Source organism: Coenobita brevimanus, chromosome 100 (genome assembly GCF_032717465.1).
Source record: "Coenobita brevimanus isolate Jiangsu-jjx chromosome 100, ASM3271746v2, whole genome shotgun sequence".
Classification (NCBI taxonomy): domain Eukaryota; kingdom Metazoa; phylum Arthropoda; class Malacostraca; order Decapoda; family Coenobitidae; genus Coenobita; species Coenobita brevimanus.
Genome location: NC_137053.1, coordinates 43,861,451 through 43,933,539, shown reverse-complemented (window position 1 = coordinate 43,933,539; position 72,089 = coordinate 43,861,451).

The following is a 72,089-nucleotide window of genomic DNA, read 5'->3' as shown; positions in this document are numbered from 1 at the left end:
CGAATCATGGGACTGACTTCGTTGCTCATGAATCTTGTTCACGACTTCTCACTGATGTGTATATAATGTACCAAATGACAACGAAAATGTGGCGAAATTGTTTCTCTTGCCCTTCACCATGGAAATCACTTAGAGACTGTGGGAGGCCATTGTCACTTTTACAAGAAGGGTTACAACATGTGTGAAACTCCCCGGCGAGTCGGTGTCCACAGAAGTACCACTTCAGTATAGATTATTCGAAACCGAGAAGCTAACGCTATTTGACTGTGTGGTAACCAATTCCTAGCAAATATAGGCCACTACCGAAAGGCCCAAACTCTCGCAGGTTCTGTAAATTAGCAAACTTTCAATACACATTTTCACTGTATAAGTGTCATCACAAAATGTATCGGTGTGGATAGTTTCATAAAGTATGCAATAACGTAAGTAATGAATACAACATAAATTGTCGCTATATCAATGCATGTCATCCACATTACTAAAGGAGTACTAACCTTCAAGCCTAGCAGTGCTCACATCCAAAAATGTGTCATTCATGGTCTCATACTGCTTCCCATGAAGTGCCCAATGATACATGTTTTAGCTACTCTACTTGCTGCATGGCAATTCGTCAGTGAAGAAAAATGGTACGATTGGGAGCCGGTTGTCCAAGGTGTTGCACTTCCAATTCGCAAGTGGAGTGACAGGAGTTCGATTATCATGCTGGCCAGGGTGCTGATAATAATTCATGTTCCTATGTTTCGCCGCTCACCGAGTAGTACAGTTACCTGAATGCCACGTTGACCATATATATCGTCTTCTGTGAGGACTGATACGTACAAGAAAAAATGGGAATGGCTGCCTTGATGATAATGGTGAAGTGGATACTCTTCAGTCATCTAGCTCTTCGTCTTCTTCTTTCACAGTACACATAATACTAACGAAATACGAAAGTGACTGTAAATATTCCACTAAATATTGAATAAACAGGTTAAGGTAACAGGCAGGATATCACAATACGAACCTGGAACTTTACAACAAACCAGCCATACCAAATTAAGAATGCTAGATATCGGTATCTATCTGTCTATCTGTCTATCTATGTTAAGTTTCCCACCCCCTTTTTTTCGTTCTAAATAACACGATGTAACAGGACAAATTTCTATAAAACTATAAATTCTTTTTAGGGGTCGCTCAGTGCTGCAATAATTTCAGCATTTCCTAAATTTTTAATGAAATTTCAATATAGCTTCGGAACCATTCATTTTTAGGTATTGGATCATATAAAGAAAATTGAGAAGGAGCTCTTTATGTTTACTGTGGTATTTTTTGGTTTGTTTCCGACCTAAGGGAAGCACAGGAGATGGCTACAACTATAGTCATTTTTTTTTTTTTATCAAGGTGAAAATGCACTTGACAGGTTGGTGATGATTGGTTGAATGCAACATGGCCGAATAACATCGTTGTATTCCAAATAATTACCAGTAAATATCAATAATTACTGGTAATTATTTTAAATACAACTATGTTATTCGGACATGTTGCATTCAGCCAGTCATCACCAGGCTGCCAAGTGCTTCTTCCCCACGAAAAAAAATAAATAAATAAATAAAAAGAGTAGTGGGGTTTTCACGTTTCCGCCGCCTTGGGGCGAAGGGCTGGGGAACGCCTGCCTGGTCTAACTCTGCAACTAATGTAGATGATATAGGGTGATTGTTTTTTTTTTTTAAGTTTTCATTGGATATTACATGCCACTCTTTAATTTGGCCTGCTACATGCGTTACATCACCATAATTACCCCAGTCAGTGGCGCAGTTGGTAGGGAGGTGGCCTGCAGTCCTACTGGACCCGGGTTCAATTCCCAGCTAGGGCAGGGAACAGTTTAAGGATTTGAATTTCACATAATCAAACATTACTGATCTACCAGAAGACCCGCCGACATGTCATAAAAACGCCCCAACTAACATCGATACATCAGTCCTGTATGAGATAGTCCTAGCATGCATTCAATATGGAAGGTGGGTGTTAGCGCCGAAATGGTGACATGTGGAGGAGTATGGTAGGTAAGAGGACTACTGGGCCTTGGGAGCAGGCTGTGAAGCCCATGCCCAGGGTCGGACACATAAAAAAAGAAAAAAAAAATTCAATTGTGAAAACTCCAGGCACCCCAGCTCATGGGTCATGATGAATCAGCATGGTACTCGGAGAAACTGCACAACATCTACAGGTATGAAATCTTGCTGGCACTAATCTTGTGTCCTGGCTGTGTATGTATGTGTCCAGAGTGTTCAAGAAGAGAAACCTTGATCGGCTGGACAAGCTGACATAACGTGTATGAGATCCATGTTTAAATATTGCATTTTGGTGATTATATCCAATAATTTTTTATCAAGTCTTGCAGTAAATGAATGATTATCATGTGTCGTACATCAAAATGGAAGACGTGGGATCCTCCATACATGTTGGAGTGCTGGCGGGATTAGCTGCTTGATGCTAAAGTGCCTTCAGATGGAGAAGTTCTCTCTACTTTCCTCCATCTCCACATGACGCAAAAGATGCCTGTGGCAGAGGCTGTCAGGCAAGTTTTGATTCAAGCCGAAGAATTTTACGATCGTGCCGGTATCCCCACGAAGAGGATAGACCGTTAAATGGAGAAGTTCAAGAAACGTTACACAAAGTGGTAAAACATAAGAAGAGCTCCAAGAGGCATGGTGAACAACATCTGAAAAATGAAGAGGACTTCAGATTGTCTATGAAGTATCTGTTCGACATCGTCCATGAAAGTGCTCTCAACCTCATGAGCATTCTCGAGGACAAGGAATTCCTCAAGATCCAGTATGAGCCAGGACACAGTGGGTCCATGGCAGGCATCTCTCTCGATTTGCTTCAACAGGAATAGGCTGCTATGCAGAGGAGATTGAAGTATGAAAACTACAGTGATTGCATCACTTGTTGGGCAACTGAGGTGACCACTACAGGCTAACTGGAAACCTCTTCCACCAGTACTAACGACCCTAGTGATGCTGAGCGCTGACAGAGGTGAGCCCAATATAAGCACCGCCCCCCAAATGACTTCGTACGTCAAAGTAGGTCATGAGCCTTGGTGTCCTGCCGCTCCTGACAGAAGGAATGTCAGTGATCGTGATGCCCCATACATCATTGCAGAAACAGTCAAAAGCCTCAGCCATGACGTGCCAGAGTATACCATCAGCCAGTCCAGTGTCAAGCGGTTCAGAGAGAGACATTGGTCGGCAGCTGCTCTCTTGTTCAAGAGGGTTTTCCCTTTAAGGCCAGTTTGTCATTCACTGGGACGGCAAGCTGCTTGGTGAACTCATAGGCCGTGAAACCGTGGACCAACTCCCCAGTCTCATCTCAAAAAAGGGTACTGTCCGATACTCGGTGTTCCTAAGATTCCAGCTGGGACTGGAGAGGCCCAGGCTGCAGCTATCGTAGCTGAGCTAGCGCAGTTGTGAATCGCACATCAAGTGGTCATAATGTGTTTCAACAGTACGGCTTCTAACACCTAACGTCAAACTGGGGCATGTGCACTCGAGCAGAAACTCAAGCAATACTTGTTTTACTTTCCATGCAGGCATCATATCATGGAACTGGTATATGGAGCCGCCTTTTGGGCATACTTCGTTGCCACTTCCAGGTCTCAAGGTTCACTGTTCAAGCGGTTCAGTATTTTTTTTTTTTTATGTGTCCGACTCTGGGCATAGGCTTCACAGCCTGCTCCCAAGGCCCAGTAGTCCTCTTGCATTCCATACACCTCTACATGTCACCATTTCGGCGCTAACACCCACCGTCTGTAGTGAATAAATGCTAGGACTGTCTCATACGGGACTGGTGTATTGGTATTAGCGGCGATATTTTCATGACATGTCGGGGAGTCTTCTGGTAGATAAGTAAAGTTTGCTTTTCTATCTATCTATCTATTGCCAGACGCCTCAATCCCGTTTGGGGTGGCCACAAACAAATCGCCTCCAAGTCGCCCTGTCCCCCGCCATTTCACTGCCCTGCTCCCAACTCACACTCCCCTCTCTCATATACCTCTCCACCCCATCCCTCCATCTCATCCTCGGCCTCCCCCTCCCTCTTCCCCCCTCCACCTCACTCACATACACTCTCTTCGTCAGTCTTTCACCCTCCATCCTCTCCACATGGCCAAACCACCTCAGTGTGTTCCTCATAACGCTTCCTATCACATCCACATCCACACCACAACGCTCCTTTATATCCTCATTCGTCAGCCTGTCTCTCCACGTGACTCCACAGGCTCCTCTTAAATAACTCATTTCCACTGCTCTCACTCTTGACTTGTGTCCTTCCAACAATGTCCAAGCTTCACTTCCGTACGTTAGAGTTGGTATCACAATACTGTCATGTAGTAACTTTTTCACTTCCATGCTCACTTCCCTGTTTCTTATCACTGCTTTCAAGGAACCAGCAACCTTTCTTCCCTGCTGTACCCTTTCAAGCACTTCACCCTCCAAACCTCCATCCTTACTCATCACACTACCCAAATACTTAAACGTACTCACATTTTCCAATTCCTCACCATCCAACCTCGCTGTACATTCACTAACTTCACCTCTCTCAAAGTTTACTTTTAATGAAATTTAAATCCTTAAACTGTTTGCTGCCCTAGCGGGGATTTGAACCTGGGTCCTGTAGGACTGCAGGCCACCTCTCTACCGATTGAGCCACCACCTCCCTCCCTTACACGTTGATCACACCAAATATGAACCTGATGGGAGTGAAAACATCCTAGAGGTTGAAATAGAGGAGCTGGTAGACTTTGCTCCTGGCATACTCAGGAAGGGAACAGCCTGGGACGATTACAAGGATTTTATGGAACTCGCCCTCCTGTTTCTTGGCATCCAAGAGATTTAGGGGAAGAAAACCAACTTTTAAATGCCACATCCCATGCATCAAGCTCGATGGATGTCGAAAGTAATATCTTCCATCAAAGGCTGGGTCTTTCATTGCCAGTTCAAGCTCACCAAGATGGAGAAGGTAGCCTTGAGGGAGTTTATTCACTTTGGCATCAGCGTCTTCTTAGGGCATGGTTTACTGCGCTGAGCACCATGGAGTGTGCTCGTGCGTACCTCCAACTTCTTGAAAAGGTTCATGCGTACCCAAACAAGATCATCAGAGAAGTTGTGGAGATGAAACTGGGGGGCTCATCTTTGGTACCTGACTGAAGAGCTGATCCCTCTGGCGCTTTTCGATCTTGAATTAATCGTGAAAGAAAAGCGTAGGATCGTCACAGGCAAGCAGCTATGACTGTCAAACGCATTCCAGCCCACAGGAAAAAGTTACTCTTATAGGTATTGCATCTCAAGTATCCCACAAGTTCGTAAGATGCGAATCAGAGTATCAAAGAAAAAGATCCAGAGTCCTAGCGCAGCACTGACGATTTCGTTATGGAACAGGAGATCACTGAAGAAACTCGTGAAGCGAACGTTAATGCACGGCGGTCTGTAGCTCTAGTCGAGGAGTACTATGGCAAGATCACCCACTGCGAGCATCAACCACAGTTCGTATTGCAAGTTGTTGCTGAATATCGGTTATGATTCTGTGCTTCAAAGAAGACGAATCTTACTTGAACCGAGCTGATCTACATATTCAGTAAATTTTATTTGGCATATGAACTGAGTTGTGGTGAATGTTTCACATAAAGCATGAAATATCCAATGACAGCCTTAAAAACGAAACCAGTCACACTTCGAGTATATGATATACAGTAGTTGCAGAGTTAGGCTTGACAGACGTTCCTCAGCCCCCCCCCCCCCGACTCTTGGCAGCCAGAAAGTGAAAACCTCACAAATTGAAGCCATCCCCTGCGCTTCCATTAGGTCGGAAACAAACCAAAATTTGCCACAGTAAACACTGAAAGCTTCTTCACAAATTTGCTTATGAGATCCAATACCTAAAAATGAATGATTCAGAAGTTATACTGAAATTTCATCAGAAATTTTGGAAATGCTGTCCTGCTGCACGACCCCTAAATTATTATTATTTTTTTTTTTAAGTCATTTTACACCTTGTTCATTTCAACAAATAAGGAGCTGGGACACTCAAATTTCAAACTTTCCTTTTTTAAGAACCACCTAGATATATATATATATATATATATATATATATATATATATATATATATATATATATATATATATATATATATATATATTAGGGTTATAACTGGTTTACAACAGTATGTTCGTGTACCTCAAGTCGATGAACTTTTGTTAAAAACAAAGAAAAACACCATTATTCCTCTCAGTTTGAAAAAAGGTCACCCCGAATATAAAAAATCGATTTTTGCAAGTGTATATTTACATGTATAATAATAATAATAATAATAATAATAATAATAAAAGAGAGCTTATACAATTACGTTAATACTTAAAATCACTGTTTATTACCTTGAATAAATCAAAGTTGCGGTTTGGCTTTGTGTCTGTAGGCAGCATGAAATTCCTGCAACACTTTGATTGCACGTTCTGCACACTGATTACTTCTTGGTAAGTTGAGTAAGGATTGATCCTGCTTTCAGTGATTCTGCAAATTTTTTCTTTTTTTCTTTTAAGGTTTCAATATTTCTGACAAGTTCTTGAAGACATTTTCATTGAACATCTGATTAGTAAACCAGTACTCTGCCCATTCGTACGAAATGAATCTGCATATCTCCAAAGTCTTCCTTGTAGGTACAGTATAAAAATGAATGCAAGGATAGCGAGAATTGCTCTTTATTTCCACCTTACATTACTGGTATTTGGAATTTTGTTAAAGTAAATCAAAGGAAATTGCCCTTTTTCTTCAAAGAATCTAAACATTCGTGTTAAATGGTAAAAAACTAAACTTCATGCCATCTCTCCATCCTGACTCATCGAGGATCTCGTCTGTTCCATCAACAAACTTTGATTTTAGTTTTTTCATAATTCTTTATTAGTTGAGACACAAACGGATATCCAATGTTTGGAGAATTGGTAGTAGCGCAAAGTTCTTTGTCCATCACCAAACGGAGAATCATCTTCAGAATGTGATGTTGACAAGAGATAAATTGTGGTTTGTTGAAACTGTTATCCGAGAACATTTTTTTTTTTTTTATGTGTCCGACTCTGGGCAAATGCTTCAGGGCCTATTTCTCGAGGGCAGTGACCTACCCCAGGGCCCAGTAGTCCTCCTACACCTCCATATGTCACCACTTCGGCGCTAACATCGACCATGCATACTGCATACATGCTAAGGCTGTCTCATACAGGACTGGTGTATTAATATTAGCGGGGGTATTTTTATGACATGTCGGCGGGTCATCTGGTAGATCAGGAAAGTCTGCTTTTAGGAAATTCAAATGCTTAAACTGTTTCCTGCCTCCGCCGGGATTCGATCCTGGGTCCATTAGGACTGCAGCCCGCCTCTCTACCGATTCAGCCACCGCTGACACCAATTCCACTCTTTTTCCCAGTGTTAACGCTATTTGTATCAGCATTGATCATTTTTATTGCATAAGTTGTATTCATCAGTAACTTTTGCAGTTCTTTCAGCAATAGTTTCAGCCTTGCCATTTTCCAAACGCAATTCATCCAATTTTATTTCGGTTCTTTCATTTTTAAGTAGTACTACTTGGTACTCATTTCCATCAATCCGCTTTCCATCGAAATGTAAAGACCATGTTTCCAACTGTAACTTTTCGATCATTTCCTCCTTCAGTGTAGCAGTCTCTTTGTATATTGACTTGTAATTTGCTGCTTGACTTGGAGCTGGAATGTCACTACCATCATGTAACAATTGTTTGCATATTTTAGCAGCTCTGTTTGTCAGTACTCTAACGGATGTCACCAAGTTAGTTGCAACTTTACTTCTGTTGTTTTCTGGCTGGTGGATGATTAGTCTCATGTTTATTCTTACATTTGCTGTCATCAGATTCAGTGCAACTACCACTAGATGAAAGGTCGTAAGATGTTGATGGTATTACAGGTTCATCAGGCACTTTTCATCCTTTTCAAGGGTGAATGGTTTCCTTACTTGCAACTTGACCTGTTGAGTATCCCACTTCTCCTTTGTTTTGCACTTGTAGGTGATAGAGTTGTTTATCTTCACTGGATAACCATTGACCATTTACTTTTGTGATATCATAAAGTTTATTAATGGCATCATATTTTCCTCTCTTGACACATTCATCGTAAGATTTTAGCACCTTGTCAAGCTTTGCTTGTATTGTTTGATCTGAGACATGTGGAAAGTTCAATTTATTCTCCCATAATTTTGTAACTTCTTTGGAAATTTTGACAATTCGTTCTTTTCTTAATTTGATTTTTGCACCAAGAAACTGGTAACGTCCAACAACTTGCATTTGGTTTGGCATTCTGCATTTTTCTTCTAATTAAGATTCTTCTGAAGGCACTGTTCCTCTTCTATGTGACGGCTGGAACCTCACCAAATTATTGGTCCAGACTTCCTTGTTCTTCTGTACGACAGTATCAGTTCTTTTGTGCGACATCCCGCTTATCTGAAAAATAAAAATATTTATTATATAACAGTAACACACTGCAATTATTTTCCTAACTGTTCACCCGCAAACTGCAAAGATAAATGTTAAATGCTGAAGACTGCGTCCCGTTTTATAATATTTAGATTATTCTAGAATGTTCTAAACAATTTTAAACCATACTAGAACGTTACAAACTGTTCTAGAAAGTTATAAAAGTTCTAAAATCTTCAGTGCAAGTCTATAAAGTATAAAAAATCTGTATAAAGAAAGTGATAAAACTTCCGTGTGGTAAAGTAAAATATGTGGCAATCCATTTTTTAATTTTGGGGTGACCTTTTTTTTTTTTTTTTTTAACTGAGAGGAATAAGGGCTTTTTCTTTGTTTTTAAACAAAAGTTCATCAATTTATCACACAGGCTACCTTTTATTTTAAAAAAAAGTTATAACCCTATGCTATCTCTCTCTCTCTCTCTCTCTCTCTCTCTCTCTCTCTCTCTCTCTCTCTCTCTCTCTCTCTCTTTATATACTGTATATATATATATATATATATATATATAGATATAGATATATAGAGAGAGAGAGAGAGGGAGAGAGAGAGAGAGAGAGAGAGATGGATAGATTCATCATCATCATCCGGACCTCCTTTCCCAACCCAGGGCAGGGTGAGGAGTAGCAATGTCCAGACAGCCCAAATTTGCCCAATCCAATGGGCCATACTTCCATTCACTCATCATTCATGTCCCAGGAATCCTGGCTCTATCGGATATGCCCAAAACATTCACCACGCTGTGTAGCTTCACATAAACATATCCGGTAGTCAATCTGGACGCTGCCACGTTAAAAATGGGTGCCAAATCCCTGATCGTGCACTTCTCCTCACAACATTCATCCAGCCAGCTCGATCTCTTGTCAGTTCCCTAGCCTCACCGACTTCCCAATCTCCCTTCCTCACACACTCATCCACCGTATCTCTTCACCTTCTCCTCGGCCTACTTCGCCTCCTCCCTCCTTCAAAGTCGCCCAGATATACATTCTTCACCACTCTATTGTTATCCATTTTCTGCACATGACCATACCACCTCGGCACACTCTCTTCGATTCTGGTGTCTTCTGACTTCCTCACTCCACATCTTTCACGAATCATATTATTTCGTATCCTATCCACCCTCCGTACTCCACACACATTCCTCAGCAGTCCACTGCTCTTTCTCTTGACTTTTCATTTTCATGCCACACCATAGTCTCACATCTATATGTTAAAGTTGGCATTAACACTCCTTCATGTAAGCCTCTTGCAACTGCAACACTCCAGCTTCCGTTTCTTATCAAGGCCTCATTGCACCAGCTGCTTTTCTTCCTTGTGCCACTCTACTTTCCACTTCTTTTGCACATTTCCCTCTGTTTTCTATCACTGTACCCAGGTATTTGAACTCTCTCACCAATTCCAGTCTCTCTCCATTCACTGTAACATTGCACTGGGAGTCACCTTCTCTCTCAGTAATCATCATTTTACTCTTTTCTACGTTTACTTTCAAGGCACGACGCCCACAGACATCAGCAAAACTCTGCACTAGGCTACCAAGTTCTTGTCCTGTCTTTGCAAGCACTACTGCATCATCAGCATACAACAAATTTAAGATACTCCATGCATCACCATTCATTACCAAAGCATCCCCCTCTCCATTACTCGTGTTTTTACTTATCTTATCACCCCATCCATATACGAGTATATATTGAACAACCACGGGGACAACCTTGTCGCACGCCCACACTGATCGTGAACCATTCACTTAGATGCCCACTTACCCTTACACATGCTTTACTACCATCATAAAAACTATATATATATATATATATATATATATATATATATATATATATATATATATATATATATATATATATATATATATATATATATATATATATATACACGCACACAACCAACCCTTTGCTCAAAGACGCCAGCAAGCACTGATTCCCAAAGAAAATCGTACTATTAAGTTTAATACAGAGAGATCTTTGACTTCCATTGCCACTAGGTCGTAAATCTAGTGCTTATTTAGGTAAGTCACGCAGAGTCCAGTTATAAACAAAGCGTTGATCCGTTTTCTACTGATAGGAGATGGCAGTTTGACTTCATATATCTGGTAATGTATTTCTTTATCTATAATGTAGTACCTCCAGATAGTTTCATTTAATTTAGAAAAGAGCGTTCACACAAGAGTTTTCATCTGGAGGGATAATGAGAATATCTAATTCCTCCAGATTAGGACTCTTGTAAGCTGACTATAATCGTCTCTATATAACTGGAATAAACTTTGAGAAAAGTAACGGTAACCGGATTGAGGGGGCTTATGGGTAACTGATCTATTGTCCCGTGCTTCAAAACAAATCCAGGTATTGTACGTCTGACAGCAAAAGTCCTGATGCTTCTCGTACCTCTTTCTCCATTGACATTACAGATCAGTGTGGCGTTTCGAGAGAAATGATGCTTTTGGCTCTCATCAGAGGCCATATGAAGTCATTAATGTTAGTTGCTGGGGATTCAGCACACTGATTTTTAATGTGTATGAGGAGAAAAGGTGAGTGGCAGAACTTCTGATGCCGGGTGTACTCTGAATATTACAAGTATCACTATCAGCCAGTTAAAAAAAAAAAAAAAGAAAAAAAAAGAAAGAGAAAAGAGGTTCTAACAGAGTTGGCCAATCGAATAATTTAAGTTTACAAATAACGCCTCTAACTCACCGGATTTTTCTTCCTCTCGGTGATTAACGATTCTGATCCGCCGACCTGTCAAACTCAGGGGATTCGATGTAGGGTAGCGAGTTCGATGATGATTTGGTGATTCGATCAGACAGTATTACCTTTTCTATAATATGTACTTACTGTCTTCAGACGATATTAAGAACTGCGTTTGTCAGATAGAGCCTTTATCAACCCCTAACTTATGAAAGGCCTTTCCTAAATTGAATAAAAGCAGGTGGATGGTGAATTCAGCAACGGAGGGGTCGTACAGCCGATATTTATTCCTTCAGTGCTGTGACTTTGTCCTATATTTTATCTTGTTTTTATTTTCTTTTTATCTTGTTATCTCCATATTATTTTATATAGACCAGGAGATATTTCGAACTTGAGGAGAGATTACATATCCTTCAATAACCTCCTCAGTACAAGAGGTCCTTCTTACTCTGTAATCAGTCATCTGGAGGTGGAGTGATTATGAAGTCTGCTGTCCATAGTTGCCTCGGGAAGAGTGATTGAGGGGAAAAAATGTTGCATATTGTACGCAGCCGCTCATGCCTTAAAGAAGGAAAAGTATTGTTTTCAGCGAAGCTAAATAATCACCTTTAGGAAAGATCCTTTGCACTGGAGGAGTTTAATAAACGATATCTAACTTTTCCGAAACACGTGCACAGAAAACAAGTTTGCAGATACGGTACCCAAAAAACGACGTCCGTGAAGTAATAGGGTTGGGGATAGTTGGAATATGATTGTGGCATTTGTGATGACAGAGGAAGGTTTGGGAGGGGACAGGAGAAGGAATGGCCAGAGACACTGTGTATGTGTGTGTGTGTGTGTGTGTGTGTGTGTGTGTGTGTGTGTGTGTGTGCACCCCGCTGACAGGGGGTCACCTTGACGAGATGGCGTAGCTTTAAAGAGTGGCTGGCAGTGCCACTTGCTCTGGACATGTGTCTACCTTTGTAGTGTTCGGCATCTGTCGACTCGTGGATCCAGCACCTCCCCTACGTCACTGATAGAGGAGGCCGCTGGTGATGTTATTCGTCCCAGCCCATTTTCCATCTTGGGTGGGGTTTTGTCTCTCCACGTTATTATATATATATATATATATATATATATATATATATATATATATATATATATATATATATATATATATATATATATATATATATATATATATATATATTTATTTATTTATTTATGACAAAACAGAGGAAGGAAAAACAAATGAATAAAATTCATACACCAGATTACTGGTGTCCTTCATTCATAAAAAATCTGTAACAGTTGGACTTGAACGGCTGTAGGTTGAAGTTTAGGGGGAAACAACTCAGGGGAAGCGAGTTCCAAAAAGATGCAGTTAGAGGAATAAAAGATATTTGATAGGCGGTGGCTCTGCAGTATAACATTGTGACATTCCAGTCATGATCACTACCAGATACCAGTGTAGCACAAGGGAAGGCATGAAGAGGCGGTACAATGGGTGCAACTTCATCTGAGCATTTACCATAAATGTATCTGTTAAATAATGCAAGCAGGGCAACATTCTTTCTTACCTGTAGGGGAGGTAGTTCATTTGTAATAGCAGGGTTACTAATACTTCTGACACCTTTGTTCTGAATTTTGTCTAGTTGCCTTAAGGCAATCTCCCCACATCCGCTCCACGAGGGTGAGCAATATTCAAGCTGAGAGTGTAAATGACTCTTATAAACTAAAGACAACTGCTCGTCAGTGAAGAAGCTTCGAATTGTGTACAATTATCCAAGTTTCTCTGATCTAACATGAGAGGTCCATTGGAGGTCATTGTTAAGTGAAACGCTAAAAATTTCAATACTTTTGGAGACAGGAATATTAGTACCGTTGAAGGTAATACAGGAATCAGGCAATATCTGTCTATTAGTGAATTGTATTTATTTGGTTTTACTAACATTAAATGAGACAAGGTTATTTTTTCCACATTCATTTATCCTAGATGAGTCTTGATTTATGGAGATGGCTGTAATGAGCTGTGAATTAGAAATATCAAACTTTGTGAATGGGTGTTTAATTGTGAATGAACTGTAAAGTGTTGAGCCATCTGTATGTGAATGGATGGGAATATGGGTGACAGGTAAGAGATTATTAATATATTAGGAATAGAGTTGGAGCCAGAACTGATCCTTGCAGCATACCGGCGTTAACTGAGTGGAAATTGGAATATACATCATCATATTTTACTCTTACCATTCTTTCCCTGAGGAACAAAAGACGTTAGTTCATAGCAAGGGATATTGGACAGCAGGGAATGGTGTCACACTCCGTCAAAAACAATAAAAATATCAAAGGCTACTGCATGAGTTTCTCCATGTTGGTCAGTTGACTGATGGATGGTATGGGTCAGGAGATCAAGCATATCAATGATTGATTATTCATGATGAAAAGAATACTCTCCATCACTAATTAAATTATTGGATTCAAGATGTTTAACTATGTGCTTATTCATTAAGATTTCAAATACTTTACAAACAGAAGATGTGATAGCTATTGATCTGTAATCAGAGGGGTCAGAGGAACTTCCTTTCTTCGGAACTGGGTGGATATTGGCTTCTTTCCAAGAATTAAGGAAAGAGGAAGCACGTATTAATAGTCTGAATATTTTGGCTAGAACAGAAGCAAGTTCAGGGGAACATTTTTTCAAAACAATTGGAGAAATTCCATCTGGGCCTGGAGTTTTGTTCGTTGGTATAGTGTCTAGGATGGATTTTACATAATATCTAGACTGTATTTTAAGTGGAGCTATTTCGGGAGAGTCAAGTTCTAGAACTGGGACTTTCTGGATGACTTCTTCTAATGTAGAAGTTCTTGCAAATGTGCCAACAAGGATATTCACTTTACTATTTGGGTCATTTGTAATGTTAACGTCTGAAGATTTCAATGGGAGAATGGGTGATGACTTGTTAAAGTTGTTATTGAAAGAATTTAGAGTTGCCCAGAATATTATTGAAAGAACTGAGAGTTGCCCAGAATATTCTATTTTCATTAGGATTGTTTAATACTTTGGATGCTTGATTGTGAAGAAAGTGGCATCCCATAATGCTGGGAGATGGGTGTCCTGGGGGTTAAGCAATGCTGCACAATGCCCCCTGCAGTTACAAACACACCTCTTTGGTCCCCTATTCCGTCTAGACGGGCGGCTTGGTTGGGCCCAACCAGGACAATTGGCTGGTCACTTGTTGACTAGGGCCAAGCGGACACTGGAGGGTCTGGTGGCTCCTATCGTCATGGAGTCTCACTTGTCCGGGTCCCCTGGTGGTTACTTGTTTATACTCTCTAACTACCTCTGGGGTCACCAGTGGTGTTATCCCTGGTGTATGACCTCCCCTTGTTGGGTTCTGTGGTGGATGGAGGACTGGAGGAACAAAGTAACTTCTACAACTCTATGGTTTGTGCAAAAAATAATAATGTTGAGAACCCTGTATCTGTCCCTTGTCTTTCAGACCATCCTCCTCTGTCCCAACAATCAGCTAGGACTGTGAAGCGGTCACGTCGAGTTGGTTCGGCTCTGGGGTTCGGACCACAAGACATGGTACCTGAAACATATGAAAATGCTGAAATCCTCTGTGGGTGGGTCAGTGATGGATATACTTGTTGATATTTTTTACTTACACCGTGCCATTGTATCAGTTGAGGGAGAGACCCTAAAATCTTCTCTCAGGGAGATGGTAGCATCTTTCTTGAGGTGTCCTCCCCAGGAGAGAGCTCCCGATTATTGGCTCCGACTTCCGTTTCTGATGCCGTTGTTGCCTGTGTTCCATATGCTAAGTTTAACCAATGTGAGGGTGTCATATTTTTGCGTGACCTCAGATACTCATAGGCAAGGCTGTTGGAAGAACTGCAGTAGTCTTGTGTGGAGAAGGTTGAGCACCTTCACAAGAAAACAGAAGGAATTTTGACCCTGACTCCTACCTTGTTCCTGACGTTTCACAGATTAATGTTGCCTGCATCTGTAACAATGGCATTGCTGTCACTTCCTATGAAGCCATATGTACCAACCCCAAAGCACTGTTTCCACAGTCAGAGGTATGGACATGTTAGCAGCTTTTGCCGCCATGCACTGGCTGGCCTTTCTGGTGTCTGTGTCTCCTGTGGTGGACCAAGTCATACCAGTGACTGTCCAGGGTCCCTTAAATGCTATCACTGTGGGGGTCCTCATGCGTATCTTCCAGAAACTGTCCTTGATACTGCCTAGAAAAGGAGATTTTGACCATTCCCATGTGTCAGAAGGTTTCAGTTCCAGACGCAAAGAAGAGGGCCCAGAGTCTCTTCTTTCAGCCTAGGGTTACTTATGCTTGTCCTCTCTGGAGCACCTGTGCTTTCTATGCTCCAGAAATTGCCACAACCGATTACGGTGCCCACTTATTTTATTCATCTGATGCTTTGCCAGATGCTGTCTCCAGAGTTAGTAATGCATGTGAGGATGGAGTTCGTCCACCCTCTACTCCTACTGTTTCTGCCCCCACTTCAGTGGCTGAGGGTTTCCTCACTTATGTGGTGGTGGCGGATGTTCACCTTGACGTGTCTCCTTGTCCTTCCTTGTCCAGCATGTCCGAAGTTTCATTAGTACCATGCAAATGCCACTGGGATTCACTGAGGTCTAGCCAGGTGGAGGCTGAAGCTGATGGATCACCTATAGTCCAGTTTCCACTTGAAGATGGTGTAGCAAAGACTGTTGGTGCTTCAGTTCTGCCAAATACCACATCATTCTCACAGGGTTCTGGTCCTATGGACTCTACTTCTACTACTGGGGCTTTTGGTTGTGGCACTGGCCGTCCTATGTCACCCAGGGCGACCTCCAAGCAAACTGTTATGCCAGCTCAGATGGGGAGTGTTGTAAAAGTTTCCTTGTCCTCGTCCTCAAGTTTGCCTTTGGATGTTGGGCATAGGGTATGGGTTCCTGGTGCTGGGCAAGCTCTTCCTAGCAGTCTTCTTAAGCATGAGTTTAAATCGACTTGTTAGTCAGGAGTTGTACAGTCCTTCACCTAATCCTCATCCTCCCTCCACTATGGGTTCTACCATTCAATGGAAATGTTGGGGTTTATGTGCCAGCTATGAGGAACTGTGATATCTTGTTGCACAATTTTCCTGTGTATGCATTTGCATCAAGGAGACCAAGGTTGTTGATGCTGTTCCCTCCGGTCCTTCTGGCTAACAAGCCTTTTATTCTGATCCTGTGCCTGGCCAAGGTCGTCATGGAGATGTTGCTATCTTCCTTCACGAGGATATTCCATTTACATGTTTAGGCATTTCGACTCCTCTACAGGCTGATGCTGTCTAGGTGTTTCTGCAGTATGCCATCAGTACACAGTTTATAGTCTTTATCTTCCTCCTAGTGTTACTGTCAAAAGGGTAGATCTGGAGGGCCTTGTTTATGGCCTTCCTTCTCCCTTTCTGTTACTAGGAGATATGAATGGTCATCATTCTTTGTGGGATACAAGTGAGGCCAACCCACAGGGTGTTATGCTGGATTCTTTAGTAGAAGATGAGGATTTGGGCATTATAAACTTTAATAAAATGATTTATTTCCATAGCCAGACTGGAACTTTAACTGCCACTGATTTGTCCTCATACTCAGCTGATGCATGTTGGATTTTAACAGGGATGTGTTGCCAAAACTGTATGGCAGTGACATTTCCCATTACATTTAATTGCTGCTGAGGATGGACCCCAGCCACATCTTTCTTCGCTAGCTTCTGGATAAAGCTGACTGGCTACTTATCAGGGAATTAAGTTCTGTTGTCCTTTTGGTCAATTACTTTGGCTGTCTTACTGAGACAGTGACTTATTTCACTTACGTATTGCATTCAACGGGCCTATTATCAATTCCAAGAACAAGGGGTCAATTTCCTAAGCGTCTGGTTCCCTGGTGGAACTCTGAGTGCAGGTCCATAGTGACAACCAAACGAGATGCCTCATCTCGACTTCGTCACCACCTTGGTGATCCTCAGAATTTGATGGTGAATTGGAAGGTGCGAGCTCATATGAGGCAGGTTTTAAAATGGGCCAGGCGTTCATCATGGAATAGTTATGTTTCTTCCATCAATTTGAGGACTTCCGTTACTCATGTGTGGAACCTAGTAAGTAAAATTTGTGAATAATTTACTATTCCTTCCCCTCCTGTCTAATATGCTGCAGGTGAAACTGTGGCTGATCCTTTCACTGATGCAGAGTTGTTTGTTGATCATTCTGCCAGTGTGTCAAAGAAGGATAGAATCTAGGCACCGACGGTGGCAAGCCGAAGAGGCTTGCCACCATTGGCACCTAGAGTCTTGTGATCTCAGTTTTGCCTCGTCTTGGGGAGAGTCTTATAATGTTCCCTTTTCTATTTTTGAACTCCATGTGGCTCTCTTGTAGTGCCATGATTCCTCTCCTGGCTGTGATGATATTCCTTATGCCATTTTACATCACCTGGCTGATGAATCCCTTTCGTTTTTATAGTCATTGTTTAAGAAAATCTGGTGTACAGCAAGGCCACGTGGACAGCGTTACTTTGCTTTGTGATTTCATGGATAGCGACAGGATAGAAACGATCTCATAGCATGACAGGCTGCACAGACAGCAATAGGCTGCCAGAGAATAGAGATCTGATGGGCAGAGTTGCCCTGATGGGGACAATGGCAACCCTGATGTTGAGTGTATGGCACTCATCACTTGTTTCAAGATGCCATTCTATCTGCTAAATATATTGGCTTCAACAACTGGCATGGGTCCAAGTGGTGGGCAAAATGGTGGTGGTGGTCAGTACAAGAGAACGGAGAAAGGAGGAGGTGGAAAAGCGGTAAAAAAGCCTGGAGAATATAAGCGTACCAGTACACTCAACATTCAATATACAACACTCAGAACAAATAAAAACTAAGTTTGATTAACCTTCTTGTATGCTTAATATATGATAGTTTGTAATGTTGTTGAAATTCTACTTCATGTATGCAGTTAAAGCCCGAAAATAGGGGTGTAGTTGAAATATTTGCAGACTAATTTGATCTTTTTTTCTTTTAAGGAGTTTGCCCTGCAGATAGCCATTTCACAGATAACGACGTTATTGCCAGACTAATGATGTTGCTATCCACGTGGCCCTACTATACTGGTGGGTTTCTGGGTTGATGGGGGTGTTGCTATAGCTATCCCCATCCCCAAGCCAGGTAAGGACCATCTGCAGGCAAGAAATTATTGGCCCATTTCTCTGAATTCTTGTATGTGTAAGGTCTTGGAAAAGATGGCCAATGTTAGTCTTCTGTGTTTTATGGAGAGAGGTGACTTCTTATCTCCTGTCCAGTATGGTTTTTGTACAGTGCGATCTACCTTGATGCCTTCCTGTCCTTGGAATCTTCTGTCTGTGAAGCTTTCTCCACTAACTATCACCAGGTCACAGTCTTCTCCGATCTGGAGAATGCATACGAAAGTGCCTGGTGTCACGGCATTTTATTTTTTCTTCAAGAGTTTGGTCTTCGTGGGTGCTTGCCTTATGCAGCAGTTTTTATTTAACCATTTTTTAAGGTTCTGAGTGGGAGGTGTGCTTTCTAATGCCAGTTCACTTGAAGATAGGGCACCACAGGGGAGTATCCTTAGTGTTACTCCCTTTGCTGTGACCATCATCAAAGAGGTCATTGTGCTTCCTGATGGTGTACAAGGCTCACTGTATGTAGATGACCTCCCAATTTTCTTCACAGCATCTAGAATGTCTCTGATAGAGAAGAAGTTACAGCTGGCATTTAATTGAATTTTTAAGTGAGCTGAGTGTCGTGGCAACTGTTTTTCTTTAACAAAGACAGTGTCTATGCATTTTTTTGTCTTCGGGGGTTCATCCAGAATCTGATTTGTATCTCTATGGTCAGAGAATATCCTGCATGGAAGAGACTCAGTTTCTGTGTCTTCTGTTTGAAAGACGTCTAACTGTGATTCCCCATATTTGTTGTACTAAAGCAACTTGTATTAAAGCTTTGAGTCTTCTAAGAAGTCATACCTCTTGCAGTGCTGACCGTCAAATGCTCCTCCTCTTGCATAAGTCCCTTGTCTTTACTAAACTTGTATATTGCTGTGAGATCTACTCCTGTGCAATAGATGCCCTTCTCCGGATGTTAGATTCAGTGCATCATGCTAGTGTACGTCTGGCAACTGGGGCATTCAGGCCATCCCCGATTTCGAGCTTGTTGGTTGATACTGATGCTCTTTCTTTGAATTTATGTCACCAGTAGTTGATGTTGAGGTGTTGGTATCATCTTCACTGCCTTCTGGACTCAGTTCCTTGTGCTTTTGTCTTCCAGGATTCCCAATAGTCTGTTTATGACATTCGTCGTAGTTTCACGAAGCCCTTTGGTTACAAGGTCCGGTCGGTAATATTAGCCCTCTATGTTCCAAGACTGGCAAGTTGTCCACATCAAATCCCAAGGGTGGGGTTTTGGCTACTCCCTTGTGTGATATTATGTAGTTCCATTGTTAGTAAATGGAGCTCACTTCCCTCTCAGGGGTCCCTTTCCCTTTTTAGAACCTGCATGAACTTACGAGAGCTCTCTCCCTGTATATACTGACGGATCTAAGACTGATGCTGGACTAGGGTTTGGAGTCGTCTTCCCTTCCTCCAGTCGGGGCGATGGCTTTCCTGGTATTGCTTCAGGATCTACGGGGGAGCTGACTGCTATTTTTTGTGCTCTTCATATCGTTCTAATTTCCAACAACCTGTTTTTGTGATATTTAGTGACTGTTTTCACTGGAGTCTTTGAATTCATCCCATCCAGTGGTTTTTATCAATTTTAGAGTGGCTTTTCCCCCTGGCATCATGGCCATAATGTGTTTTATTGGGTTCCTGTGCATGTTGGTGTGGAGGGCACTGCGAGGGCAGATACATTAGCTGAAGATGCCCTTCTCAATGACCCAATACCATTTACCCATTTCCCGCTTCCAGTATAACATCTTCCTTGAAGTATGAGATTCGTACACGGTGGCTAAGACAGTGAGATGCTGTTGCTGAAAAAAAAATAAAAGAAACTTTTCATAGACTGGTTGTGCAGAGGGTTCTCCCCTCCATGCCTTCACAGTTGGAAGTGGTTCTTGCCTGGCTTTACATTGGGCACGCACGGTTCACGCATGGGTTCATGATGCGTGTGGGGACTCAGCCATATTGTGATGATTGTACTATTCCCCTTACTGTCCGTCACTTGCTGGTCGAGTGTCCAAGTTTGGGGGACCTACGTCAGAGATTACTCCATAGGCATAAGGGAGCGGATGTTGCTAACTGTTTGTCCTCAAAGTTTGGAGGAGCCTACAGTGATTTTATTGATGATTTTAGCTTCCTCCAGGAGGCGGGCTTCGTGCAATGTTTTTAGGTATTTGATATTTAATAACTGTTGTTCTTATTTGAAGTATTTTATTTTTACATAGAAATGAACTTTCTTTGGAGTAAGCATTTTTTTTTTTTTGTTGCATCCTTTACCTTATTGTCAGGCAGCATACAATCCTGGCAGTGATGCCACCAGTTTTATATTCAATAATCAATCAACCAATCCCTGCTTGCCACTAACAGAAGGCGTTATGCAGCACTTAACCGTTCCACCGCTAAATTTTTTTCCTTCCTACTACAGGATAATATATTGAGCTTATGACAGACCTAGCACTCAGAAAGAATTGAAGAATCTTCATTACAATGTTGTTGTTGTTGTCGTTGTTGTTGTTGTCGTTATTGTTATTATTATTATTGTTATTATTATTATTATTATCATTATTATTATTTGTGGTAGGTGGGGGCGCACACCATCCACTCACTCAATGTAGTGCTGCTTCGGGTGTCTGCCCTTTCTTCTCCTCGATCCTTCTTTCCTTCCATCCTCTTCTATCTTTCCTTCATTCTTTCCTTGTCCTTCTGCCTACGGGTGACATTACACTCCCTCTTCTGTTTTTCTTTCCTTTATTCTTTCCTCTTCCTTCTGCCTGTGGGTGTCTTTACACTGAGTGACAAGCCAAATGGTTTCCTGTACACCGGGAAACCATTTACTACGCTGGGTGGTAACCATATAACCAAATTTTGGCACCTGGTGGTTTAGTGGGTAATTATTGTTGCTTCATTTGGATTGAGCCGGTGAAGATTTATATCCAAGGGTTGGTTGGGGTTTATTGCTCATGTAATGCCACTCAGGGATGAGTGAGGCTGGTCACTCTCATCTTAAATGTCGGGACCAACTGCCTAGCTCCAGGCTCCTACGCTCCTCATGGGGCAATGTAGAATTGGATGTTGGATGGATGGTTTATTATTATTATTTCACTCTCATCTTAAATGTCGGGAACAACTGATAAGCCCCGGACTCCTACGCTCCTCATGGGGCAATGTAGGATTGGATGATGGATGGATGGATTATTATTATTATTATTATTATTATTATTATGATGATGATGATGATGAGAGATGTGAATAGAGGAAGAAATCGATAGGATGGAGGTAGTGGAAGAAATGAAGAAAGTCAAAATGGGGAAAGCCGCAGAAGTTAATGAAGTGTGTGGTGAAATGCTGAAGCATGGGGGACAGATAGTAGTAAAATGGATATGGAAGATGTGCAGATTGGCCTTGGAGGAAGGTAGAGTCCCGGAGGATTGGAGGTCAGGTATAATTTTTCCCTTGTACAAAGGAAAAGGGGAAAAAGAAGTGTGTGGTAATCAAAGAGGCATTTCTCTTCTAAGTGTAATTGGAAACGTAAATGGCAGGATACTTACTGACGGAGTTAGGAAAAAAACAGAGGAATTAGTTGGAGAAGAACAGGGAGATTTTAGGAAGGGAAGAGGTTGTGTAGATCAGCTATTCATTCTAAGGTCTTCAATGGATAAGTTTCTAGAGAAGGAAAAGAAGTTGTATGTAGGATTCATGGATTTGGAGAAAGCATATATGAGGGTCGATAGACAAGAAATGTGGAAAGTATTAAGAATATATGGAGTAAATGGGAGGTTGTTGTATGCCGTGAAGAGTATGTATGAGGGGGCTCAGGTTACAGTGCACGTGGATAGTGAATTGAGTGAATTTTTTAATTTAAATATTGAATTGAAACAGGGATGTGTCATCTTCCCGTGGCTGTTCAAACTGTATATGGATGGGGTTATAAAAGAGGTACAGTCGCGTTAATGAGTCCCAGTACACATGTGTGCGTGTTGTCTATTGTAGTCCTCACTGCTTTTGGAATATGGAATTTTTGCATATTACTGCCTTATACACTGAACATAATTTGACCGGGTAACAAGTGAGATAGTTCAAAAACCTACAAGTGGTGGACACCACAGTAGACAACACGACTACATGTGTATCAGGACTCATGACCGCGACTGTACAAGGTAGGGCAGTGGATGTTGGAGCGACTCTAATGAGGGAGGGCAGTGTTTGGAAACTCCCTATACTGTTGTTTGCGGATGATACTGTATTGTTATGTGAAGACAAAGTGGAATTGCAAAGCTTGGTGAATGACTTCTGGAGAGTGTAAGAAACGGAATCCAAAGGTGAATGTAGGGAAGAGTAAAGTTATGGTCTTTTAGTGACATGAAGCCACTGAATGTACAGTGAGGCTGGATGAGGAAGAAACGGAAAATGTGAGTGCATTTAAGTACTTAGGTAGTGTGATGAGTATGGATATAAGTGTAGAGAGTATAGTGCTTGAAAGGGCACAACAGGGAAGAAAGGTTGCTGTTTCTTTGAAAGCAACGGTAAGGAACAGGGAAGTGAGCATGGAAGTAAAAAAGTCGCTGCATGACAATATTGTGATATTATCCCTAATGTATGGAAGTGAAGTTTGGACCTTATTGGAAGGACACAAGTCAAGAGTGAGAGCAGTGGAAATGAGTTATTAGAGAGGAGCATGTGGAGTTAAGTGGAGGCACAGACTGACAAGTGAGGAAGTGAAGGAGCATTGAGGTGTGGATGTGGATGTGATAGAAAGCATTAAGAGAAATACGCTGAGGTGGTTCGGCGATGTGGAGAGAATGGAGAGCGAGAAATTAACAAGGAGAGTGTATGCGAGTGAGTTGGAGAGGGGAGGAAGCGAGAGGGAGGGTGAAGCCGAGGATGAGCTGGAGGGACAGACTAGAAAGGAATATGGGAAATGAGGGTGTGAGCTGGGAGCAGGACAGTGAAATGGCATTGAATGGGGGGACATGGATGCAGTTTGTTTATGGCCTTCCCTTACGGGGTTGAGGGGTCTGGCAATAGATGGATTATTATTTTTTTTTTCTTTTGTTTTTGTTATTATCATTATTATTATTATTATTATTATTATTATTATTATACTGAAGTGAAGCTTGGACCTAATTGGAAGGACACAAGTCAAGTGTGAGGGCAGTGGAAATGAATTAGCAGAGAGGAGCAGGGAGGTCATTAGAGTTAGTAGAGAGGAACAGAGAGGTTTTAGGAAGGGAAGAGGCTGTGTTGATCAGATATTCAATCTTAGACCTTCGGTGGAAAAGTTTCTAGAGAAGGGAAAGAAGTTGTATGCGGCCTTCATGGATTTGGAGAAAGCATATGACAGGGTGGATAGGCATGGATTGTGGAAAGTATTAAGAGTATATGGAGTAGATGGGAAGCTATCGAAGGCCGTGCAAAGTACAGTTTGTATGAGGGTGCTAAGGTTGCAGTGCATGTGGATAGTGAACTGAATTTTTCTATTTGATGGTTGGATTTAAGTAAGGATGTGTCATGTCTCCGTGGTTATTTAGTCTGTATATGGATGAGGTTATTAAAGAGATACAAGGTAGGGCAGTCTATGTTAGTGCGGGCCTAGTGAGAGAGGGCAGTGTTTGGAAACTCCCTATACTGTTGTTTGCAGATGATACTGTGTTGTTAAGTGAAGATGAAGGGGAGTTGCAAGGCTTGATGGATTAGTTTGCAAGAGTGTGTAAGAAACGGAATCTAAAGATGAATGGAGGGAAGAGTAAAATTATGGTCTTCGAGAGAAGTGAAGTCAGTGAATGTATAGTGAGGCTGGATGAGGAGGAAATGGAAGATGTGAGTGCGTTTAAGTACTTAGGTAGTATGATGAGTAAGGATGGAAGTTTCGAGGGTGAAGTGCTTTAAAAGGTACAACAAGGAAGAAAGGTTGCTGGTTCCTTGAAAGCAGTGATAAGAAACAGGGAAGTGAGCATGAAAGTGAAAAAGTTACTACATGACATTATTGTGATACCAACTTTAACGTATGGAAGTGAAGCTTGGACCTTGTTGGAGGGACAGAAGTCATGAGTGAGAGCATTGGAAATGAGTTATTTGAGAGAAGCATGTGGAGTCACATGGAGAGACAGACTGACAAATGAGGAAGTGAAAGAGCTTTTTGGTGTGGATGTGGATATGATAAGAAGCGCTAGGAGAAACACAATGAGGTGGTTTGGCCATCTGGAGAGGATGGAGAGTGAGAGACTGAAGAAGAGAGTGTATGTGAGCGAGGTGGAGGGGGGGGAGAGGGAGGGGGAGGCCAAGGATGAGATGGAGGGATGGAGTGGAGAGGTATATGAGAGAAGGGGGTGTGAGCTGGGAGCAAGGCGATGAAGTGGCGGGGGACATGGCGAAATGGAGGCGATTTGTTTGTGGCCACCCCTTACGGGATTAAGGCATCTGGGAATATATAGATAGACAGACAGATAGAGAGATTATGCTGATTGAGAAGGCGGATAACTATTAATATATTATTATCGTATTATTTGAGGGGGAGAGGGGAATTATATATATATATTTTTTTCAGACGATTTAATTCATTTAGGGATGGCTTATCGTGCGAAAATGATACGTAGGCTAGTGTTAGGCGCTTTCTAAGAAAAGGGGGAAAAAAGGAATATCAGTGATCTGGCAAATGGTGCTCTTGCTGAGGTTTGCATAATAATTTACTGTAATCGACATAATGTCACGGCAACACGTGAGGCTTCAGATTCATTTTAAGTTTCGTCGGGGAATTCAGATGCTGCAAGAAAAAAATTATTACGGTAACTCTAGTTAAGAAGTCTTTGCGATAAATAACAGTCTTTTATGAGTCCGTTCGTAAATTACTATGATTTGCAAGAGGAATGAAAGAATGAAATATGACAAAAAACTACAGAGAAGGAAATGAGACATAAAAGAGATAGGCTAATACAAAAAAATAGAAAAGACTGAGAAAGGCCTTGCAAACATAAATGTTGCTGGCCTTGTATTAAAATATTAAAAAAGCAAAGTACTGTAAGCAAATACTCAGGAATATACAGTGTTAGTATAACAGAAGCACATTCCGTCATGCTTTCATTTGCTGACAACCTAAATTTTCTCCCTCCAGGGAATCGCGGCCTTCTCACCCGAGTCCATGGGGAACACCATACATTAGATGAATACAGTATGGAAACATTTTTCAGTTCTGTTCTGACCTGGCAAACGATCGGTTTCATTTTTCAGGATTAATATAATACCTTCCAGTAACTTGCACACAAAGAGGGTAAACGTAGTTCAAGACTAAATATTTTTAGTTCATTTGTACACCACTTCTTTTCAAACCTATCCATATTAAATTAATCGTGTGTCATTTCTTAGCTATTAAATGCTTTAAACTAGTGGAGATAATAGTTTCGATGTTTATTTTCTTGTCGTTTTGATCTGACGATTCCAACGATCAATACCCACCAGCAAGTAGTCTCGTACCTCTTACGTAGCACGGATGTGGACTACACCATGTCTCAAAAAGCATCCTGTATCACAGATTCATATCCTCATTGTCTTCCCACATAACGTAGTAGTGAGTAATTTAGCTAAGGTAGCAAAATTGGCCGTGGGTCGATGGCAAACAGCCTTTCTCAATAGTCACAATTTAGTTTTGATCTTGAGTAAAGGAAATAAGAAATCCTGGTTATTGATGTTGTGTTCATGACTTGCTCTATCATAAATTTATACAAAATCACAGAAAAATCTACATAAGAGCCAGCTGTGTGAATAGAGCACGCACACATTTCCGATATTTTTCATCGTCCTGTCTTCTTTTAAACAAACTCCGACAGAATTTCACGTCTTTCATTGCGAATGTTCACTCAGACTGGACTAATGCAGTTTCCTTTCCTTGCCTACCATTGCAGTAAAGCCTATCATCACAAATGCATACTGTTTTTTTCCCATAGTTTTGCTCTCCATCGACATACATATTTCATTAGCATTAACGTCATAAGCCTTTATTGAAGCATAAACTTGGATTTACTTCCTCTTGTATATATCTCTTATTTTTTTAGTTTTAATATTAGGTTTGGCACTGTTTCATACATACAAAAAAAATCTTTAATACTGCAACTGTTTTTCATTTTTTTTTTTTTTTTTAAGGGGAGGGGGCCTGGAGAGGACAGAAATTTTACACCAAGTTCTTTCATTACGTGTTTGTCTCAGTGACACACTTCAGGCTCATTATACTGTATTTTTAATGCATCACTTAGCCTCCTGACATCACTGAGACCTATGGTATATCAAGTTACGTCTCTTAATTCTTCAAGTGCAGTCAAGTTAGCTTCATGAGCACGAGTTTGGACGTTGTACATCTCAAGATTAAATTTCAAAGGCAGTTAGCTATTCTTCCCCAGAAATTCTTAGCAACTCTTGTAGTGGATTAGAGCTGGCCTTCATCACGATCAGCTAATCTGTCGCAGCTGTACACTAGTGGTTATGGTCTGGAAGAACTTGTTATGTATCAATGCTTGACTTAGTGTTCCTCGCCAACTTGGCTCAGGCAGCTGTTGCATGGGGATCACGTTTCGTCTGATCCTAACACTGGCCTAGCCCCTTTCTAATATAGCTTCGCTAATCAAGGAGGTAAAATGCTACTTAGCCACGACAAGGCAGTGCTCCTTTGAAAGAAGACGTTTTGTGTAAGTTGCATAAAGCCACCTGGACAGAGCAAAAACTAAGTATAAAAGATTTCAGTATATGCTGAGGTTAACGAAGACTATTTCTTACTCCATTATAGGGTACTTACTAAGCTTAATAAAATCGTCTGGTAGCAACAGAAATAAAAAGGATGTTATGGACAGGAGGTGTATGTATACTTCAAAACAAGAACCTTCGTATGTTGCACCCATCTCACTGGGTAACATAAATAAACTAACAAGCACAAAAAGACTGTGTGCACAACTCCAAATCTAGCAGACTATGATCCCTGGAGGTTCAAAACACATGCATAAAAGCTATTCATATAACAGGAAGCTTTAAAAGGTTCTCTGTATTTACACAGTGGTTAGGCATGAAGGTTCCTGTAATGGTTGCTGCAGCCTATTGAATTTCAAGTGAGAAGAGACTTAAGCTTTTGAAAACTGTCAGGTGATTGGCTGTCTGAGTGCATTCATTAGCAACAATGTCATTGAATTTAGTAGTAGTAGTAGTAGTAGTAGAAGTAGTAGTAGCAGTAATAGTAGTAGTAGTATCATAATCATCATCATCATTACAAGGGTTACAGTAACCGTTTGGTGATAAGATGCTCAGATATAATATACATAAGGCTATTTGCATCGAATAATTTAAAAATAAGTCATTACAAATTCTTTAAAATCGCCTAGATACGTGTGAATAATTTTTCGTGCCAGATCAACACTTTCATACAAAGTTTTATGAGTCCCTTTGTTTTCCCGCCATATTCTGGGAAATTTAGGTAAATTATGTCACTGCTGAGACATAAAGTCTAACCTTGTGAAACATCGGAATTTCAGTGAAATGTGACACAGACAGTAGGCCAGCATGCACTCCAATATAAGTTTCTCTATCAACACCAAACTACATGCACAGTACACACCACACTTCCTTTTCAAAAAAAAAAAAAAAAAAAAAAAAAAAAATGGCGTCGAATAACATAGCCTCTGAGTCCCAAGGGGGGGGGGGAGTAACCATAAATGCCCCCACCTTCTGCCCCTCTCCCGGTGACGGCTCAAGATGCCTGGAACCACTGTCTGACTCTTTTCTTCTTCATATCTGCAACATTCGTGGCTTTTCCTCTAAATTTCGCTCTGTTCAGCACCACCTCTCCTTCTCTAAATTTCTTCTTTTTCTAACTGGGACTCAGCTGTCTGAGGCAACTGACAGCAGACCCTTTTCTGTATCCTCCTACTTTCTCTATACTCATTTGAAAGCCAAAGGTGGCTGTTGTGTATATATTCGCAACGACTTATCTTGCTCTAGTGTTCCTGAACCCGATTCTTCTGAATTCTCTACACTCTGGCTACGGCTTTCCTGTCATTCACTGACTAAATATATCTGCATTGTTTACTTATTTCCTAATTCTACTGACTATCAAAAATTCTTTGACTATCTTACTTCTACGATGAAACACATTCTATCCATTTCTCCCTTCTCTGAAATCTCCATTCTAGGAGATTTCAATGTTCACCACCACCTTTGGCTCTCCTCTCCTTTCACTGATCCACCTAGTGAACAAGCCTACATTTTTTCTATCCTTAATGACTTAGAGCAGCTTGTACAGCACCCTACCCGTATCCCTGACCACCTTGGAGAGAGCTCCAACATACGTGACCTCTTCCTCACAGCTAATCCTTCTGCTTACACTGTTAATCTTTTCTCTCCGTTGGGCTCCTCCGATCACAACCTTATCACCTTAACCTGTCTTATCGCTCCGGTACGGCCTGCGGACCCTCCAAAGAAATGTCGTCTGTGGCACTTTGGAGGTGCGGATTGAGAGGCCCTCAGGCAGTACTTCTTTGATTTTCCGTGGAATGATTATTGCTTCCATGGCCGGGACCATCTGAGTGTGCCTTGCACATTACGGAGGTTATTCTCTCGGGCATGGAAGCATACACTCCTTTCTCATATCCTTTGACTAATGCACGAAAGCCTTGGTTTAATTACGCTTGTTCTAATGCTGTCCCCAACAAGGAGAGGGCCTATAAAAGGTAAAGGAGCCAAACCACCCCTGAATCACATCTTTCATACGTTTCTGCCCTGAATCGTGCTAAGTCTGTTCTTTGCTCTGCTAAAAATAATTTCATCCGTACTAAATGCTCTCAACTCTCTAACTCAGATTCTTCCCGCTCCTTCTGGCACCTTGCCAAAAACCTTTCTAACAACTTTATCTCATCATCCTTCCCTCCTCTTTTCTACTCTGATGGCTCTGTAGCTATTTCTTCAACTGATAAAGCAGATATCTTCGTTCAGACTTTCTCCTCCAATTCCACCTTAGACGATTCTGGTGCTGTTCCTCCATCACATCACCCTCTGACTTCCTCATGGGTGACATTAAAATTTCTTCAGATGATGTATTTTCTGTCATCACAGGCCCCAATACTAATAAGGCATATGGGCCTGACGGAGTCCCTCCTGTTGTTCTCAAGAACTGTGCTTCTGTGCTTACACCCTGCCTAGGCAAACTCTTTTGCCTTTGTCTGTCAACTTGTACCTTTCCTTCTTGCTGGAAATTTGCTCTCATTCAGCCAGTCCCAAAGAAGGGTGACCATTCCCAACCCTCTAACTATCGTCCAATTGCTTTAACATCCTGTATCTCAAAAGTTATCGAGTCTGTTCTTAATAGAAAAATTTTAAAGCATCTTTCCTATCACAACCTTCTTTCTGATCGTCAGTATCGGTTCCGTCATGGACGCTCCACAGGCGATCTTCTCATCTACCTTTCAGATTCCTGGTCATCCTCCTTTCGGGACTTTGGTGAAAGCTTTGCCATTGCACTTGACATCTCAAAGGCTTTCGATCGAGTCTGGCATAAATCTTTAATCTCCAAAATACCCTCTTACGGTTTCTATCCTTCTATATGTGCCTTCATCTCTAGCTTCCTTTCTGGTCGTTCTATAGCCGCTGTTGTAGACGGCCATCGTTCTTCTCCTAGATCTATTAACAGTGGTGTTCCTCAGGGCTCTGTCCTACCACCAACTCTCTTCCTTTTATTCATCAATGGCTTTCTAAGCTGTACATCTAACCCTATCCACTTATACACTGATGACTCCACCCTTCACCTTTCCATTCGATTCCCGCAACGATCATCTCAGCAGTTACTTCAACAAACAAGGGATGAGGCTATGGCACACCTAATGTCTGACTTGGCTCGTATCTCTAACTGGGGTAAAAATAATCTAGTTGTTTTTAATGCATCAAAGACTCAGTTTTCACACCTATCAAGCCGACAAATTCTTCCACAAGTAAACCCACTAATGTTTGATAATATTCAGCTTAATCCTGCATCATCCTTGAACGTCCCTGGGGTTTTATTTACTCGGGACTTATCTTGGAAAGATCATATTACATCTCTTGAAAAATCTACTTACAAGAGATTGGGTGTGCTAAGCCGACTCCATTCCTTCTTTACCCCTGCACAATTGTTGACTCTATACAGGGGTTTTATCCGCCCCTTTGTGGAGTACAACTCACATGTGTGGGGGGGCTCCCCACATACAGCTCTTCCCAATAGGGTGGAGTCAAAATCTTTTCGCCTCATTAACTCTCCTCCTCTTACTGACTCCCTTGAACCTCTGTCTCTTCGCCGCACTGTTGCATCTTTATCTCTTTTCTATCACTACTTCAATGGTCACTGCTCCTCTGAACTGTCTGCATGCATTCCTCCACCTCTGCAACGGGCACGTAACACCCGTCTAGCAGCAAACTCTCATCCCACTTCTGTCCAGCTCTCTAATGCAAGAGTTAACCGTTACTCCCAGTCCTTCATTTATGCAACGGGTCAACTCTGGAACTGTCTCCTTCTGTCTGTATTTCCTGCTACCTATGATCTCCAGTCGTTCAACTGCAGTGTGTCCAGACATCTCAAAATGATCGGATCTTGAATTTGGCTCCCTTTCTTGTATTTTGTTTTTCTCTTGGAAGGAACAGTTTTACGGGCTCGTTGCCTTTGGTTCGTTCTTCCTCACATAAAAAAAATAAAATGTTCGTAAATTCTAGTGAATGACAAGAAATTCTATGTCACCTGTCACTTAAATATCCTGCAGCCCATATCTTCTCACAGCGGCTGTAACTAGATATTCATAACTAAACAGACAGGAAGCTTATCGATAATGTTAATGTAGAAAGCATAATATATACTGATGCGAGAATATAAAGCATAATGGAAGCTGATGCAACAGCAAAACGCACTCAGGCAAATTCGAAAATTCATCTGCTTATAGTCATGTACATCTCAATTCCCGTCTCCGTTTCGTGGATATCGTTCCACGATATATATATATATATATATATATATATATATATATATATATATATATATATATATATATATATATATATATATATATCCCCTCTGTGGTACAGTGGTAGAGTGTATATATCCCCTCTGCGGTACAGTGGTAGAGTGTGCGTTTCGTACACGGGTGAGCCAGGGTTCGCGCCCCGTCAGGGTAATAAACTTTGGGAGTGATCACCCGGCCACGTACTACAATGGCGGACACCAGGGGTGCTGTGGTTGAACCAGTGTCGCTAACTATAAAGTATGCTTGCACCCAGTCGGCTTGCGCGGCCCAATTACACTTGGTTCACAGACTACACACACATCCAAAGCCACTCCAACAGAACAATTACACTAACAAGCACTTTTCACCCTACATACAATCTCTACTAGACAACCTAAGCCACTTGGTAGAGATACATTAGCTGTATCGTCCCGACTTCGGTCGGGATAGGCCGGTCCTGCAGTGGATACTCTATATATATATATATATATATATATATATATATATAATCCGCAGCGTTATCGTCAAACGGTTATTGACACCCTGTGAAAATTAAACTTTATAGTTACTTACGAATGCATTAGGACAACTAGTCAGCTGACATCTTTCAAAAGCTTAAGGCTCGTCACTTTTCAAATGAGATCGAGTAAGGTATAGACAATGGTTTCAATCAGAACCCATCCTATTCTTTCCTGAGGTAAGAATGCGCCCTAACTCCTACCAACGAGCCATGGAGTGAGATGATTATTTTGCTCAGCGAGTTAACCTGTTCAACCCTATATCATATTATTAAGTTATTCTCGATATCCACAGTGTTTTTGTGCTTAGAAGATTTTTTTCTTACTCGATGGATTAGATATAACCTTCATTAATATTTCAGGACTGCTAAGCTCAATCATGTGAAGGTATGCAGAACACAAGAAAGCGACGTAACCATACACAAAGAGTTAAATACACTTCGAAATAGGAGCCACCATCTCACCATCATCATTATCAGTACTGTTAATATAACCATTGTAAGCACCACTACCACCAGAATCACCACCACCACCGCCCAACAAGAGCCACCCCTCTCGCTATTCTGATCTCTCGAAATGGATGGCGCTTTATCCTTTTGCTTTATTGTCGCTAAGTAAAACTTCACCCTCCTCCCGCTGGACAGTGCCTTCATTTCTCTTTCCCGACATTAAATTTTCTTCCTTTCTGCCCTTGTGGACTAACATGTATTAACACAACAGGTATATGTTTCAGGGAAAGTAATCCAGTTAATATAATAAATTAGCATCACTGTCAGTCAGTTAATATATATTTCCTTATTTGTCCGTGTGTGTGTGTATGAATGTGTGTGTGTGTGTGTGTGTGTGTGTGTGTGTGTGTGTGTGTGTGTGTGTGTGTGTGTGTGTGTGTGTGTGTGTTTTGTCCAGAGACTGGGTCTGGATTATTTCTGACTTTTATCAAGTCAGCTACTAACACCCAGCTTGATACTAACAGAAGTTGTTCAACTCTTAACCGTTCCACTGCTGCTTTTTTTTTTTTTCCTTGTTACTACGGACAATAATATATTGTACTTAGGGCAGACCTAGCATTCCGAAAGAATAGAAATTCTTCATTACACTATTATTATTATTATTATTATTATTATTATTATTATTATTTCTGGCAATAGACAGATAGATAAATAGATTATTCGTGGTAGGTGGGGGCGCTCACCATCCACTCACTCGATGTAGTGCTGCTGTCAGGTGTCTGCCCTTTCCTCTCCACCATCCTTCTTTCCTTCCATCTTCTTCTGTCTTTCCTTCATTCTTTCCTTGTCCTTCTGCCTACGGGTAACTTTATACTCCCTCTTCTGTCATTCTTTCCTTCATTCTTCCTTCTGCCTGTGGGTGACTTTACAGTGAGCGACAAGCCGAATGGTTTCCTGTACACCAGGAAACTATTTACTACGCTGGGTGGTAACCATATAACCAAATTTTGGCACCTGGTGGTTTAATAGATAATTATTGCGCTCCAGTCGGATTGAGCCGGTGAAGGTTTATATCCAAGGAGTGGTTGGGGTTGATTGCTCATGTAATGCCACTCAGGGAGAAGTGAGCCTGGTCACTCTCATCTATAATATCGGGACCAACTGACTAGCCCCGGGCTCCTATGGTCCTCATGGGGCAATGGAGGATTGAATGATGGATGGATGGATAGATTATTATTATTATTATTATTATTATTATTATTATTATTATATTATTATTATTATTTTATTATTATTATTATTATTATTATTATTATTATTATTACTACTACTACTACTACTACTACTACTATTTTGATTGAGAAGGGGGGATTACCATAACTGTATTAATATTATTGTGTTAACTCAGGGAGAGAAGGGAAGGATAATATTCGCTTTCAGACGATTTCATTCAGTTAGGGATGGCTTCCCCCGCGAAATTATACATAGTGTCAGGCAATTTCTAAGATAACAGAGGAAAAAAAAAGGAATGAGTGTTCTGGCAAATGGTGTTCCTGTTGAGGTTTGCATAACAATATACAGCAGTCAGACAGCATGCCGTGGCAACACGTGAGGCTTCAGATTCATTTTAAGTTTCGTCAGAGAATCCAAATGCTGCTCAAAGAATAACTCTCGTTAGGAAGCCTATGCAATAAATCCCTGTCTTTTATGAGTCCGTGAGTAAAATCATCTCAACACATGATTTGCAAGAAGAAAGAAAGAGAAAAACAGAAAAATATAATAGGAAAATGATGTATTTGAAAAGACAGAGAAGGACCTTGAAAACATTAATCTAGCTGACCTGGTATTAAAATACTAAAACTGGCAAAGTACCGTAAGCAATCCACATAAACAGGTATATAGTTGTTTAACAGAAGCATATTTCGTTACGTTTTCATTTGCTGAAAACCCAAATTTTCTCCACCAGGGATTCGCGGCCCTCTCACCCGCCCCCGTCGGGAACTCCGTGCATTAGATGATTACAGTTTAGAAACATTTTCAGTTCTGTTCTGTCCTGGCAAACGATCGGTTTTATTTATCAGGAATAATATAATAACTTCCAGTAACTTACACACAAACTGAGTAAACTAAGTAAAATACTAGGTATTCTTGGTTCATTTGTACACTACTGTACTTCATTACAACCAGTGTACGTTAAATTCATTGTGTGTCGTTTTCTAGCTATTACATGCAGATAATAGTTTCGATATTTATTTGCATCGACTTGGTGATCTGACGAACCCACCGATTAGTACCCACTGGCAAACGGTCTCATACCTCCTATGTGACACCAGTGTGGAAAACAACATATCTCAGAAAACATCCTGTATCACGGATTCATATACTCATTATCTTCCTAACTAATATAACTGTGAGTAATTTAGTTAAGATAGCAAAATTTGCCGTGGATCAAAGGTACAGAACACGGACTGATTTTCTGTATGGATGCATTAAGCAAATAGCCTTTCTCAATAGTTATGATTTACTTTTGATCTTACTTGTTGGGAATAAGAAAACCTGGTTATTGATGATGTGTTCATGGCTTGCTTTATTATCAAGTTATACAAAGCCATGAAAAAATTCTATATAAGCCCCAGTTGTGAGTATTGAGGAAGCAGACACGTCCGATAGCCTACTTTTGATCATCCTATCAGTGTTCGTTTCTAGAAACTCAAAACAATTATACCTCTCTCAGTCCAAATGTTCACTCAGACTGGACTAATCCAGTTACCCTTTCTTGCTTACGTTTGCACTAAAGTCTGTCATCATAAATGCATACTGAGTTTTGTTCATTTTTATAGCTTCCTCTTCATCGTCATACTTCATTTGCGTCAACGTCTTAAGCTTATGTTGGAACATAAATTTGCATTTATTTCTTCTGGTATACCGGTATCTTGTTTAGTATTAATATTGGATCTGGTACTGTTTCATGCATACTACAGAGTTCATTAATACTGCAACTGGGGTGTTGTTTGCCAAAAATCCTACACCAAGTTCTTTCTTTACATGGCTATTTCCGTAACACAGTACGTGATCATTATACGATATTTTTAATGCCTCATTTGATCTCCATACCTCACTAAGACCTATATTATCGCAACTTACGTCTCTCAGTTCTTCAAGAGCAGTCAAGTTAGCTTCATTAGCACAAGTTTGGACGTTTCACATCCCAAGATTTAGTTTCAGTGGCAGTTAGCCAATCTTCCCCAGAAATTTTCAGCAACCTTTGCACTGGGGCAGATCTGACCTTCACCACGATCAGTTAATATATCGCTACTAGTTACTAGGGGCTATGGGTTGGAAGAACTTCTTATATTGGTTTATAAAGGTGCTTGATCTAGTATTCGTCTCCGACCTGACTCAGGCAGCTGCTGCATGGAACATTTTTGTCTGATCAGTAACACTGACCTAGTAAGGTACTAGTATGGCTCCCTTGATCAAGGAGGTACACAAGCTACTTTCCCACAACAAGGCAATGTTCCGTAAAAGAAGACAATTTTCCTTCATTGCATAAAACCACCGGGCCAAAGCAAGTATGAAATATAAAAGATTTCAGTGTATGCCAGGGTTAAGAGAGACCACGTCTAACACCATTATAAGTTTTTGCTAAGCTGAATAAAATCGTCTGGTAGCAGCAGGAATAAAAACGACGTCATGGACAGGAAATGTTAACTTACACAGAAACAAAAACCTCCATATGTTGTACTCGTCTCACTGGTTATCATAAATAAATCAACACGCACGACAAAACTGAATACCACTTCAAATGTAGTAGACTATGAATCCTGGACGTTCAAAGCACACGTATATTGGTTATTCATATAACCAACAACCTGGTTGGTGACGATGGCATGCTCTAAGCGGACCAAGCGTTATCAGCAACCAGAAGTGAGTTTCGACACTAAAAGTCATTTCTATATGAAGATACTCCAGTTCAACATTCCACCCAAGAATCATGGTCCTGGTTAATAATCTCTGGAGCCTCAGTGCTTTGCACGAGCATGGTCATAATTTTATCGCTTCTCATATTTTTTGCATTTGATGACCTTCGACCCCTGACCTGGCAGATACGTCACGTTTGTACAAGGCACACATGTAGTATTCATTAACGTCTATAAGCATGCAAAATTTCATTCGATTCCATCCAACCACTGTGGAGACAGGGAAATTAAAGTTCTTGGAATGGCCCACCAGAGCTAAAACTTGTGGGTGGTGCTGCCAGTGGCTGGAAGTGAAATTCGACACTAAATGTCACTTTTGTATTGAGGTAAAACAGTGAAAACATTCCACCCAAGAATAATGGCCATGGCTTAATAATCTTCGGAGCATTTCGTGCGAGAATAGTCCATATTATATCTTTTTTTTTTTTTTTTTTCGTGTTTGATGACCTTTGACCCCTGACCTGGCTAATGTAGCACATAGGTGTACAAGAGGAAGTTGTAATACTAGTCAGTGTCAATAAGAATGCAAGCTTTCATTCTCTTCCATCAAGCCGCTGGGAATCTAAAGGGGCATTTTTGAAAACTGGTACTGGCTGCTCGGAACACTGGGGCCAATCTTTGCTGGGTTGCCACTCGAAAACTAGAGGAGAGAGGGAAAGATGGATGGCACATTTCCACTGGGGAATGACCTCAAGATTATGCCTAAAGAAGTCAGAGCTTTCTACGCCCATTAGTAATGCTTCTACAGCTCAAAACGTGAAAAGCATGAAGAAGAGGTCTTTCGACCATTGCTAGGCAACGAGTAGGCTAGTTGCCCAGCAAACAAAAACTTGCGGACACAACTAGGTCATAGACTGGTCATTGTGTCAAGGTTTGTTCAGACTCGGTTGATTCTGAAAGGTAAAAGTGCCTGCCAAAATTAAACAAGAATACAAGAAAGAAGGAAAACACGATTAACAATAAGGGCACCATGGAGCAGGCCAGTAAGTTCAATATCTATCACCGTTATCATGAAGGAACCGAAAAAAAACATAGGTAGGCACACACATGCACAGGTTTGCTTAATTATTCACACACACACACACACACACACACACACACACACACACACACACACACACACTTATTTTAAAAATTACTTACAATACTTCATTACCAATGCATGCACTTGGACAATCAATATGGTGCCGTCTTTCAAAAGCTTGAGCCTTGTCTATTAGATGAGATCGAATAGAGTATAGACAGTGGTTTCAGTCAGAACCAATCCTCCTCTTCCCCTTCCCTCGAGAAAGAATGCACCCTAACTACTCTCCCTGAGCTATGGAACGGGAAGAAGGATATTATGGTGCTGGAGAAGTTAACTTGTTCAATCCAATAAAGTATTTTTATGTTACTTTTGATATTCACCTAGTTAATATGCTAAATATAGATTTTTTGAACTGGATGGGCTAGATGTAAACTTCATTAAACCACGTGGAGGTATGAAGACTCCAGCTAGAACTCATTCAGAAAGCGCATACCTCCGCCAATGGATCGGGATCGGGATCTGCCCTAAACATTAATCAGTATTGTGTCTTCCCATTGCCCACCCTTCTACAAAATCTCATTGAAATTCATTGATAACATTATTTTTTAGATATTGTGCGGGATACTCCGGATGCAGATCCGCCCCCAAATTTAGTCACTTCTTCCTTGGCCCATAGGGCCCACCTTTCCACAAAATTTCATTGAAATTCAGTGAGAACATTTGGAGATATCGTTGGGACAAACAGACAGACATACCTACAGATAATACTACCAGAGGCAAAGAGCTTGGCTGGTGGATCTCCCCCTCTTCCTCCCTCCCTCCTCTTCTGCCCTTTTCCTCCCTCCCCATCTCCCCCCCTTTCCCATCTTCTCCATCTCCCTCTTCCCCCTCCCCTCTCTTCCCGCCTCTTCCTCCCTCCCACCTCTTCCCCCTTCCCTCCTCTTATCCCACCCTCTTTCCTCCCTCTTTCCCCTCCTTTCTTCCGGCCCCTCTCCTCCCTCTTCCCCCTCCCCTTTTCTCGCATCTTTCCCCCCTCTTCCTTCTTCCCCTCCTTCCATTCCCTTCTTTCACTATTCCCCCACGTTTCACCCCTCCCCCTCTTCCCCCTTTGCTGGCTGTATCACAGTTCTTATTATTACCGGCATGTCGGCAGTAGAGCCCTTGACGGACCGATCCGAGTTTGTGTGTTTACTTTTCACCTGTGTGTCGGCAGTCATTTGGTGAAAATTTTCGCGCTTCATTGCAAAGCACAAGATGAGTTTAGGAAGCCAATAGTTGCAAGCAAGGTGCTCCAGACGTTTCTCTTCAATTTGGGCAGAAAAAAAGATTTTCCAAATTAAAAAAAAAAAAAAAAATGGTGCCGGGGCAGGACGATTCTCCATATTAAAAAAAAAAAAAAAAAAAAAAAATGATGCCGGGGCAGGCCGAGCACTATTTCTGTACTCACAGACATTGAGCGGTTTCAACCCTCCATCTACCTTAGGGCATTTTTTACCAAACTTGATGAAAAACAATAGGCTTACAGAGTTTATGGATATCCACCTTTTGATATTTGTTTTCAAAACGACCGACTCAAAATTGTGACCTGTAGCCTAGAGCTCAGGCAAATTAACTGACAAACATACAGAACTGACCAAACATACTTGCCCAATCTTTGAATTCCGGAAAGCAACAAACAGGTTAATACATAACCTCCTCCAGCTTCGTTGGTGGAGGTAATAAAGCGACGTCACAGTACTCAAGGAGCTAAATTATACACTTCGAACCATCTTTATATTATTAATACAGCCATTTTAAGCACTACCACCACTAAAATCACCATCACCGGTACTAACACCCTCCCCAACAAGAGCCACCCCTCTCACTGTTCTGACCTCCCAAAATGAATGGCCCTTTATCCTTTGACTTTATTGCTGCTCAGTAAAACTTCACCCTTCTCCTGCTGGGTAATGCCTCCATTTCTCTTCCCCGATTTTTCTTCCTTTCTGCCCTCATGGAATAACGTGTATAAGCAGAACAGGCATCTGATTCAGGGAAAGCAATCTGTATATTATAGTATGCTACTCGGTATCAATGTTGATAAGTTTATATGCATTTTATTATTTATCCATGTGTGTGTGTGTGTGTGTGTGTGTGTGTGTGTGAGAGAGAGAGAGAGAGAGAGAGAGAGAGAGAGAGAGAGAGAGCAGCTACGCGATTGAGAATGCACAGAGTGACTGAATTTGTGTGTGTGTGTTTTTTTTAATATGTATACATGGATTCTTTGCCCGAAGATTAGCATCTACTTTATACGTTTTTACTTCCTAAAATTATTAAAAGAAGCCGCAACCTTGGACAATGACAAGCTAATCGTAAGTTGAATAATGTGATCTGGGGTAGCGAGAATATGATGGTGAAGGTGCCTATCACCGCCTGAATGATAAGTAAACGTGCCTCTGAGTAAACCTCATAAAGTTCGAAAGTACTATTTGCCTGACTGGACAAAAGGCACGGATTAACTCTATAGAAATATTTATTTCATATACAGCAGTAGTATGTCATTAATTAGATGTGATCTGGGGAAGGAGGGAGGGACGAGGATCAATTAAAAGTGGTTGCACTCATTACTAAAATACTAAAAGTGTACTGAGAGAGAGAGAGAGAGAGAGAGAGAGAGAGAGAGAGAGAGATGCATTGCCTTCTTGGGATGCCAGAGGCCTATAATTGAAAAATTATTCGCTTTTTTTTTTTCACTCGTCATTATAGTTGTATTTTTTTGACATGTATGCAAAATATTATTTACATATTTTGTGTGTCTGGGGACTCTTAACAGGACGAGAAAACAAAAATTTTCTTCTAAAATGATTGTTAAGAAGTAGGTATGACAACAGTGCATAGATAAGAGATGAAAAAAGCACAGAAACAAGAGGGCATTCAGGATGGGGGGAGGTTTGGAGACCCATTCCCATTACTGCATTCCAACTTTCGCCACAAACTTGTAACTGGTGAAATGTTGGCTAGTAATGGATATAGGTCGTCAAATCTCTTCCCATCCTGAATATTCTCTTGTTTCTGTGCTTTTTTCATCTTATTTGTGCACTTTTGCCATTCCTGCATCTTAATCATTTTAGAAGAAAATTTTTGATTTCCAAAATATGAGCTTTTTGTGGAAGGACAGTTATGCATAAAGTAAGTGTTAGATTTGGATGGTTACATGACAACACACTTAAAGCCTAAAATGAAGGTGCCTTCCCGTAAAAAGAAGCGCTTGGGTACGTTCTTTAACTGAATGGGAGCTATAGCTAACCAACACTGCGCAAAATGGCGTACTTGCGGGTGACCGCGATGCGATTTTTCAGGTCGTAACTCACGAACCTTAGCCTGAATGCTTTTCTGAACTTGAAAAGAGACATCTACATTTGACAAGCAGCGTTTTATTGTACAGTACGCTCGTGTAAGCCTTTTTATTTTGGAGTTATGACTACTGAACAAGAAAGAAAAACAAAATCGATATTTTTGCAGTTCGATTTTGCGACTCCTACGAAGGTTAGCAAGACTTTGCGAGTAGTTTTGCGCTTGGATAGCAATGGGCTTTTAGTTCTTAAGTTTAGGACTGGGCTTTGAGACCGTTTTTGGGCAAATGTTCCTACACCCAATGTACAGGGTGCCATTTTGAACCTGCGCCATTCCTACTTACAGAGTGGTTATCGCACTTCGTGATATTCACCTGGCGGTTTTAGCATTACAATACGGCAGTGCCCGCTGCAGTCATGGTGAGCTGAGGGACTCGCATCCACAAGTTAAAAAGTGACTCACTTTTTTTTTTTTTTTTTTTTTTTTTTTTGAGTGACCCAGAGACTGAACCATTCCCAGGTCGACCCTGAGAGCATCTGGTTATTAAGATGTTAATATGAAACACAGAATAAAATCACTTGCGACTAGTGACAGCAAAAATAAACTAACTTCATATGACAATGAAGTTCGAGCAAACAAGGAGTGCAACAACTGCACTGTACAAATGACCCAAGTACTGAATATTGAACTTTGAGATGTGACCCTGATCTACTGATTGTTCCCTGATTCGAACTGCTTCGTTTTCGTCCAACCTTCAGCCATTCAACTAAGGTTAAACAAAATTATATAAAAAGCTTGAGTTGACCTTGTCATGACATAATGCTGATCGCATAATCAAATCTCTTCTTACTTGGCTTGATCATTAATTCTTCCACCATGTTTCATCCAAAATAAATAAATAATGTCTGAGTTACAGGATCGGATATTTGACTGTGCCCTGTAACCTTCATGTGTGACGAATTGTTCTGAATACCGAATGCCTCCATGCTTGCTTTACCCTGAAGTCTTCCGCAAAGTTTGGTCTGAATCGGGCTAAAACTATGGACGTTGACCTTGCCAGATGATTCTGATCTTTTAATTGTTGCTAAAAACAACAAATTAAATCTTTGGCTACCGTTAACCCTTCCACCATTTTTTGGATAACAGTTCAAAAATTTCTTACTACTTGTAACATCAACCTTTCCAATAACGTTATTCAGACTGAATGAAAAGTATTTGTACTGACCTTATCATGTTCCCATGACCTTAACTCATTAGTGCCCAGTGTCCTCAATAATTATAGGACGAAACTGGGCATTATCAACATTTAATAGAGACGGGAACCCTGGGGAAGGGACCTATGAGCTTCATACTATTATCTGACAGGCGGAGGGCGGTACACCTAGCACCCTTCCAGCAAAATCCCTCACACAGGAACTCTGGAAGCCATTGGATTAAACACTGGCAAATCTATCAGTTTCTTTAACCCATTAGCACCCAGTGTCTTCAATATAGAATGGAACTGGGCATTTTCAGAAATTAATATGAATGGGAACCCTGGGGAAGCGACCTATGAGCTTCGCGACTATGAGCCGACAGGCAAAGGGCGGTATGCCTAGCACGCTAGCAGCAAAATCCCTCGCACAGGAACTCTGGGAGCCAAAGGGTTAACCTTTTCCTGTGACCTTGGCCTTCTGTTGACTTCTCAAAAATGACTCCCATCAACGTTGACCAATGCTGGATTCTTACCAGTACACAAAGACTAGCCTGATTTGAAAAAAAAAAAAAAACTTAAAAGTACCTTGTCATCTGACCTTGACCTTTGACTGACTATTCTTTAAAAAAGGGTAATTTCCTTGGGTAGCACTCAACCAGTCCACGAATTTTTGGTCCAAATTAGATCAAAGCTGTGTTAGTTTACTTCAAACATGTTGCACTTTAGTATAACTTTCACATTGCCCTGTGACTTTTACCTTGGACTGAGTACTCTCAAACTCGAATCCCTTTCTTCTTGCCTAACCCTCAGTCCTTTCCCCAACTCCAGTCTAAACTGGATCAAAACTATTTACGTTGACCTTGCCACGTTATTTAACCTGATTTTTTTATTTTTTCCTCAGAAACAGTAGGCCAGCTCCTTGGCCGACCCTCTGCCTTCCACTTTGACTAAAATCGGATCAAAACTATTTGAATTAATATGTTCAGAAACACACAAATCAAGTAAATTGCTACACTCTCCGGGCTGTCATCCGAGCACGTGTTATGAATATGTTTGGGGAAGGCTGATGCACCAGCTTGATGGAACATTAATTTCAAATGACTAAGCACTGAGTGACAAACCTATATCTCAGTAAACCATATACTATGTTTGGTAATAACCATTTACTCAAGCAGATGCCTGGTAGTCTAATGGATCAACCCCAAGGATACGAAATTTGATCAACTTAACTCCCCTGAAAACCTGTATATGGAGTCGATTTTTCATATCTTACATAAGTAAAAAGTTTTATGCCCAAGGTTTAGAGCTTGAATTTACACACCTTATCCCACAAACGAGAGCATTTTAGATCAACTGCTTCATGAGCTATAGCCTGTCAAAGCTGAAAAAAGTTATCCTTCCAGGCTGGGCGACTCCAGTTTTCTATGCACCCCCATCCCATTCCTCCCTCATTCCTCCCCTCCCATGACCTTCCTCACCCACTCCTATCATTTCCCCTCTCTTCCTCCTCTCCCCCTCCCCACTTCCCCTTACCCCCCTTCAGAATTTTCCAGCTCAATAACACCCTTCCCCCCCAACACTTCTCACCTCCCCACCTTCCCTCCCCTCACCCCTACCCTCATTGCTGTGTAGTTGTCAAAATAAAAAAGAATTGAGCCAAAGCATGCAAAACATTTTTCTTGGTGTTACTCACACAGTCCATCATCCCCTCTCCCCTCACCCCTTCCCCCCAATCCCCTCCCCTCAGTGCTGTCAAATCAAGTAGCTGTAAGAATTTTAAGGGGAAAAAAGCTAATGCATGGTGTAAGAGAAAGAAAACACACAAATAAACAATTTATTATTATAAAAAACGAACACTACTAACATTTACATGAAACATTACGGCATATTCACGGAGGTATGGGACTTGCGTTAACGCGCCTCCGACCCTAACTGTCCGGCGGGATTAGGGGTAGCGGTACCTGCCCTTGTGGTAGATGAGAGACTGAATACTGTCAGGGTAGGCGACAATATTAAATATACCCTAAGTATACTCTAGTATATCGACAAAGGTGGTGGGTACATGAAAACAACAGCAATTTAATGTACAAGCCAGTATTGCGAAATGCTGAGACACCAGGGTCAGGCTAAAAATAGCTGACGATATTGACACAGACCATACACTTTGACCGCATGGGATATAATTATAAAATGTAGTAAATGCAACGAAATTGCAAAGGAAAGCGTGTATATATATATATATATAAAACGAAGGATAATGCATAGGACAAATTGTTGGCTCATGGGAGGATTAGCCCTGAGGCGAGGCACAGCAATGGCAAAAGATTTCCCACTCCCACACAAGCAATAGCGGAGCAATTAGGAGGCTGGAAATAAAATTGTCTTCAACTAGCAAGGCAATACTGGGAAAAGTATTCCAATAGACTTCAACATAAATAATACAGCAAAATATGGCAGCCCTAACAGGAAAAGTCTGGGTCAGACTGTAAAACTTTTGATACGCGTGGTGAGAGGATCGCGGGGTCAAGGGAGATAATTACCTGGGTGCTAATCACAGCCGAGATTGCCCGAGACTCAGCTGAAACTCTACACCCCACAGAGAGTGACTTATCATACGCTTTGATAAACAAAGAGTACAAAGAAATACACAGAAATACATCAAAATGATAAGCATATACAAAAAATCTTTAGCAGCTACAGTCAGGGAAAGTTCCGCATTACCCACTGTTCGGAGCATTGGTGTTCGACGAACAGTCACGAAGCAGCAGCCAAAACCCATTTGTCTGGTAGCTGTGAGTGGGAGGGTTTGGATAGTTGCCAACGTCACAGTATCAATAGCCAATGGTAACGCGTCCGACGTATTCTCAAAGTGCAAAAGCTTTATGTTCTTTGACAGTAAACATGTATGGTATAGCCTAATACGTGTTTACTGTCAAAGGTATGCTTCTTTGCCTTAGTTTTGTAATGTTCGATAGGAATGATAGTTACAAAGACTGATCTTATAATTAGGACTTCCCACGTCATTCTGTCTAAAGGAAAACAAGAAGTCTGTTAATCGCTCATATAGCTTTTTTTTTTTTTTTTTTTAATTATCACACACTACCCTAGACTCTAAGTTCGACATGAATAATTACCAGACTAACACTGGAAACGTTTGTTTATAGTGGGATGACAGAGGAAAAATAATTAAACAAGTTTACAAGAATATATATATATATATATATATATATATATATATATATATATATATATATATATATATATATATATATATATATATATATATACGGTACCGGTATATATATAAGACAAATAAGGATGGAGATGACACCCACCAGCATTTTCTTTCAATATATTTCTCCGAATTTTCGGACACTTCACTTGGCCATCATCAGGGTACATATGTGGGATCCTACCAAAGAGCAATACTCGTACTACAACAGATATGGATCTAAAGTTCACCATAATATATATATATATATATATTATATATATATATATATATATATATATATATATTATTAAAATGAAGAACATGAACAAAAATTATAAACTAACACAAACCAAACTCATCAAAAATATAGTCTTCGTATAGTATAAATAAAGACAAGAAAAGGAAACTACATCAAAAATGCACATATAAAATTAATACACAAAGCAATGCACGAAAAATATAATGCTCGCCAATCGGAAGTAAAGCCCCAAGACACAAGTTGAATAGAGCTCGTAAGGAACTGGTACAACTATGTCATATGACAGGTCAGACATCGGCAACGGAACAAAGAGTAGTGAACACTGAAGCAGAAACAGAAACCCCATCAAACCACTAAGTATTGTTTACAATATTTAATTCCGGAACAAGCTTTTTAATTAACAGTTTTTCTCCCAATAATGCATCCCCGTGAGTCCCAAACCAACCAATAATTTTAAAATCATTCAGCGTGAAAATGTGATCATCGTTCAGTGAATGATCCCTAACAGCAAAGAAGGACATCTTATGCAAAAACTTTCCAGACCTGTAACTTCCCAATGTGCTCGAATACTCGTAATCGAAAGGCCCTACTAGAGCACCCCACATACCTAGCCTGACAACTAGGACAAGTGAACTTGTAAACAATATTCGAGCACAGAGGGTCCGGCACACGATCCTTGAAGTTAAAAAAAGGTCCTATTCTGAAATCGTTGGTAAAGATAATCCTAAAACTTACGGCAGGGAAACTATTTCTTAAAATGTTCAGAACTAACTTACAATACTCATTTTATGGTAAAATTAGGAATTGAAGGCATTCAAACCTCTGCCCGAATGCAACAAACTTCCATGACATTCCTGACAACACTAATTCTACAGACATCTATGTAATTTTGTAAATAAAATGCTAGCATCATAATTATCATACATTCTTACTAAATTAACTCAAACACATCGTCCAAGTCATACACTGCAGACTTACATGTGATTCCCCCAAGCTATCACCAAACCCTCCTCTGACCCCAATCCCCCGCCTCCCCCTCCTTCACACTCACAGTTACCAGACACATGCGGTCTGGCTGCAGCTTCACATTCACCGATCTCACATCAGTGCTTCGCGAGGTGGGTAATGCAGAACTTTCCGTGACTACATAATTGTGCAAGTAACACGCCTTTCCCCCCAAAAAAGTGCAAAAAAGAAGGAAATTAAAAAAGAAAAAAGAAAAAACACACATTCTATGTTTCGTGCATTGGTGTATGCAATTACACAATAATCTCGTACTGAATGAAAACATGCGACATGAATAGTAACAATGATGCATAATACTCTAGGCGGGGGAGGGGGAGAGGTAAGCGGACGGCATACTACAGGGCGTGGGGGGTTGAGTGGGAGGTGGGGGTGGGTGGGGAGAGACCTGGAGGGGTGGTATGGGGGTATAGAGGTGGGAGACAGACACCACAAAACAAAGAGGAAAGGCAGGGAGTACAAGGATGTGAAGGGTGGGTAGGAGGGATTATAACCCTGCTCAGGGAGACAGGGAGGGGGGAAAAGGGGGGGAACCACAGTGACATGATGGAGGATGGTGGGGGAGGGGGAGGGAGGGAGCAGGAGGCGGTAAGAGGTGAGGGAGGCGGAGAGGGAACAAAGGTTCTGGGGTAGAGGAAAGGGCGAGAGGGCGGTGGGGGAATCACCCTCCCACCATGGATAGGGGGTAGGGGCCTGGATCCTCCCCCTCCCTACTCAGGACTTAGTTCTCATTGATTTGCATCGATATGCCTCACAATCGGGCTGAAGACTAATGTCTGCAGTTTTTTATAAAGGCTCCTCTATCGATTATATTCGGCATCTAGCGAACTTCTGGAAAAGGATTGATCACTCCTATTAGTATTTCATGGGTTAAGGCACTCAAACTGGATGTGATCCATAAGGGTCTATCCAGAGCAGTGGTATGGATGTATTGCTTACATAATGCCACTCAGAGAAAAAATGACAGGTGACTTTTCGACTTCAGCATCCGAACTAAGTACTCTAACAATAGGTCATTGTGCTTATGGTGGTGGAATAAAGAACTGCATGACAGTCCCTTTTATGTTTCCAGGATGCAACTCAAGACTGTTACTGCACAACAATATGTAAAAGGTTTAGTGACCGACCCACGCCCCATGTGTCATTACATGATTATATAGCCTTTTCCAAGCTCACAGATCCGAGCCTGCACACAGCAAAATTACTGACCTTCACCCTAATTGGTTCCCATACTGACTGTATCCCCATATGAAGTGGAACTTTTATTAAACTGTAATCTTTGCTATCTGTCATTACTCAGCCTTCCGGCCAATTCCCTCATCACTCCTCATGCCACCTCTAGGCCTGCATTCTGCTCAGTTAAGGAAGCTCCCTAGCACCTCTTCCTTGGCAATTTAATTTTGAATCTGGATGATTAATATCTTTTGTGCATCATTTATACAGAGTATTAACACTTAATCATTACACTGTTATGTTTCTTATTACAACAACTGTATGTATGTCTCTGTATTCAACGTGTATTAGAATGTATAGCACAAATTAAGCACGAACTGTTGTATAGATATCAGTGTTTACTTCCTATTACAGAGAGGGTGAAAACAGTATGGTACTAAAATTAATGGCCTCGTTCTCATTGACCTAAGGTGGTGGTGACGTCCTTCCCCAGTCACACACTATAGCAAGGCCACGGTGGTGAAGCCGCGGGAATGAAGGCCTGTGCTGATGTATATTTCGTGGTAGTGATAAATCTCCCACACATCTGCTCGTGTTACCCTCCTGCAGCTGTATAACTTGGTAATTCACAACTACCTAGTTTACTTATTACATATCTTCTGTAGCTAGTGCCACTGTTGTACTTTCTATATAGGTTTTTCATGCTCGATTTCTAAAATGGGTGTTCTTCACACTCATATTAATTCGTCAGTATTACCTCTCAAAGACAAACACAATAACCTTGATTTTTTTTTTTTTTGCGAGGAAGAATGAACCAAAGGCTGAGTCTACAAAATAGTTTTTAAATATTTACATGCTTAGCTGGCATTCCTGAACTGCGCAGCAGACGACTGCTTTACTGTAAAAGTCCATTACCATAAACCGTTAATAAAAAGGATTTGATTTGTTTTGCCCACAGTATAAGATCAGTAACTACATTATAATATCGCTCAATGCTTCATAATGGCGCAGCAGCTGCTGCACTCCAATTCCTAAGGTCACCTCAGAAAAGACTGGGACTTCAGCATTCTTCGATTTTTTTTTTTTTTTTTTTTAAGAGCAGTGTTGAACTAGAACCAGACTTGTTTTAAAGTTTGTATAGTTATGTACAGTAAATACTGTGCATAACTATACATCATCATCATCATTGCCAAACGCCATGTATCCCAAACGGGGTGGTCAAGGCTTAGAGTTAATTGTTTTACAGGGAGGGGCACTAATCCTCCACCAATCCCACTTGACACGTAGAGAGAACGTTATGCCAACAGCATCTGGTGTTCCCAGGCGGTCACCCATCCAAGTACTAACCAGACCCAACATAACTATACAAACCTTCAAAAACAGAGACCATTTTCCAAGTGACTTAAAGGAATGAATCCCGAAAATTAATATTGCATTTAAAAATTCCAAATGAAATACACTTGCTTAATAATTAAACTGAAAGTTTAGTAGATCAACTTCCAAAGATAAAAATCTGAGAAAATGGAACGTTGGGTTTAAACCAGGAAGAGGCAAATTGCCGTTTTCTTTATCGAAGCTTCATCAAACAAAGACATAAAACAGTGTGCATAGACATCTCTTGTACAGTACCAGGAGGAGAATATTTCAGTTTTGCAAATTAGCAGTGCAATGTCCTGATGCTGCTATGTTGTGGATGTGACAGGCATGTTCACTCCCCTGTTTTTATTTTTTTGGTTGCTCTGCATCCAATACATCTCGGTCTCCTTATTGCTCTTGTCTTCTAGTCTCATATCCTCGGCTCACACAAACAAGCACAGCTCTAAGACTCTTTACCGTGACAAATGCTTGAATCAGTGTGGGTTGTTCAGGGTTATTGCTTTATATTTCACATGAAATATCTCGCTCTTATTTTTCCCAGATGCTGAATAAAAATTTTTCTACCTCAGTAACTTCTTGTTTATGGTGATGAATGGTTTTATGTAACATAGCTCAGGGGGAACCAAAGAAACTACCTTAGACTAAATATCCTTCCCAATTACAGCCCGCCCTCTCTCATTTCAGGATAGAATAATTTCGTACTTTGCAGAATAAAATATTGTAGTGCGACATTATTAGTGAAAAGGTTAATGGGCAATGCATTAGGTTTCTAAATTTGAAATGCTTCTTTCTCTGTAGTGTTGTTGACAAGTGGGATTTGCTAGTTAGGTAGTACGGGAAGGTTCTCAGTATTTGTTTGTTTGTTTGTTTTCCTGTTACGTACTTACGTGTCAGAGTTGCCAGTTAGGCTGCTGTTTGTGAGTGTTGTATTGTGTAAGTTGTATATTAATGTTTGTGCTCTTTTTCTCTATAATGTTGCATTAATGTGACTTAAATTATGTAATCCTATCTCCGTATGCAAAATATTTTAGTGCTATGCAGCATGAAAAAAACTCTGGATATTTTAGATGAGTCTCAGTAGGTAATTGTTGTTTCTCCTAGAATGTAGTAGATCATTCTAGTATATATGTAGCTTGTATAAGGATGGGGAAGGGACTAGAAGAGTTTCAGTTCAGTTTGAGTTTAATTCAGTGTCAGTGCAGTTTGTGAAGATTGTATAGCTCTGGTACTTGTGTAAACAGTGATGCGAAGCTGGCAAGCATTAAGTGTAATTATTTCGTAATTAAAGACAGTGAACTTTAGAAGCCAGTGTTTATTTACAATTTCTCAGCTGATCTTGTTGATGCACACCGAATGGCTGTGTGACCCATAAAGAGCTCTTGGCAGTGATGAAGAGCCTTGATTTCTTCCATTCTTTCTTGTATGGGTCCTACTTCTTCAGGACAAACCATGCAGCACTCAAGTGGCTGAAGATGTTAAAGAATCGAGGACAACTGGCTCACTGGCTCAGGAAGCTGGACCAGCACAACTATGAAGTGCAACACCTTCCTGGGCCGGTACATGGCATTGTTGACAGCCTGATCGTCAGCACTGTGACCCAGAGTGCCGGTAGTGTAGCAGAAAAGATCATAGCAAGAAATGCAGCTGTACTGCAATGACGGCCAGTGTCAGCTGAAGAAAGCCTGAGGATGCAGATGGAAGATGCAGATTTACAACCAGTGCTAGAGTGGTTGCAGCAGAGAACAGTGCGACCATCTTGGGAAGAGGTTTCCAGATTCAGCCCTGCGACAAAGAGCTACCGGAGTCAGTGAGACCTTCTTCGTTTGAACAACAGACTACCGAAGCGTCAGTGGGAGACAACCGATGGCCTCAGTAAGTATTGGCAAATGGTGCTGCCGAAGAAAATGAGGTCTGTGTTCTTGGATGAATCTCATAACCAGATCACTAGCAGGCACATGGGAGTGAAGAAAACTCTAAGCCGGGTGTGACAGAGGTCTTTCATGTGTCAGGATGCTGAAGAGTGGTGTTAGGCCTGTGATGTATGTTGTGCCCAGAAGGGACCCAAAAATCGTGGTTGCGTCCCTCTCTGGCTGTACGAAGTGGGTGCACCAATGGAAAGAGTTGCGGTGGACATTGCTGGACCTTTGTCACTCACTGGAAAAGGAAACTGGTAAAGATGTCACCATTGATTACTTCACAAAGTGGCCAGAAGCCTATGCTATTCCCGATCAAGAGGCCGTAACTGTTGCTCAGGTGCTGGTTGACCAGTTTTTCCTTTGTTTTGAGATGCCACAAGAGCTACATTCATACTGAGGTAGAAACTTCGAGTCTGCTGTGTTCCATGAGGACAGCAAGTTACTGGGGATGAAGAAGACCAGGACAACCCTACTAAGGCCACAGACAGATGGGATATTGGAGAATTTCAACTGGACCCTTAGGCAAGAACTGGCTAAGTACTGTGTAGAGGGACAAATGGAATAGGACCAGAAATTACTTATGCTGCAGATGGCGTATTGGTCTGCCTTCCATGAGTCTACCGTCTACACCCCTGCAAAACTGATGCTGGGTCACGAGTTATGTTTACCCACTGACTTGTTAATTGGAAGACCACCTGGTGAAGGGCTGCCTACAGACACCTCCAGCTATGCAAAGATTCTTCAGGAAAGGCTGGCTGAGGTACATTATCAAGTGCAAGAAGCTCTAAAGTTTTCAGGCAAAGTGATGATGTGTAAGTATGATGCCAAGGCAAATGAGGTTAGCTTCAAGGATGGTGACAAAGCTTGGTTATATAATCCTCAGCAGAAGAAGGGACAGTCACCGAAGCTGCAAAGCCCTTGGGTTGAGCCTTATGCTATATTGGACAGCCTATCAAACATAACGTACTGAATTCGGGGAGGCAGGTAGTCTCGCCCAAAGATGGTACATATGAATCATCTGTGGCCGTACCATGGGCCAGGACAGTACAGCTGGGACGTCTCCGAGGAATCGTGCTCTACTGCACTTCAGGATGTTGAGGAGGACCGAGGAGATGAAGGTCAAGAGGATGGTGACGGTTTCGCTAGAGAAGTGCAACAGGAAGAGGACCAAGATACTGCAGGAGGAGTGGAATGTGCAGAGGGGCAGGAACATCAAAAGTGGCGTAGGAGAAAACCTGATAAGTTGGAGGATTATTCGGTTAAGTTAGGATTAAGGTTTATGTTTGTATACATTGTGTAGTTTTGTCATGACGACAAAAGACTAGGGAGGGGTTAATGTTGAGAAGCAGGTTTGCTAGTTAGGTAGTACTGGAAGGTTCTCAGTACTTTTTGTTTTTATTATTATTATTTTTTTGTTATATGTCAGAATTGCCAGTCAGCCTGCTGTTTGTGAGTGGAGGTATTTTATAAGTTCTTCATTAATTTTGTGCTAATTTTCTCTATAATGTTTTACATATGTGTTTGTTAAATTAAGTAATTTTAATTCAGTTTGTATGTCAAATACGGTAATTTAGAGTGTTATGCAGTGTAAGAAAACTCTGGATATTTTGGATGTCTCCCAACTGATAACTGATGTTTCTCTGAGAATGTAGGTCATTCTAATATACAGTATAGGGGGCTTATATAGAGATGGGGAAGGGACTAGAGGAGTTTCAGTTCAGTCTGAGTTTAGTTCAGTGTCAGTGCAATGAATGAAGATTGTATAGCTTCAGTACTTGTGAAAACATGAAGTTGTCAAGCATTAAGTGTAATTATTTGGTAAATAAAGACAGTGTTTATTTACAACGCCTCAGCTGATCTTGCTGACGCACACCGAAAGGCTATCATAGGAAAAACAACTCACTGGGCAAATATTCTTCCACTACTGAACTACTGCTGTTAGTGCCTGTGGCAGTGTGGGACGGGGATGTAACAGTATTTTTGTTTGTTTCAGTCTCCCCTACACTCGCCTGTTGTGAAGTAATACGGTCTCATCATCCTACAGCATCATGAAGTCTCTTCCAGTATAATAACCGAACTGAAACTTAACAAATTAATCACACTGTCCTGACAAGAGATTCGATCCCAGGCCCTCGCACTTTATAGGCGCGCACTCTACCCCTGAACCAAAGAGAAAATTCCAACTTTGTCCCTAGGCAACGCGGACTTTTATACACCCCATTACATTCCTCTTTTCTCCCCTTGGTGATTAATTTGGTGAGTTTTGAACACACATCTTAGCATAGCATTGGAGACCACCTTGTGGAGGCTGCGGACCACACCTAACAGCCCAACCCTGGGATGTAGCTAACTAAGGAACATCAAATTGCCAACCAAGCCCCGCCTCACATCCCACATCGTTGCCAACGATTGTAATAACCAAATTGAAACTTAGCATATTAATCACACTGTCGTAACCGAGATTCGATATCATGCCCTTGCACTTTAAAGGCAAACACGTTACCCCTGAGCCAAAGAGAAGATCTCCATTTTGTCTCAGGGCAATGCGGACTTTTATACACCCCATTACACTAGGACGATACAAGTTAAATTAGTTCTTCCAGATATATCAATGGTTGAAAAAGGAAAACAAAGACTCCAGACTGCGTTTCTCTTCTTGTACTCCTGAATATATTTATTACCTGGAGCGAAAGCGCATCATCTTTTATTGTGATTAGAAATAAGACTGGAAGTAAGAATGTTTTACATTATGCAGTGGCGTACCTAACGGGGGGCGGGGGGGCTGTTTGAAACTGCTCCTCGGGCCCCCAATGGAGGGGGGCCCCCCAAAGCCTTTAAAATTTATAAGCTTTTTCATTAATATTTAAAAATATATATGTTTATCATCCCGACAATCCCAGCTGAGATATTAGATAAGTTTTGAGAATGAGGGGGGCTAGGTTCTTTGTGGGGCCCCCCATCCAGGATGGAGGCCTCACAAAGAACCTAGCCCCCCGGGCCCCCAAATCTCTAGGTACGCCCCTGACATTATGAGCAGAGAGAGAGAGAGAGAGAGAGAGAGAGAGAGAGACTATCCTATTGAAGAAAAACCCAAATTAAAATAACCAAAGGATAAACAAGGAATGCCAGAAATGAACATATGAAGCAAAAATCTCAGAGCGTTAAGCAACTGTGAAGGGTCGGACCAGCGGCCATATTCGTGTGGACTTAATCCCTTCAGTGTGGTTATCTAGCTTTCTTTGTTCTCTTGATACCTTTAGACGATTTTTATGAGCTTAGTTGAGACTGTATAAATGGAAAGGTTAGATATAGCCGAAGTCTAATTCTTTCATTACTACAGAGCTTTCCTACACTGAACAAAGTTGTCCTCAGGAGCATGAGTATAGTAGAGACTATGGCATCGGATAACAGGATGGCCCGACCTTCACTGTAGGTGAAGGGAATCTTATAACGAACGAACGGATACAACACACATTCATAATCTTATACACTGCAAGTTATCTATGCAATATTTATTAGTAATGAAAAGAGATTAGTTGCCGACGCTGTTGTAACATGAAGGCTTTTTTCGCCATCCCGCAGAAACAGTCCACCTTTACATCTATCATTTCACGTGCTTTAGATACTTCTGACTTCTCTTCCTGTCTTCTCTGCTGAACCTTCCCTCACACTCCCTGCATCTCTCTCTCTCTCTCTCTCTCTCTCTCTCTCTCTCTCTCTCTCTCTCTCTCTCTCTCTCTCTCTCCATTACTGAACCTTCCGTCCCACTCCAAGCATCTCTCTCTTTCTCTACATATCTCTCCATCTGTCTGTCTCTATTTCCTGCGCTTTTACCTACCTTGGCCTCGTCAACTCTCCTCTGAAGGTCTGGTAATGAAGTTCCGTCGCCCTCCTCCAGACCTACACGATGTTTGGCACCGTAATGAACCATCTTATTTTGCATTTACCGTGTTAGCGAAGAGGAGTCAAATTCACTGGAGATGATTACATGTGACATTCATATATGCATGAAATTTTTGGAGTGCATAAACTCGGCGATGAACTTCATGGCTCATGGTCAAGTTTACACGTGTTGCTGGATTAAAGCAACACATCTGTTTACACTGAAGACCTTTATTGAATGCTTGTTTTAACAAACTCTCATATACCGCTAGTCAAAAGTGTAGTTCATTATTAGGGTCATGGTACACGCTATAAACTAGATTCCGACATAGAACAGTTAAAATATTCGCATTCTTTTGTACGAGTATCTGTTTAATGATATGAATGCTGAAGGTTTTTGTTCACATTTTCAATGACAATTAAACATTTCTCTGCATTGCGAAAACTAAATTTGTCTTATAAGAACCTTGATTGCTGCATAAACCTGTAACATCACATAATACATACATGGGTCTGTCAACGTTTAATGTTTTGGAGCAGATAAAATGTTTTCAAGTATTTTTTACCGTGGCAGGGGCTAATTTATTGCTGATGGCGGGGAAGAAGCATTGTATTGTAAGACGCGGATGAGACAGAATTCTTACGACTCATCTTAATCTGCCCATTAGGGAGGATTATGAATGATATGTAACAATTTCGCTCGAGGGGTAAGAAGTAATTTGTTATACTCTTTAAAAGATATGTCAGCAATTTTATTCAAGTACCTTAATAAAATCAAAAGTGGATTGACGTGTTGAACAAACCAGTCATTCTGGAGAGGAATAATGAAACTCTCTAAATGGCTTCTGTGTTTAATGGAAAGTTAGTGAATGTCTCGAGACCGTATCTTTGTAAGTGTAATTCATAATTTTTAGCCCTGTTACAGAGCAGGCTTGCAAGGGTGTCTTATTAAGAGAGGACCTAGAGATTCTAAACTCGATATCCTTATCAATGCGTGAACAAGTAGTTGTTCAGGGAGCTTCAGGGGCCTTTCAATTAATACCTTTTGTGTAATGTGGGGCGGGCGGGTTACTTTGTGTGATGTGGTTTGAAAGGGTGGTACCGTACTTTGTGTTAAGTGTTGTGATCTACTGCACTGATGTTGATAAAGTCTATGGAAGTAAAGCTCATCATTTCATTCAGTGAGATGCAGGCGGAGAGCAATGCACCGAACAAGACGGTTCACTTGTTCGACCTTGCCAGGGTGGTGTATGTTAATACTAATGACTCTATATTTTGGTCATACCGGTGAGGCAGATGCTATTTGTATCAAAAGATAATAGTTTTCAATGTTTCCCTTCATAGAATTTTCAAAATGCTGTATAGAGAGAGAGAGAGAGAGAGAGATGGAAACAAACATAACTAGACTACTTATACAAATACTTGAATATGGACAAACTTTGGTAAAAAAAAAAAAAAGCCATCCGAAATAAAAGCAGAATCAGAAGGCAGGTAAAACCACTGTTGCTCTTGGTAAACTTAGTTAATAAATTGACATATAACCCACGTCCAGTGGAAACGAAAGGAAGCAAACAGAGGAGGTGTTATATGTGTGAGGCGCGGGAGTGGATATGACAACAGCATGCAGGGGCAGACGTGGATGCGTTAACTGCATGGAGGGGAGGGCAGTTTCCTGGAACTTAATTAGATTTGGCCCCAAATGTACCAACGCGTTCCAGGTCACAGAAACTGGACACATCGACTGAGATGTATAGGCCACATTGAGCTTCAGTTCTCTCCGTTTCAACTACTTTTGTCCTTGGTGGTTCGGTGGAGCTGCCATGGCGAAATGTGGATAACCCTTCTGTGTTTCCTACATCTGTACTCAACACATCATCTTTATATTCGGTGAGTATGAAATCAGTCTGAATTTTAAAACTGTCTTCTTCGTCCCCTAAAAGTATCAAGTCTTGTATTTAAAGGTTCTTGAGATATTAGTAACTCATCTTCATCAGCCAAAAGTATTTTGTTCAACTCTGTGACGAGAGTAAATGTAAAATACAGCAGCATATGGAATTTTCTAATAGCGTAGTAAACTTTACCTTAAATATGCATTCATTTATTAATTCATATCATGTACGATTATTTTCATCATTATTAATGGGCACACTGTCATACATGTAGATGGACGGTGGAGCACAGCATTAAAACTCAGTTCTCCCAGAAATTAAGCTCCTGTTGACCTATACACGTCGTTTCAAACCTTGTGGTCAAGTAATAGTTCGTACTTTACTTGTAAAAATTCGCACGCATTTTGCCGAAAACTTTGTAAAAACGCCAAACTGATCTGCCTTGGAAATTAATAAAGCAACAGTGGGGTATGCATTGTTAGAAAGCTTATGAAAAAGTAATAGGTCACACTTAAGTTACGTTTATCAGTTTGTCACTGTACTGCTGAAAGAAGTCAAAAAGTGTCAAAATAATCAGCAAATGCAGTTATTTCTAAAACCTTTGAAGTTACTGCAGGCCAAAAGGCATTGCTGGAAAGTTCATGAAGAAGTAATAACTGTTACGTAAATTATTCTTCTCAGTGATTAGCCTACCATGTTTCTTTACCAAAAAAAAAAAAAAAAAAAAAAGCTGAGTTTGTGAAAGCTGCATCGGATCTACATGCACCACTGGAAAGCTAGAGCAACATTTCTAGGAAGACTGCTCGTTTGAACACTCTCCATAATTTCAGCTGGGGAAGTCTGCTGTTTAATCTTTATGACTGTACAAAGGCGAGCAAAAGTTCGTCGATAGCCTTCTGCCATCTGCGTCCTGCCTTCCCCATTTTTCATTCCTTCCCGAACGACAAAGAATATCCTTTCTCATGATACACTGTTGCTGTGTGCTTCTTACTGATATCACATGAAAATGGCTCCTGCAACACTTCTCTTGCTGCAGCCGGCAAACGTCGGCGAACTTTTGCTCAATTCTGTACTAATACTAACACTTACTGCTTCGTTAGCAGTATACACACACACACACACACACACACACACACACACACACACACACTTCTCCCTCGCAACATGCGGATCCTTTCCCTCACTACCTACTGGTCTCCAGTCTTTGCAGCAAAGGAGCTGTCATTCGGCAGCCTCATAGAACCGGAAGAGGACACAGATCGACATAAAAACACGACCAGACTGCTCCTTTCCTTCCTAAGGTTTTGTATTACAATAATCCATTCATCGTGAACTCTGTTTACTATTTTGCTAACGGAATTTTTTTGGGTAAACGAAATCGTTTTGCGTCAACGAATTCTACAATGACAGTCGCAGTGCTAGGGTACCTCTTTTCTGTCCAATTTGCCGCTTTCTTCTAATAACCTTCTCTGTTTTAATAACTTCCATTTTCCTTATTTTGATATTTTCTGACATACAGTGAACAATTTCCCTCTCATTCAAAATCCAACTCAACTTTGGTTCCTATCAGAACACCTTAATTCTCTTCTACGTTATCTTCCAGTTATATGAAGTGGGAGAATTGAATGTACACCATACTCTCCTTAGATGTCTCTGATTTCATTGGTTGAGAGACTGTCGAGACATAGGAGAAACGTACAGTATTTTGTGCAAAAATTATGCTGTAATATACTTTCAGGGATAATGCAGTTGCACAGTGGCTACTTTAAGGATAGGCCCTCCTTGTCTCAGACAGGTAAATATGGTCAGACTCAAATATGAAGTCCGTTTGGGTGGGGCCCGTGCGGGGATTTCCCTCTCTACAGCTCTGCCAAACCTCCTCTCTCTCTCTCTCTCTCTCCCTCTCTCTCTCTCTCCCTCTCTCTCTCAGTTGATTGAGAAAGTTTTTATATATTTATAAGTTTTGTTTTCTTCTATATTGTTTCGACCTTTTTTCCACACCACCACTGAAGTAAAAGTCTTGGCGCGTTTTTTTTTTTTATAGAGGTTTCCCCAGTAGGCATAAGTCCTCTCTCTGATCTTTCTTCTAAAAAATACTTGTTCACATTGTAAGTAAGTTCTTTCTCCCAATCTCCCGACTGTGGAGCACACGAGAGCGAGTCGGAGTAGCTGCCATCGTGGGTGGGGATCAGGAAGGAAGTGACCGGTCACCTGTAGTCTGAGGTGGGTGTCCTTGACCTCTGGCAACGTCGGAAAGCGACGTTGTCACGTGGTGTGGAATTTATACAAAGCATTGCTATTATCCTAAAAAGCGACACATTCATAGCACTATATAGCCTTATTTAATATATTTAATAAGTACAGAATATTTAATATACAATTTCAAATAGTAAATAGCTGACATATGACAGAGAGAGAGATAGGTACTGGGGTTGATGCGACAGAGCTGTAGAGAGGGAAATCCCCTCTCAGGCCCCACCCAAACGGACTTCATATTTGAGTCTGACCATAGTATAAACAGAACATACGAAAAATTGTATTTTATTTGCAATATATCTGTGGATGTAATGGAGGTTAATGGTGTGCACGTTCCTGGGGAATTAGGAGGGTGCGAGGAGAACCTGAGCTTTGGTGCCTCAACTGTGCGGGTGTGTAAAGCGTCTAGCGAGATGTTTTCTGTGAAAGTGTCTCTTCTTTGGTCGCCAAATTTCTCTAGATGGGGTTATGTGGCTGTAAGTTTGTCAGTCTTATAATTGATTATATAGTAGTCGTAGCCGAGCTGTAGGTAATAGTGAGTAGATATGTGAGGAAATAACCTCAGTTCACTTGTAGTCGGTGACAGGAGAAGATAAAGATGAGTACTGGGGTTTGACTGTAGTTTATTTCTTCAGAGGGAATATCTCATAATTTTATACCAAGTTTGTCTCACAAGAGCGTATTGAGGTGAGAGGGGTTTTATGCATGCTAACTCTCTTGTAGCCTCTCTCGCTAGACCCCCCTTCTCGCTCTCTCTTCCCCAGCCTCCTAATTCCTTCTGTTTTCTTTTCGCCTCTCTCGTATATGAGAGCTTCTGTCACGTGGATTATACAGTTGTCGAATATTCTAGAAGCCTGTGTGTGTGTATATATGTATTCCTATCAGGCATCACGAGGTGCAGACTGCACATTCCTCAGAGAGAATGTGCAGACGATATTGCCTGCTGGCCCTAGCCATGACTGACTTAACCTTCTATACTCCGTTTTTTTTTACTGAGGCGAAGATGCACTTGACAGGTTGATAATGACTGGCTGAATGAAACATCTCCAAAAAATATTTACTAACTCAAATTTCCCCCTCAGATATTTGTTGTCAGTTAATAATGCTGGATTATGAAGTAATGTTGCATTCAGCCAATAATCACCAATCTGTCAAGTGCATCTTCGCCTCGATAACAAAAACGGAGTATAGATTACATGTATGCTACTAGCTATTATTTATGATATTTTAGAGTCCTGACAAGTTCGTGGTCCAGGAGGACCTAAACACATTCTCATGACTAACTTAGGAAACCACTTACAACTCTGGGTGGTTACCATATAACCAGAAAATGAGTTATACAGTGCATTTGCAATGGTGCCCCTGGTAACTGGGTGGAGCAACACAACTCTACCATTCATTCGTGAACCAAACCTGCAACTTTCCTTGCATGCGAGGCACTGTCAACGGCAAAGGAACATCAGTTCACTGCACAGGACAGCCTGGCTGGGGAGGTTTCCTATCTGTGAGTGATGGGTCTGTTAGGCCACACAGATTAAGGTTGATCATCAAAAACAACAGCAACAACAAACATCCCTCAGTTCCCTCCCTTTCCCTTGATAAGTAGGTGGTGGACTGTCAGAGAAGGGCAGCCTCAGCCTACAGTGCACTGGCTTCACCTTTCATTTGAACCTGGGCAGCAACAAAAAAAAAAACATTACGATGACCAGATTCTCCAGAAGGATCAAGACTTCACTGAAGCCAATGATTAGATATAACTTCCTAAACCTTAAGAAGGGATTGATTGTAGAGCATCTGTAACTCATTTGAATAATAATTATGTAAAGGATATTGATACAGAGGACCTGGATGCACTGGCTTCCAGCATAACTTGAGTCCAAAGGCAATTGGGCAGACATAGACAGTGTACTTATAATTCTTATTGCTGTAAACTGTACTTTTTAACTGTTGTAATCTTTATAATGACAAAAGGATATTCTATCATTTAATGTATTTTTGTTAATTTATTATAGAATGCTTAAAATTCTTTTAAATTTGATCTACTAATTATACATTTCAAAGGGATTTTCACCCCTTTTATATTCCACTCAAAAGTTTTGTAGATTTCATGATGTGATTTACCTTTTATGTATGTTTAATATATGGATATTTGCTACGAACCATATCATTATTATTATCATAATCTTGATCTTAACTGAGTATACATTTTGTATACAGTATGGATTTACATTTGTGTTCATATGTGCCTATATATATATATATATATATATATATATATATATATATATATATAGTAAACATCTTTTAATCCGGAATGCAGCAGCCTACGGACCTCCCGGAATATCAGATTTTCCAGTCTTTCAGACAGGTACCTGAAAATGTTCAAAACAGACCCCAAAAAATAAAATACATAACGGACAACCGGCTGGAAGAACATCTGGGACCTCGTGAATATCGGCATGGGTGCTGAAATGGATAGTTCGGCGCACCGCTTTCTGTTATTTTCGACATTTCCCTTTTTTTTTTTTTTTCCCCGAATTTTCTCGATTTTGTACCCAAAAATATTAAAAATGATCCTGGCCTGAAAATTCCAAACTATCAGGTTTTCCAAACCATCGGATGCCGGATTATCGGAAGTTCATTGTATATACCTATATCTATATCTATAGCTATATCTATCTGTCTATCTGTTTATCTGTCTATCTGTCTACCTACCTATCTATCTATCTATCTATCTATATACACATACATGTATTTACACACACACACACACACACACATATATATATATATATATATATATATATATATATATATATATATGCGAACAAAAAGGAACCAAAGGCAACGAGCCCGCAATTATTGTTCCTTCCACGAGAAAAACAAAATATAATAGAGAGCCAAATTCAAGATCCGATTATTTCAAGATGCCTGGACACACTGCTTTTGAAAGACTGGAGATCATAGCAATCAGGAAACATAGACAGAGGGAGACAGTTCCAGAGTTAACCAGTTGCATAAATGAAGGACTGGGAGTAACGGTTAACTCTTGCATTAAAGAGTTGGAGAGAAAAGGGATGAGAGTTTGCTGCTAGGCAGGTGCTACGCACCCGTCGTAAAGGTGGACGAATGCTTGCAGACAGTTCAGAAGAGCAGTGACCATTGAAGTAGCGATAGAAAAGAGATAAAGATGCAACAGAGCAACGAAGAGACAGAGGTTGAAAGGAGTCAGTAAGAGGAGGAGAGTTAATGAGACAAAAAGCCTTTGACTCCACCCTATTGAGAAGAGTTGTATGTGGAAAGCCTCCCCATATGAGAGTTGTACTCCACACAGGGGCGGATAAAACCCCTGTATAGAGTCAACAATTGTGCAGGGGTAAAGAAGGAACAGAGTTGGCTTAGGACACCTAATCTCTTGGAAGCAGATTTTACAAGAGATGTAATATGATCTTTTCAAGATAAGTCCCGAGTAAGTGAAACCCCAAGCAGGTTCAAGAATGATGCAGGATTAAGCTGAATATTATTAAACATTAGTGGGTGGAAGATTTTGTTGGGTTGATAGGTGTAAAAACTGAGTCTTTGATGCATTATAAACAACCAGATTATTTTTACCCCAGTCAGAGATATGAGCCAAGTCAGACATTAGGTGTGCCATAGCCTAATCCCTTGTTTGTTGAAGTAACTGCTGAGATGGACCTTGCAGGAACCGAATGGAAAGATGATGGGTGGAGTCATCAATGTATGAATGGATAGGGTTAGGTGTACAGCTTAGAAGGTTATTGATGAATAAAAGGAAGAGAGTTGGTGATAGGACAGAGCCCTGAGGAACACCACTGTTGATAGATCTAGAAGAACGATGGCCGTCTACAACAGCGGCTATAGAACGACCAGAAAGGAAGCTAGAGATGAAGGCACAGATAGAAGGATGGAAACCTTAGAAGGGCAGTATGGAAATTAAAGATTTATGCCAGCCTCGACTGAAAGCCTTTGAGATGTCAAATGCAATCGCAAGGCTTTCATCAAAGTCCCGAAAGAAGGATGATCAGAAGTCAGAAAGGTAGGTGAGAAGATCGCTAGCCCTGACGGACCCATACTGACGATCAGAAAGAAGGTTGTGATAGGAAAGATGCTTTGAAATTTTTCTGTTAAGAACTGACTCGAAAACTTTTGAGATACAGGATATTAACCCATTGGCTGCGGTATTTAGTTAAAAGGGACCCTTTCCCTGTGCGGCTATCTTGCCAAAAAAAACTCTCAAAACAACATGAAATATATATCAGTGTACTCGCCATATATCTGTGTATCTTCTGGTACACATTTTTTTTTTTCTAAAACGTCGTGATAATGGCGAAGTCGTGAACAGAAGATAGAGAAATTGGTGACATAAAGCATTCTACATTTACCGAGTGTGAGGGAAAATGGAGCATCAGAGAGGACCCTAAAGTAAACTGAATACGTCGATACAAATGTAAACCACATCGGGAAATGAGTATACTGATAAAGTACGTGGATGATGTGGACCGTGAAAAAAAAGACCAACATGTGGATATGGATATGTCATGGATATGAATGATAGGGTGATGTTCAAGTCACACCAACTCACCGACATAACTATACACCTGATAATAGCTTGCTAAAATGCCCTGGTATGTTCACAAGTTAGCTAGTTTGTGACACTAAGAATTTCTCGTGTGTGTGTGTGTGTGTGTGTGTGTGTGTGTGTGTGTGTGTGTGTTCTGACCAGCCACTAAACTGTGTAAGTCGGTGCAAACACAAACTATGGGGGAAAAAGGGGGAGTACTGATGAAAAAGCTCATGTGCACTATGTAAAACAAGAAAAAAAGCCCACTGGCTATACCACGCCCCTCATGCAAGACGCCCGTCTTTGACACACACACACACACACACACACACACACACACACACACACACACAACACACACACACACACACACACACACACATTACGTGGATATGGGTATGGAAACAAACCATAGGAGGAAAAAAGGGAGGTACTGACAAAGAGAGAGAGAGAGAGAGAGAGAGAGAGAGAGAGAGAGAGAGAGAGAACACCGGTGGGAGATTGGAGAGACAAAGACGGGGATCAGGTCAAGGCCATTTCCATAGGACAGGTAAGAGTAAGGAATAAACGGACGAATGCGGGGCTGCCGGAAATCAAGTGAGCAGAGTGAATTGCACCTATTTCCTGGATCTAATAAATCTATCTCCATTCTCATGAGATGTGATTATAGAAGATGACTAACAATCTGTTGTCGGATGAGGTCGAGGAAGCCTAATGTTCAAATATTGTGGGTGATATATCGTGGCTGTCACTTTAGCGGGGTTAAGTTTCAGATTTCCTGCATTCCTTGCATTCCTTTGACACTGTATAGTACGGAAGACATGGATATGGAAGATAGAGTTACGTTCAAGTCAAATAGGCACACATACATATGGATGGGATAACAGCTGGCTAAAATGCTATCATCATTATACTGTGATGGCTTATATATGGGTGGTTTCACTAAAGTACGGTCAAGGTTCAGATAAACTATCCTACCCTCCTCACATTCATTTGAAACCGTACAGTACTGAATGTAATAAGGATGGATATGGATGATAGGGTTGTGGTGAAGTCATACATACATATAACTGTACATGGGATAATAGCTGGCTGTAAGTCGTGAAATGGTTGAAGAGTCTCATTATACTTTTTATTTTTTCTCACTCAAAGCCATATATGAATCTATGGTTTGAATGTCTGACTTTCATTTCCAAGGGCCGTGGTAGCTCAGTGGTAAACGACTGGGTGGTGATAAAGAGAGGTGGTTGGCTATGAAAGTGCATCGAGGTTTTTTTTATCATTTTGTTTTATGATTGATTTTTGTACAAACTCGTGTCATTTGCCTGAGAAAATGACACGAGTTCATTTTCCTCGGGAAAATTACACGAGTGTGAAAAACCCGAAATTATTTTTTTTTAATATATATTCTTAGTTATTATTTTATATATTTATTTTTTATACACTCAGACTCTCCTAGCCATAAAAATATAACAAAGAACATTACATGTATTGGAACAGTATGGTTGGAAGTAGAATACTCCGGTGACTGCTCGCTATATCCACCCTCCATCGTGACTGGCAGGTGACTGACCAGGAAGACGGAGAGAAGGGGATGACAGGTGTCGCTGTGACCTACAATCTGTCCCACCTTGGGAAGTAGGTACGGGCAAGATGTGGGTGTATCGCACGCACTCAGGAATGTCTAGATGTGGGTGTTTCAAAGCTTACGGGTTAAAGCAATTGGACGATAGTTAGAGGGTTGGGAATGGTCACCCTTCTTTGGGACTGGCTGAATGAGAGCAAATTTCCAGCCAGAAGGAAGGGTACAAGTTGATAGACAAAGGCCAAAGAGTTACCTAGGCAGGGTGTAAGTACAGAACCAGAGTTCTTGAGAACAGCAGGAGGGACTCCATCAGGCCCACATGCCTTAATAGTATTGAGGCCTGTAATGGCAGAAAATACATCAGCTGAACACATTTTAATGTCAGCCATTAGAAAGTCAGAGGGGGGAAGTGATGGAGGAACAGCATCAGAATCGTCTAAGGTGGAATTGGAGGAGAAAGTCTGAGTGAAGAGATCTGCTTTATCAGTAGAAGAAATAGCTACAGAGCCATTAGAGTAGAAAAGGGGATGGAAGGATGATGAGGAAATGTTGTTAGAAAGGTTTTTGGCAAGGTGCCAGCGGGAAGAATTCGAGTTGGAAAGTTGAGAGCATTTAGAAAGGATGAAATTATTTTTAGCAGAGTGAAGAACAGACTTAGCATGATTCCGGGCAGAAGAGAATAAAAGATGCGATTCAGGGGTGGGTTAGCTCCGGTACCTTTTATAGGCCCTCTCCTTGTTGCGGACAGCATTAGAACAAGCGTGATTAAACCAAGGCTTTCTTGCATAAGTCAAAGGATATGAGAAAGGAAAGTATGCTTCCATGCTTGAGAGAATAACCTCCGTAATGCGCAAGGCACACTCAGATGGCTCCCGGCCATGGAAGCAATAATCATTCCAGTGATAATCAAAGAAGTACTGCCTGAGGGCCTCCCAATCCGCAGCTCCAAAGTGCCACAGACGACGTTTCTTTGGAGGGTCCACAGGCTGTACAGGAGTGATAGGACAGGTTAAAGTGATAAGGTTGTGATCAGAGGAGCCCAACGGAGAGAAACGATTAACAGTGTAAGCAGGATGGGTTGTAAGGAAGAGGTCAAGTATGTTGGAACTCTCTCCAAGGTGGTCAGGGATATGGGTAGGGCGCTGTACAAGCTGCTCTAGGTCATTAAGGATAGAAAAGGTGAAGGCTTGTTCACCAGGTGGATCAGTGAAAGGAGAGGAGAGTCAAAGGTGGTGCTGAACATTGAAATCTCCTAGAATGGAGATTTCAGAGAAAGGAGAAATGGATAGAATGTGTTCCTTCATAGAAGTAAGATAGTCAAAGAATTTTTGATAGTCAATAGAATTAGGAGATAAGTACACATCGCAGATATATTTAATGAGAATGACAGCAAAGCCGAAGCCAGAGTGTCGAGAATTCAGAAGAATCGAGTTCAGGAACATGAGAGCAAGATAAGTCATTGCGTATATATACACAACAGCCATCTTTGGCTTTGAAATGAGTATAGAGAAAGTAGGAGGATACAGAAAAGGGTCTGCTGTCAGTTGCCTCAGACAGCTGAGTCTCAGATAGAAAAAGAACATGAGGTTTAGAGGAGAGGTGGTGCTCAACAGAGCAAAAGTTAGAGGAAAGGCCATGAATGTTGCAGAAATGAAGAAGAGGAGAGTAAGACAGTGGTTCAGGCAGCTCTAGTCATCACCGGGAGAGGGGCAGAAGGTGGGGGCATTTATGGTCCCCCCCGCAGGGGACCCCGAGGCCACGTGTTGAGTTGCCATGATTTTTTTAATTTTGGAAAAGGAAGTGTAGTGTGTACTGTGCATGTAGTTTGGTGTTGATAGTTAGAGAAACTTATATTGGAGAGCGTGCTGACCTACTCTCTGTGTTACTGAGACACTGAAAAAGTTCAACAATAGGGGATGGTTGGGACCTAGTCCCGAGGGCTGATGAAACAGAAGCACCGGCTCTCCCTGTCATCAGCTCTCCATCCGCCTTGGGAGTACTGCCCTGCTCGACTGGTGCTACAGACTACTACTCATATACATTTACAAATATACTATATATATATATATATATATATATATATATATATATATATATATATACAGGGTGTAACGCGACGTATGACAAAAACTTACACCAAGGATCTATCATGTAATTTTGAGTATATTTTGTTCTATAAACATATGCTCTCTGCGACCCCAGTTCCGTACCCAGCATTCTGCAGTTTTGTATAAAAGCTTCGTCTCTTGCATGTGCCATTGGGTGAGAGCTTGGCAGGGCGACGGGAGACGAGTATTATTAGCTTATACTGTACTATACATGAAAATCCCATATCCTATCAGTACACACGAGTTTTAAGAAGAATCTTTACGTAGTCTATTGATTCTTTAACATCAAGTCATGCATTCATGCAATTCTTTTGCACAAATCGACTGTAATTAAGGATTAAATTCGAATTTTATGGCTTGCAAGGGATAGAGAGGGAGGGAGGACAGGCTGGTGTGTTGTTGCCAGTTATGTAATATTTGGTTTGTAGGATGTTGCTACCAGCATTATCATAACACCCACAGCTCATTCAGTGAAAAAACGTTATTCTAAAGGGAGATTAGCCTCACTTTAAGTCAGGAAGAATATTATTTATCACAATTTTTCTGCTGCAAGTAAACGTGGCGCCCATAGGTATCTCCACCTGTGTTCCTCTCTGCAGCACTGGCATTACCATCGCAGAACCCGTAAAAAAAAATACACGATATCTGCATATTCTTCATTGCTGTACGTACATAGCATGCTGTTTCATGAACATGTGAAGCTGAACCCCGTGAACAACAGAACACGGAGAACAGTATTTGAAGTAAGTCCTCCCCTGCAAATGTTCCCGTTCAAATGACTGTGGACGCAGGGTTGCCAAGTCCCTATCAATCTCGCTATAGTCCTGAAAACTTGCTAGAATGTCGCTAGATAATAAACACCGCAAAACATCGCTAGAAAATACGATAAAATCTTTAGAATATCACTTAAAAATGGCAAAAATATCCAGAATGTAGCAAGATATCATGTTGCCAGATGTTAGTGCTGCAAGTAGAAGCAAAAAATAGGTCTAGTTGCTAGGCGTTACATTGGCAATCCTGTATCACTGTTCTCACGTCATCATATGAAAAAAATGGTGCCACGTTTACTTGGAGCAGAAAAATTGTAATGAATAATAATATTACTCCTGATTTAAAGTGAGGCTAGTCACTCAGTACAGTAATGTTCTTTCACTGAATGAGCTGTGGGTCTTATGATAATGCTGGTAGCAACATCCTACAAACCAAATATTACATAACTGGCACCAACACACCAGCCTCTCCTCCCTCCCTCCCTACTCCCTTGCAAGCCATAAAATTCGAATTTAATCCTTAATTACAGTCGATTTGTGCAAAAGAATTGCATGAATGCATGACTTGATGTTAAAGAATCAATAGACTACGTAAAGTTTCTTCTTAAAACTCGTGTGTACTGATAGGATATGGGATTTTCATGTATAGTACAGTATAAGCTAATAATACTCGTCTCCCGTCGCCCTGCCAAGCTCTCACCCAATGGCACATGCAAGAGACGAAGCTTTTATACAAAACTGCAGAATGCTGGGTACTGAACTGGGGTCGCAGAGAGCATATGTTTATAGAACAAAATATACTCAAAATTACATGATAGATCATTGGTGTAAGTTTTTGTCATACGTCGCGTTACACCCTGTATATATATATATATATATATATATATATATATATATATATATATATATATATATATATATATATATATATATCATCAGCCACTACAAGTTCGGTGCTGAACAAAGGTCTCCCCCAACCTTTTCCCCGAATTCCTTGACTGAGCCAATCTTTGCCACGTTTTCCTTGCAAATTTTTCTCTCATCTCTCCACCTCCTGTCTGGTCTTTTTCTGCTACGCTTATAATCTCTTGGTGTCCAGTCAGTTAACCTCTTGCTCCATCGGTTATTCTTGCTACATGGCCTGCCCACGTAAGTCAGTTTGGGGACAAAGCTAGAGAGGCGAGATTGAGATGGTTTGGACATGTGCGGACGAGGGATGAGGAGTATGTAGGGAGGAGGATGCTGGAAATGGAATTACCAGGCAGGAGAAAGAGAGGAAGGCCAAAGAGAAGGTTTATGGATGTGGTGAAGGAGGACATGCGGGTGGTAGGTGTAAGAGAAGAAGATGCAGAAGACAGAGTAAGATGGAGACGGGTGATTTGCTGTGGCGACCCCTAGGGGGAGAGCCAAAAGGAGAAGAAGGCCTGCCCACCACCATTTCTGTTCTTTTATAACTTCTAAAATATCTTTGACTTTAGTCTGCTCTCACACAAGTTGATCTTTTCCTGACTGTTAAAGATATTCCCAACACTGACCGTTCCATTGCTCACTGAGAACGGTATAATTAATTTTCCATCGATTTTGTCAGTTTCCAGATCTCACGACCATACGTCATAGCTGGAATTATACATTCGTTATATACTTTTTGTTTCATACAAACTGGCAAGCTGCTTTTCGCAATGTCTCTATGTTTACGGAAAGCTTTCCATCCAATTGTAATACATCTTTTCATTTCGCTATCATTATCTTTCATTAATTTTAGTATTTGTCCCTAGTAATTGTACTCCTCGTCTTCTTCAAGATTTTTTTCGCTTATTCTGATGATGCTCTTTGGTGTTTGTGGATTAAACAGTAGTTTTACCCCGGTTATCTTTAGCCCTACTTTGAGACTTTCTCTGTTCAGGTCATTTAACATTTCTTGCAGTGTCTCTGCTGTGTCTCAGATTAGGACAATGTCATCTGCAAATCTAAATTGGTTTAACTTTTCTCCATCTATGTTCTCCTTTGTTTTCCTAGTCTAGCTTTCTGAAAATAATTTCTAGGCATTCTGTAAATAATATTGGTGATATTGTATCTCCCTAACGTACGCCCTTCTCATTCTTAACTTTCTCTGAGTCCTTAAGCAATTTAAGTGTAGCATTTCCCTCCTTATATATGATTTAGAGCAGTTTTACAATGTCCTCATTTACTTCTTGTTCTCACAATGAATTTATAATTGCTATGTGCTCCATTGAATCGAAAGCCTTTTCGTAATCAGCAAAACCTAAGCACAGTGGTTTATTATATTCTGTAGTTTTCTCAATTAGCTGATTCATTGTGTGTAGATGATCAGTAGTCAAATACCCGCTTCGGAATCCTGCCTGTTCACAAGGTTGGTTTTCCTCCAGATTTGTAGTTATTCTGTTCAAAAGGACTTTAGTGAAAAAATTGTATATGACTGATAATAAGTGTCACGAATTCGTGTGAGCGTATTTATATATTCGTGACATTTTACATAAGTGAGAAAACCACGAATTCTATTGGAATTCCCACTGCGCATCACTCAGTTCAACCGTCTTCGTATTCTCTCGATTGGGATGGTTTTCAGAACATTTCTCACTATTTCACAAGTGATCATTTGTATGCACAATGTTAGTGCCTTCACTGAGTGATTTATTGTGAGCGTATATCGCTCACTTTCTCTCGTTGACCGTTGACTTAGGCCACGTCTATTTCAGGCGAACACGGCCATCGCTCGCCCCCTTTCATAATTTGGAATTAGTCAGGTTTCGATCGTCGTGAGTGTAGGACCGTTGTGCCCAGCATAAGGCAGCGCCACTGTTGTACAGCAAGTTCTTAAATCTCCACCTAGACGGTGAATTGGTGAAGAGGGTTTAGCGAATTGCAGCATCTGATGTCCTGCACAGGTGCCCAGTCTGTTCACTCGGCTCCCCTCCACTGACCAGTATTTCTTTTCGTTTTTTTCCTAGGTTTAAGTGTGTTAGCTTTTGAATGAGCCAGTGAGTGTATTCTCCTTGTTATTTTGAATTCATTTTTGAGACTCATGTAACGTAAATTTATTTCATTGTAAATAATCAATTTATAGTTCTTTTACTTTGAGCTTAATGTAGTTAAACTCGTGTTTTATTTCTCCTCATTTAGCTCATTTTAGTTGCCCCTCCTAGTTTGCACAAACGCTTTGCATTATTCATAACTGGTACTTGGACTAGTACTTTTCTATCAAGCTTAAATCCATTGTGCCAACCAGGAGTTAATGCACTGGCAAGAACCTGTCTATCATTAATAGCATTAGTTATTGATTGTCAGGGGTGGAGTCACTTTCTCAAGAGGCTAACAGTACTAACAAACAGCACGCATGAGTAATTAGTCTCTGCTGTGTACTGTTGAGAAAGTTTATAAATTCTCGTCCTTAGAGAATCGGCGAAGTAAGCAGGCATAAAGTAAAACTTCCTGCTTCATTTTCACAAGTCAATTCCTTGTCTCTATTTTCAAGCTACATCTAAGCATTTATTAATTCATAAAGCCACATCACCCCGTGACATCTGGCGACCTCGCCAGGATATTAACTCCTAACTCTAAAGCTATTAACGAGATAATACTCACTCACTCACACTCAGGTATTTATCATTAAAATCTATAGGTACTATCTTTGTTCCCTGGGAGTAGGGTTTTTTTTCAAGAATACTTCCCCAGTATCCCTGCTTGTCGTAAAAGGTGCCTAAAAGGGTTGGCGGAGGGTTAGTGCCCCTCCCCGGAAAACAACTAAATAAAAAAACAAACAAGAAGCCTCGGACAAGGACTGACCAAACGATGACGACCCAGGACCGGACAAAGGACTTGGTAATGGGTACATGGAATGTAAGAGGAGCGAATGATGAGGTGAAAGAGAGAGAGATTGTCCAGGTGCTTGAGGGTGCGAAAGTGGATGTATGTGGAATAACTGAAACATAATGGAGAGGAGAAAGTGTGAGAGAATGGGAGTATGGATGGGGTATATGTGCAGGAGTAGGTGAGAATGAGAGAGCAAAGGAAGGCGTATGTATAGTTGTGAGTAAAAGATGGAAGAAGAGCATAGGACAGTATTGATCAGTTGGGTCAAGGATTGTTTGGGTAAAGTTGAAAGTTGGAATACAAATGTGGGCGATTGTGTGT